We start from the raw sequence: 72089 nt of genomic DNA on the forward strand, positions 1-72089 counted from the left end.
CAAAAATGGAAAGAAATGGCGGCCAGGAGGGCCAATGGCATCCTGGCCTGCATTAAGAACAGTGTGGCCAGCAGGAGCAGGGAGGTCATTCTGCCCCTGTACACTGCACTGGTTAGGCCACACCTCGAGTACTGTGTCCAGTTCTGGGCCCCTCAGTTTAAGAAGGATGTTGACTTGCTGGAACGAGTCCAGAGAAGGGCAACGAAGTTAGTGAGGGGCTTGGAACACAAGCCCTATGAGGAGAGACTGAGGGAGCTGGGGCTGCTTAGCCTGGAGAGGAGGAGACTCAGGGGTGACCTTATTGCTCTCTACAACTACCTGAAGGGGGGTTGTAAACAGGCAGAGGTTGGTCTCTTCTCCCAGGCAGCCAGCACCAGAACAAGAGGACACAGTCTCACGCTGCGCCAGGGGAAGTTCAGGCTGGAGGTCAGGAGGAAGTTTTACACAGAGAGAGTGATTGCCCATTGGAATGGGCTGCCCGGGGAGGTGGTGGAGTTGCCGTCACTGGAGGTGTTCAGGAGGAGACTTGACAGGGTGCTTGGTTGCATGGGTTAGTTGATTAGGTGGTGTTGGATGATAGGTTGGATGCGATGATCTTGAAGGTCTCTTCCAACCTGGTTTATTCTATTCTATTCTATTCTATTCTATTCTATTCTATTCTATTCTATTCTATTCTATTCTATTCTATTCTATTCTATTCTATTCTATTCTATTCTATTCAAAATGAAACTAACTCAGGAGGAAACACTGTAGTTTACATATATATATATATATATATATATATATATATGTATGTATGTATGTATGTATACACACACACACTTGGCTTCCTGACTGCTGTGGAGCTAAACTGACAGTTTTGTAGCCATCCATCAGTGGCAATTAGAGCATCCTCCTACCGAAGCGCTTACTAAGAATACATCAGCAGCTTTATTAGAAGACCATTGAGTTTTTAACTGACTTGTAAAAAAATTGTCCCAAGATGAAAAAATGACAGGAAATTATTTGTCTATCTCCTCAAAGTTCAAGATGAATGTGTATGTATATATATTATGTAACTGACTATCAATGGTAAATACTTAAGTAATAATTTATGCTTCTAATTATCTATAAACAACAGAAAACAAAAAAGAGCTTACCCAGTTCTGCAGCACCAAAACAAAAACAATACTACTGTGGGCATTACTTGTCATGACTGATAGGAGACATCAAAAAGGAATATTTGAAGGAAGGACAAAATAATGTTCACTGATACATAGATAAATAAAGATTCTTTATTTTATGAGAAACTATCATAAAATTCTGGTGAGGCACTATGGTATTATTGGTTCCATTGTTTTAATTTATTTGAGTACAACCATTGTCTTTAATATTTAATGATTCCAACTAAATTTTCAAAGCTTTGCTTGCAGTAGAGTCTCACTAATCTTATTGAAGTCAATGAGCACCATGTTTTTAAATCCCAAGCAATTCATTGCAAGTTTAGTAGTTATGTCAGAAATCCTGGAGTTTTGGTAATGAGGATACTTGTACTGGAACACACTGGGGAGACAGTGGTAGCTTCATAGCAGATCTCAGCATTTCAGAAGGAAGGAAGAAAGAAAATAAGCCAGAATTGCAATGCAAAGAAGCATTCCAGAGTTCTATATAAGTCGATAGGTATTCTATAAGTACTGACATTAAACCACATAAAAAGTGGTATATTTTTTTTAAAATGTAATATTCAATGCTGAGTATTTTCTCAGTTCTTCTCCAGCTATTCCATCTCCCTCAAAATTACTATGTTTTAAGGCCTTAAATAGCATGAAGCAGCTGTTGGAGTAGTAATAATAATAGCCAAACAAACTTGCTTCATAATTTTTTTTGTTACCATTTTCTGTCAAAGGAAGTATTTCACGCTAAAGATTTGCATGCCAAATGATAGGATCAGCCAGACTGTCTCTCTGTTAAGATTGTTGCAAGGAGAGAGAAGGAGGTGTGGGAAAGGTTACGGGCAGAAGTCATGCAGTGAGAAAAGAAGACAAAGAATTAGGGAAAATAACATCTTTCTTCCCCTAATACAGTTCCCTACTCATGGTAAGAAATTACTTTTTCTGTGATTCTGAAAGTACTCCATTAAAGTTCACTTATTCCAGGAGAAATATGATTGTTTGCTATGTGTTAATAAATGAATATTCACATTTAAATAAAATAGAATCACAGAAACTACAGAAAACATCTGGTTGGAAGAGACCTCAAAGATCATCCAGTACAACCCTCGACTCAGTTTAGGGTCAATCCTAAACCATCTCCCTACATGCCAGGTCCACATGCAGCTTCAACACCTCCAGGGATGGTGACTCCACCACTGCCCTGGGCAGACCATTTCAATGTTTGATAACTTTCCCTGTGAAGAAATGTTTCCTAACATCCAGCTTGAACCTCCCCTGGCACAATTTGAAACCATTTCCTCTAGTCCTGTTGCTTGACACCAAGGAGAAGAGGCTCTCTAACATTTTTTGAGCTAATACATGAATAAGCACAAGAAGACCAAGTTATTTTGTGAGTAGTGTACTTATTATTACCTCATTGCTGACAGATTTTAATGTTGTCCTGTAACTCTTCCAAGAAAAGTAAGGTCAGGTTTTTGCCTCATCTCATGGCACCCACCAGGAGCATGTGTTGTGGGTAGCCAGGGTGCTAGATGCATGCTTGCACAGCTCTTTGGTTAATTCCAACCGCAGTCAATAACTTCTGAGTTTCTGTTTCTTCTCAAATTAGAGATGCTTATTTGGCTGTCCTCCTTCCAGCTGCCAGTTTTCATGAAGCTTGTAGTATCCTAATCATTGTAGAAATGTAAACCACTTTCTTCTGTCTTGTAAAAGTGGATCAACAGATTTATGTGTTGGAAGGGAAGGATAAGTGGGCAGATAAAGAAACAAAGGCTTAATTTGTTTTTCATAGGAAACCTTACTTTCTTTTCAAAAGCTGATTAGAAAAGAAAGCACAATCAATTACCTGTTAGATTTTATTTATTTTGGCACAGTTTAAGTTTAATCAATCATGATGGTATTTCTTAAGCTCTGTAAACATGCCAAATGTTTCTTAGTATTGAGGAGAGACTACTAGATTTGGATTATAAAGTGGGAATAATATTAAGAGACTATTGGTGTGTGAAATTGGCTTTACTGGAGGATAACTCAATGTTTCAGAGAGTTCTCTGCCCCAGTGAGCCTTTAGCTATAACTGTTTCTATCATTTCTTCAGCATTCAGAATCAGGTGCAGCATTATACTACTCATAATCTAGTAGCTGTTTTTCTGAAGACCCCTGGTTCTAATTGCTGCCATGTATGAGCCATTTGACCAGCAAAGTTAGAAGAGTTCCTACATGTTTCAATACAGTGTAAAGAATACCTGTTGTGTAGCCTTGCAGGATGAATGACTGCAAAATCTCCTTCTTGTGGCAGCAAGGAGCTTTGAATCCCCCTAACCATTTTCTTCCTTCAAGAAATGCTAAGCATTGCTAAATGCTAAACATTGGGGGACAGTGTAATTTAAATCTGTAGTATTTTGAATTTATTATATGGATCATGTGAAACTTTCTTCCTAGCCACTAAATTAGGATAAAATAAAACAAAAGTGACTCTATCAGTCTACTACAGTTAGACTTCCAGATAGAGCACTGGGATCTTGGTACACAGAAGAAGAGGAAAATAATGTAGATTCAGGAAGCCTGGTGAAATAAGTCTGTGACCCGAATAGACAAATTAATCTATATTAATTAATTAGCATTAACTCTCTTCAGTTCTTTATGTTATAGTTTTATTTGTTTTCTAGTGAAGTGATGGCTGTATCAGTACTGCTTTACATGGGCCTTCAAATCAAATTTCAAGGGACTCTGCTCACCACAGTGAAAAATTTCTGTGACAGAAATGTAGGTGGTCACTGTGAGGTATACACAGGACAGACATCATCTCATGACTAGACCATGGCACCAAGTACAGTAAAGATGAGAGACAAGAGGAGAAAAGCATCACCACTCCAAGTTCCAGGGGCATCCCATGCAGTCAACATCTTCTTTCTGGTGGTGCCTTTGATTCCTAAATTCCCTTTCATTCCCTGCCCAGGGGTGCTTGGTAGGGGTGGTCCCATAGCGGGGCAATCAAGTGCCGCTTGTGGTGACATTGCAGGCACATTGTGACCCCAGTTTAGCCGAGTCCTCTTTGGGTGCCTGCACACAGCCTTGTGGTGGCCGCAGAACGGCAAGAACCTCCCAACATTCTGGGTGACTGCTGCTTTGCCTGCTCAGGCTCAATTGTGAAGGTGACAGCAACTGCCTTCAGCTGGCACAGGTCTAGGCTCCTGAGCAGTGTCTGAACTACAACGTCCTGTTTCAGAAGCAAATTGTCACAGTTCCTTGAACACAAAGAGAGCAGAGAAGCAATCTAGGACAAACCTCTACAGCATGAGGAGTTTGTTTGAGACAAACTTCTATGGCAATAGAGCTTCCACCCCGTGGCTCAAACAGACTCCACCGTGGCAGCTGGCAGTGTTCCAGCAAGATCTTCCTCTGTAGTGGTGATTTTAGAAATGCAGGGAAGAGGAGAGGAAGTGAAGAAGGCACAGGTAATCAGACTATGGCTAAAACAAGCATTAACATCTGACTCCTATTCTACAAATAATTTCTGCTCACATTACACAGGCTCGCCCACCCCATCACTCTTAAGGTCTTTAAACCTGATTGTCTCTTGGAGCCTGGCTCCCATCTGTTGAAGCAATCTGCCTGTTGCATGGCCACAAACAGTTGTTTCATTTGCTCAGCAATCCTCTTCAACGGGACATGAGTCTCTTCAAGAGAGTCCTTGGCATTGTATATGGTGCCTCAACATCCTTGCTGCTTCAACAGCTGCATGTTCAATGTTAGTCGGTTTTACCAAGTCATTTTGGACAATTGTTATACTTACAGATTCAGTTCACCAAAAGCATATTGGGTAATGAACTTGCCACATCAGATTCTCTAGAACTATTTGGTGCCAAATTATAAACCCACCGGGCACAAAGAAGGATTGAAGGTCTATAGGCCTTCTTTCTCCGCAGGTATAATAGTCAGGATTGCAAATGCTTCCTGTCCCCACTTGGGTTGCTCAGTAGTGGACCACATATGAAAAAGTGCCACGTCTAAATGCACCTGAGAATGGGTCTTTGTGTTATTTGATTTGGTGTAATTTCATATGCTGTTTGGACAAAGGGAGGGCAGGACCACCCCACATCATAAACCAGTGTATTTTCACAGGTTTAGAGAACAAAGTTCCCATCCGAGTTCCCCTAGGCCAGTCTGAGTGGTGATGGATTGGATAAACACCAGTCTGGCAAGTCCATTTGTACCAGAAATGCATCATCCTTACAAAGGGCTTTGTGTCCACTGCAAATGGTGATGCTGGATAATGCATTTCTGGCACACCGCATTGGAACGCGAGTTCAGTGGCATTGTTTGTGCACTTTTGTTTGTGCACCATCAGGACACCTCCATCCTTTGGAAGGATAAACCCAGCACAGGCACATGTAGGTGCTGAAGTCCATTGGACCCCATGGGATACACCCACGGATACTGAGAGAACTGGCAGATGAGGTTGCTAAACCCCTCTCTATTATATTCCAAAAGTCATGGCAGTCTGGGGAAGTCCCCACAGACTGGAAAAGGGGAAACATTGCCCCCATCTTCAAAAAGGGCAAGAAGGAGGAACCAGGGAACTACAGGCCCGTCAGTCTCACTTCTGTGCCCGGAAAGATCATGGAGCAGATCCTCCTGGGGGCACTACTGACTCAGAATAGTGAAGAGGTGATTGGGAACAGTCAGCATGGCTTTGCCAAGGGCAAATCCTGCCTGACCAACCTGGTGGCCTTCTATGAACAGGTGGCAACATTAATAGATGAGGGGTGAGCAACTGATGTCATTTACCTGGACCTGTGCAAAACCTTCAACACTGCCCCACACCACATCCTGGTCTCCAAATTGGTGACACATGGGTTTGATGGGTGGACCACTAGATGGACAAAGAACTGGCTTGATAGCTGCACCCAAATAGTGGTTGTCAATGGGTCCGTGTCCCAGTGGAGGCCAGTGATAAGCGGAGTCCCTCAGGGATCAGTCCTGGGACCTGTCTTGTTCAACATCTTTGTGGGGGACATGGACAGTGGCATTGAGTGCACCCTCAGCAAGTTTGCTGATGACACCAAGCTGTGTGGTGCAGCAGACACGCTGGAAGGAAGGGAGGCCATCCAGAGGGACCTTGACAGGCTGGAGAGGTGGGCACAAGCCAACCTCATGAGGTTCAACAAGACCAAGTGCAGGGTCCTGCATCTGGGTCGAGGCAATCCCAGGCACAAATCCAGGCTGGGCAGTGACTGGCTGGAAAGCAGCCCTGAGGAGAGAGACTTGGGGGTGCTGATGGACGAGAGGCTCAACAAGAGCTCTCAATGTGCACTTGCAGCCTGCAAAGCCAATCAGATCCTGGGCTGCATCAGGAGAAGTGTGGCCAGCAGGACGAGGGAGGTGATTCTCCCCCTCTACTCAGCTCTGGTGAGACCTCACCTGGAGTACTGTGTAGGAATCAGACTGATTCCTGATTCTTCTCCAAATGCCTGCCCAGTTCAAGCACCACCTACATTGACCATCACCAGAGAGAGAGAGAGAGACCACCCTGGGAGAGAGCAAGCTGGGATAACAAGGGACTTGCACCAAGGATTGAAATACCACATGTCAAGATTGCATGAAGGGGTGTGTCAGGAGAGAGGAAGTGGAACAGAGGGGTGGATTGTGGTGGGTTAACACCCTTTTCTGAAAACAAAAACCAGAGCAGGGTGGAGGGCTTGCGGGTACTTTACCCTCCCTGCAGGACGTTTTCCCCTGGGAAGATGAGTCTGTTCCACTCCCCCCTCCCTGCCCAGCTAGGGTATAAAAAGCAGGATATCATAGCTGTTGGCTCTCCTTTTGGCTCCTGCCTCTGCTGGATGAGAGCTACTGCAGCTGCCCTCCTGCTCCTCAGCCACGTGGCCGGACCTGATCCTTCTCCCTGCTGCCTCCACACCTCATCAGAGAAAGACTGGTTTTGTATTATTCTTTTGTGTCCCCCTCCCATACATCCTTGTTCCTTGCCCTTGTGAACCTTTCCTGTTATTGTTACGTATATATTGTTTAAAGAAAATTCTTCACCTCTCTACTTCCAAGCTGACTCCAGATTATTGTTTATTGGATTTGCTCCTTACCCTTTTTTTTCCCTCTCTGTTTGGAAGGAGAAGTGGGGAGTGGGGGAGAGATTCTCAGCCTTTCCCCCATCTGGGCTTTCAACTCCCAGTTAAGGCTCAAAGCACTGCACAGGATGATACCAGGACAGCTGGGATGAGGGCCCCTAGCGTGTCCCTACACAGTGATGGGTAAGCATGGGTGCTCTGGGAGCGGGATGACACTGGAGCTCAGGGGGGTGGGTGTCTGGAAGCCACGCTGGAGGGCAGGGGAAAAAGCTGCCACACTGCTCACAAACAACCTTTCTCATTGCCTCCGCTTGCAGACTAATGGATGGTATCACTGTCCCGCATCAGAAGAGGCAGGATGATGCCAGGACAGCTGGGCTAAGGGGCCCTAGTGTGTCCCCTCCACAGTCATGGGTAAGCATGGTGGGATGACACTGGAGCTGAGAGGTGCAGGTGCCAGGGAGGCATGCTGCAGGGCAGAGGAAAGGGTCACCACACTCCTCACAAACAACCTTTCTCATTCCCTCCTCTTCCAAACTGACAGCCTGGCACAAACAGTACCACTGCCCTGCTGCTGCACGACAGCTGTGCCAAGGTTCAAAATGGTAGGCAGGAAGTGTAGGAAAGAGACACAGTAACACAGTTATGGGTAAGCATTAAGCATGGCTGCTCTGAGGGAGGGTAATATTGGGGCTCAGGGGTGTGGGCTCCTTGGCATCATGCTGGAGGCGAGGGAAAGGGCCACCACACTGCTCATAAACAACCTTTCCCATTGCTTCCTCTTGCAGACCGACAGCCTGGCATGGATGGTATCACTGTCCCACATCAGAAGAGGCAGGATGATGCCAGGACAGCTGGGCTTCAGGTGCCCTAGTGTGTCCCTACACAGTCTTAACCTCATGGTCTTTTGAAGAGTCATGAATGGACTCCTTAGTAAACCTGTTTACTTCTATAAGGTCTTGTACTGTTGATTGTGGTCCACAGTGCAACTTGCATACATTTTTACAGGTATCTCTTATTCATGACTAATAAGATGTTATTAATCATAAATATCTGTAATCATTGGAATCCTTTATGAAGTTACAATCTTAGATTAGGAGATGTAGCATAAATATGTGTCCCGGGTGTATAATACGTATAATAAAAATATGACTGAAGGAGGGCCTTGTTGTGCTCCTACCAAATTTAAGAAGGAATAACAGCTAGTGAGATTATTAATATCTGAGGAAGACTCATTTAGCAAAGAATTCTGCTTGTTTATATGCGACTGACATCTTATCTTCTTGAGAAATACTAGTATCAGTCTCATCAATGAGAAGCTTATGTTTCTCCCCTAGTTTTAGTCAGTCAAGAAGAATAGGTCTTCACAAGCATGTGTCGTGATAACACTTCCAAAGTACAGTCATAAACATAGTAAGTGATACTAGGTGAAATCCAAAGCCTAATTGAAATTCCAGTTGTGTTTTTGTTACCTTCTACTCACCTACAGTTAATCATCATTGATCTGATAAATCACCAGGTGAAGATCTTCCTTTTATTTTTTCTGAACCTAGAACACAGTTCATAAATTTCTTTTCACTTTATTCTCTAGGGAAGTAAAAATGTATTAATGATCATTTGAAACAGAATCATTGTAGTCTTTTATGCTTTTCATCAAGTGCAAAGACAGTGCCTGTGCAATATAAATGTGAAGTCTACCAAACAAAATAAATAATATAGTAACACTTGTTTGTATTGAAGTTTTCATGAAGGAATAGTATTTTATTGTTAAACTGTAATATCTTAGAATGAAACAAATACTTTCAAGCAAGTGCAAAGTTCAATAGCAGCTAAATCTGCTGAAATACCCCAAAGCCATCATCTTTTCATATATAATTTTAAGCAGAGAATTGGGCAACCTACACTCACAACTGTGTATTTGCACGAAGCCTCCAGTCTAACAAACATATCATCACAAAACCAGCAGCCATCAAGTTGTACTCCAAAACTGTGTTGTGCAGGCCACATCCACAATACCATCTTCACTGTTATCCCTGCCCTACTTTTACCCAAAACATGCAGCTACAGCTCTTTTTGCAGGTTTTCAGACAGAGGCAGGGTTCTTTTACAGAAGAATTATATAAAGTACATATGAGGGGTAGGAAATGACATTTAATAAGGACAGTAACTCATGCTCACATGATTGTTGATATGAATGTTCTCATTGTGTTTGGATAGTCAGATGCCAGGTGTGCATTCTTTTAGAAGAAATAAATCCACATACGGTGGCAAGGATGGTATTTCACAGACATAGAGAAACATGGGGCAGCTGTAAGTCAGATTAAATTGGGAAGCTTATAAGCATTAAAGGCAGGAAATTTTCATACGGAAATGAAAACAAAGATGAAAGTAAGAATGCAAAGTTTTTCACAAAGACTCTCTCAGATCCTGCAAGTGTTAATTAGTGTGAATAGATATGTGAATAGTTTCCTTTATTTGGAGTTCTTGTCTTTATTGTATTAAATATTTGGACTTTGCTAGAAAATAATGGCTAGAATCACAGTCATCAAAAATAATTCTGGTAGGATCAAACTTTGGGGGTTGCATCCAGCTTATGTTTGTAGCATCAAAGAAAAAAAAATATCTTCAATTCATTTTCATGGTCCTTTCAACAAAATTTCTCACCCAAGCACTAGCCTGTGGCTTGATGTGGTATAAACCCCTTTCTTTGGCAGGCACAGTGTAACAACTCTACCTTTTCTTTTAAAATCCACAAAGATCCTCTACATGATGACTCAAAAGAACCAACAGATTTGTCTTAAATGTGTGACTCAATGCTGAATGGCTGTAGCATTGTTAAAATGTTGTTTCTAGACTATGGTTTTCTTCTCCTCCAAGTTTATTATAGTAGGGCAAATACTGTAAGCTGTTAAGGATATGCAAGGTAAGCCATAAGTCATATGGGCCAACAAAGGCAAGACTTGGCCTTGCCTTTGACAGAGGTTGTAAATTTGACAACACTGACCTAGACACATGGGCACAGCTATTATTTAATTCAAGTACATCTTCTGAAAGCTCTACAGGGTCCCAGAGGCTAAAGCTGTTCTTTTCTGGCAAAGTGTTTGAAACAGGGCAGCACTGCAATTACTCTTTAAAAGGTGGTGTAAGGTGCAGCCAAACTGCAATTCACACTGAAGCCTGCAGAACCAAACCCAGAGACTTCATTTTAACATTATCAGTTTACTCTGCACCAGTGAGTACCATTACACTGAGTATACTTCCAAAATCCTGTTTATAGGCAAAACCATGGGGTGTTTTAATCTGAGAAGCTCTAATGAAAGAGAAGGACTTGCAGCAGTCAAACAATGAAAAAACCAAATAGATATCTTGCTTATTCTTGTTATAATTGGTCCCCTGTAGTGTTGCTCATAAAATAAATGACAGCCAGAAAACAAGAGAGAAAACAGAACATCCACTGTATAAAAAACCAGAACATCCACTCTTTTCTTTGCAGTTGCTTTCAAGAGGCCCTAGGCTTGGGTGATGAATTGTTGCTAAATGAGAAAGAATTTTCCTTTAAAACCCCAAGCCTTCTTTACACCTTTATCTGATATTCAGGCAGAAAACAATTTGTGAGTTGTAAAATGAAAAAAAAAAAACCCAAAACAACCAAACCCACAAACTCATGTGAAGCACTAATGTATTTGTAGATCTGTGGAAAAATTGGACAAATATGTAAATACCCTACCACTTATCACATGGAGTAATTTACTTCCCTATCATGTTTCAGGACTGCTGCTATGTGACTAGAATCATTAATTAATACAATGAATCAAATAGTGGAGATAACAGCAGAATGTCCTTCTACTTGAAAAATATCACATGTGTTTTTATCAGGGCTTCTTATATATATTTAGATAAAGCAGTCAAATAAAGGAATAAATAGAAATAGAGAGGAATAAATAGAAATAAAAGGGCATAAATAGCAATTAAAATGATTAAGGCACAATTTTTTTCATCTTATATTCCTGGAAGCAACAGAAGAGTGGTTAGGAGTCTTGGATTACTTCTAATGCCTGGTGATTACCTTATTACTCTCTTTGACAAAGTTACCAAAATAAGGCTTCACAGAAAAAAAATAAATATTGTTATAAGCTTAAAGAATTGTTTGGCAAAGTGAGAAATTATTTGCTCAGATCATACATCCAGCAGACATTGACAAGTCTAATCTTTCTGATTATCTCTTCAATAAATCTTAATTTGAGGAGAAAACTGCCATTTGAAAGCCTGCCTTTCTTTTTTTTTTTTTTATTGAGCCAGCAGAACAATAAAGAGGATGATGGAATTCCTGTTTCATAAATCACATTGCAGAACATATATCCAGCTCAAAAAGAATGTCTTCAGTAATATTTTACCAATCCTTTTTCAGATGGATGAATCCTTTAAAGACATTTCTGTATCCTGTAATAATTTAATGGCTTGCCTATCCATTCAGTAATTCCTATCAATAATGTTACCTCTCAGGCCAAGCTTTTTTCACTGGAGACTTTATGAAATTTTAGTTTTATTCTTCTTCAAAAAACCCAGTGCCCTTAACTGTTTGGTACATACTGTAAGACATGCTGGAAACCGGTAGGTGAGACTATTGCTGTACCTTAAATGCTTTTATTGTTGCTTTCCTGAAACTTTCAGCCTGAAATCCAAGTCTAGTGTAACCACATTGCTAGAGTGATACCAGCTTTATTTGCCACACTTGGAAGGTAGCTGCCACGGCCATTTCTTCAGCTTCTCATACACCACAGTAATGGCAGAGCTTCTTATTTCCTTTCTTTGTTAAAAAAACAAACAAACAAACAAATAAACAACAAAGCAACAGTCGCTGAAATTGAATAAATGAAATTCATGGACTAGCTTACACAGAAATACAGGCCTTGCAGTACTGGGAATTGTCCAGTATGCATAGATCCTGATTGTTTTCCCAGTCTGAGTGCTTGTCCTAGTTACATCATCTATCTGGGCATTAGCAGGTAGAAATGTATGACTTAAGTATCTTCGAAGAGTTGTATCTTGTCAGCATTTGGTGAATAAAAATAATTAAGACAATCAAGGCATCTTAGTGACATTTAGAGTGGCACCAATACCAGATCTGATTACCAAAATCTCAGGCAATGACTCAGATCAAAATGGACCATTTTCTTTCTTTTGTTCCCTGCAATGATTTTAATGTTAATATTCTGCTATACATTAAACTATCTCACTGATAAATATTCCCTTGATGTCAAGGCTGTTTATACTCTCCCATTTATTTCGTAATATCTAATGAAATTAACCTTACAAGGGATTTTATGTATACTCTGGGACCCTTTGAAATGCAATTGACAATATACAAAGAATGGTTGTAGCCAAATGTACTTTCAGATGACTCTTACTTTTGTCTGAAATCATTCTCTATCAGCTATTCCATTCTAAGCTTTAAGACCAGAAAAGAAAATTCCTTAAGAATTAGCAGAAATATGGGAGTCAGCTTTGGTTTGTATCCAACTGACAAGTTAATAGGTATTAAAATCTGAAGAGAACAATAAGAATGCTTGACTCAATTCTAAACGATAGAACACTTTTTACACCCTGGTTTTACACTATGTCTTGGGGAATATTCCTGTGAAATATTATGTAAAGCTATTTTGTACTGTCATCTTTAAAGTACACCGGTTTATGACATGAAAAACTATAATAGCCATGAGTCAGAGAGTTATTTAAAGGTGTAGTTCACTTCTGATGGCATACTTAATTTCAATGTTACTATTTTGGATGTAGAATTATTTTATGATTTAAAATTAGGCATATTCATTTCATAACAAACAAATGCAAGATGTATTTATATTTAGGTTTAATTGTAAACCGAAGAGTCAAAGCTAATTTATTTTTAATAAGAAACAGAGTATCACATTCATCCCAGTAGCTGATGTGTAGCGTAAGAAAACCATATTAATGGAAATGAGAATAAATAAATGTACAGCTTGAATGTTTAGGAAGGGAGGTGGATAAATCTCAGTGCAAATGCATTGAGCTTGGTACAGAGCTGTACTTTATTGACTGTACCATGGGAAAGGTGCACACAGCCTTTCATAGTTTGCATTGCAGTTCTTCAGGAGTGCAAATTGGAAGGGAAATTTAAGTCTTCTGACAGTTTGAAAGTTCTTCAATTTCTTTTAAATGAGCTTATCTGCATTTTCACATTAGATTTCATGATTTTTTTTTTTTCTCTGTATCTTTTGATTATATGCTGTTGGTTTAATCTAACTATTTGCTTTACAAGCCTAAGAAAAGAAAATATCCTTCTCATTCCCTCTTTTTATCTTTTCTAAGGCTCAAGCCTCTCTCTCTTTCTCTGCAGTGTGGTAGCTATGGACACAATTTGCAACTGGCTTTTTTTTTTTGTACAAACAACTCATGATTAATATAAATGAGCTCAGATAGATTCAGATACAAGAGGGGCTGAAGAGTGATGGCTGATGCAAACAGGAAGGGTGATTAGTATTGGTCTTGCTACATGATGAATTACACTACATCATGCATTAAAACAATGAATTGTCCTTCAGGATATCAATGACATTAGCAAACAACATAATGGTAAATATATAGTCTTTTATCTGATGGGGAGAGTATACTTCACAGAAGATGGTAAGGCTAGATGAGCATCAGCAGGACTGTCAACAGGATTTTTGGAAGCTGGTTGTGTGGAGCAGAGCACCTGCTTGGTCTGTGAAACATAACTGACCAAAGTAAACCTTTTACAGTGAGCTCTCTTGCTGACTTTTTGCATTTTAATCATCATCACCATCACCACCAGTGAAAGTCCAATCAACTCAATCAAGAGTGGAGACCTGAAACAAGCTGTGTTTTTCTGGTGCCAGTCCCACAGATCTTTCAGAGCAGTGGCCCACATCTCAAAGTCAGCCTTTAAAAAGTTGACATCTCCCCTGTTTGACAATCATAATGCCTTCATTCTTTGTTACCCAAGCCTGATATACTCAAGTGGCAAATGTTTCTGAAGACGCAGCATGCATCCCATCTCTCTTACAGTCATACTTATGGGAGAATTTTCTTTGTAGGCCACCGTATGACTAACCATGGAATTTTTCAGTTATAACTTCATGATAGATAGCAAAACACACCTCGAGTACTGTGTCCAGTTCTGGGCCCCTCAGTTTAGGAAGGATGTTGACTTTCTGGAACGTGTCCAGAGAAGGGCAACAAAGCTGGGGAAGGGTTTGGAGCACAAGCCCTATGAGGAGAGGCTGAGGGAGCTGGGGTTGCTTAGCCTGGAGAAGAGGAGGCTCAGAGGAGCCTTACTGCTGTCTACAACTACATGGTTGTAGCCAGTGGGGGTTGGTCTCTTCTTCCAGGTAACCAGCACCAGAACAAGAGGATATAGTCTCAAGCTGTGCCAGGGGAGGTTTAGGCTGGAGGTTAGGAGGAAGTTCTTCACAGAAAGAGTGATTGGTCATTGGAATGTGCTGCCCAGGGAGGTGGTGGAGTCACCATCACTGGAGGTGTTTAGGAAGAGACTGGATGAGGCACTAGGTGTCATGGTTTAGTTGATTAGATAGTGTTGGGTGATAGGTTGGACTTGATGTTCTCGAAGTTCTTTTCCAACCTGGTTAATTCCATTCCATTCCATTCCATTCCATTCCATTCCATTCCATTCCATTCCATTCCATTCCATTCCATTCCATTCCATTCCATTCCATTCCATTCCATTCTAAACCTGTAAATGAAATTCACCACAAACACTGACTTCAGGCCAGCTGTTGGGTTGTGAATCACATCCTTACAGTTAAACTAACATCTCAGCACAGTTTGGCTGCATCTACACTACCTGGTGGGACCATTCCATGTCTTGAATTAAATCCAGTAACATATCTAGGCATGGTCGGTGAGCATGCTAAAGTGAAGCTGCCTCCTGAACCTCACTGGCAATGTGAAAACACCGCCATGTGCTGGTGCAGCAGCTCTGATCCTGTGCGATCTGTAGACAGTTTTCTACTGCTATGTCTGTTGTCTTGTCTTAAATAATAATTTCTTCTTATGTAAGACTGCTGCTTTTCCCAGTATGGGTTGTGCTACTACTGTGGCTAATCATTGTTTTTATATTAGCCTGTAATGGAATTATTTCTTTGGCATCATTGTAGTAAATTTCTTTGACTATAGCATACTGTTTGAATATCACAAACCACGTTGCTATTTATGAATAGCATTATGAATAGCATGTTGCATTTAATTGGCAAAACCCACTCGTAGCACAAATATAGGAAAAGAATAGAATCAATAAAATCTTGCACTTTTAACTACTGTTTCCAGTGATGTGGTGGACTTATGACAGGGAAAATACGTGTGTTGTTGCTTCACGGTCAATCAGACACCTCCTGGGTGTTAACTGTCAGTTCTAATTGTATCTTCCTTTGCTTTATGAAGAGTTCAAGAACCTGCACCTTTATTTATACACACTGTGATGGACCCCTTCACCAGTAGGTGTTCAGGACCATGCCAGAAATTTAAGTTCACATGCAAATGTAGGGAAGTAAGACTTCAGATAATAGGGAATATAAAACATGGTTATAAGTGCACAGTTTTCACTCTGCATAGAAATACTATCCGGCACCCAACAACAATTTTAAACTCTCTCCATTATTCCATCTGAACAGATAATTTACTTTGTCATTAAGCTATTTTTTTTGCCCAATCAAAACTAATCATCCTGATCAACTCTAATGATATAATGTTTGAAATAAGAATATTTAGCTTGATCTGTTGCAGGGCATTAAAAATTGTATTTCCTTCCAGGCTAGACTACATTAGTTCTTGTTCACTTGCTTAGTTTCAAGGGAAACTTCAAGGAAACAGGCACTAATTTTCATTTATTTAGAATGCCACTGCTTTCAGCTCTGAAGTACTTCATTTCAACTTTCAGCAGCAGTTTTCAACTTTTCATAATGTATTTTTGTGTCTAAGACAGAAACCAAATTTTTTTCAGACATCATTGTTACATCTTTAAGAGAAGGGTTTCTTTTTGTGGAAAAAAGTATTTTCAGAAATTTTTAAATGTAACTGAGTGATGCCTTTGGAAATTTCTGAACTGCCTCTAAGAAATCTGATTTGTCATATCCACTTGGAGTGTACTTAGGTATCCGTTTATGAGTACATAACATGCATTTGTCATACCAAGAACACGAAGAGTGACAAAAATCACCATGCTGAATCCTATCAATGAACCATCTACTCAAATAATTGTCCAGCAGTTGCCAGATGTGGAGAAGTTTTTAAAACCCGACGTTAAGTATCCATGGCATAATCTTTGTTATGGAAAAGCCTTAAAACTGAAGAATCCAGGGTTGGTCCTGACTTTCCTTCTCTGCTTTGAAGTAATTTACTTCTTATCTGTCTTGCCGGAGACAGCTGTTTCATTTCACTGATAGATGTTATGTCACCTTACAGCTATTCTGGACTTCTTTCACTTTATGAGGGCTGTTTTCCTCTGCATGTTCTCATTTCAACTCTTGTCTTCTTATATAAATGATGAGCTCTTTAAAAACATACTGCTGTAATCTATTGACACAGATCAAGGAGTGTCTGCAATCCAGAAATGAAAGTGGTGTGTGGGTTGTGGTTATCTCAACTCTATTCTATTCTAGAGACCAGAATCGTAAACTTTGACATTTCACAGAGGAAATGAAATGGTCTTATATTTTATCTGGAATACCTATATCCTCGTTTGTTTCAATTGCCTCGGATTACTCTGGCAATATATACTGTTAGTAACAAGACCAGTTATAGCAAAGATAATAATAAAAATATGTTTGTTTCAGACTGAACTGAATTTTCAATTTAGTTGCCTCCCAAAATAGAGCAGTAGAAAGCAAAGTACATTAATCTGCACAATTTAAGCTTTAATGGGCTAGGAAACATGCTTTTGCATTAATATGATTTAAAGCTAAAGTACTGCAGTTCTATTAAAAATAAATCAACTTCTGCACATGTCTGAATAACCAGGGATTTTGCAACTTTTATTACTTTTTCTTTTCTCCAAAAGGAGGAGACAATCCTGAAGGGACTGTCGTGGGGACTGCAAGCTGCAGTGAGTAATGAAAACCTTACCTAAAAGCAGAGGTGCAGGTTGATCTGAGTATCTTTAACATGCTTCTGTCCTCAAGATGTCTACAAGCAAACTACTTTAATCTGTGGGACTTGTTTTTTCCTTACATTATGATGTTGTTTGAGGCCTGATTCAAGTACAGCATCCAGGATTGTCAAGGGTTAGGGCTGGGCCACCACCTAAAGGAGTGACAGACACTATTAACCCCTTTCCCTTCCCAAAGGGGAAGAGAAAGGGAATAAGAGAGAGAGAAGTGGAAAACAAAATGGAACCAGCTTTAATGAAAATTATAACAATATCATGAAATATACACACCCAATATCAAACCAAACCCCCTCAATGGCAATTAGTCACCATCACCACTGATGATGTGGGCAGGCACTGGGGAAGTCCCAGACTGGACTCTAGCAGATGAGGAGCTAGACTCAGGAGCTGGATTCAGAAACACACAGATTGAGATCAAAGGATGGAGTCTTCTTTACACACTGGCCCCTGGAGAAGAGAACTTGACCCTTGTGATCCCTCAGCTTTATACCAAATATAATGTATATGGAATGGAATCTCTTATTGGTCAGCTTAGGGTCAACTGTCCTATCTGCTCATCTCTTCATGTGTGACCATTTACTTTCTGCATCCTCAACATAGTACACAAGACTTTGCAGTGCCCTGGATCTGCATATCGGTCCTTGGTAGGAACTAAAAACATCAGGTGTTATCACTTCTAGAAGCTTACATGTGTTCAAAACATGCCATCAATGTCGGAAAATGCAGTTACTGAGAAGAGAGTGAGCTGAAAAGTGAAATCGGTGAACAGAATTAATTCTGTTGTAGCTCAAGTCAGGACAAGGATCAGCGTAGGAGTCAGACAACATCAGTTACACTTGGTGTATGTACAAGTTTTCTGGGCTGTTTCTGTGTGAGGGCTCTTATACAATAGTGTGGCTTCCATGAATCAGTGGAGGGAAAGGACTGGAAGCTTGTCTTGATTTGAAACTGAATGTTAATTGCATGCGTTGGAGAAACTAAGCAAACATTGAGCTTCACTGTAGGAACCAAAGTCTAGTCTTTAACTTCAGAATGTGAGAAACTGGGAGAGTGGCTTTTATACATCAGTAGAAGGCTGATAGTGGTGGTGTAGTAGTATATATTGGGTGGGGTTTTTTTGTTTGTTTGAGGGGTATTTTTCTACTATTATATTAATTAATTTTATGATATAATGCATTTTTATGTATAAATATGAAGCTCATAAGTAGACACATTTTATCAAATCAGCTTTTATTAAGTTTTAAAATAGAGTAACTTTTCTAGTTTCATATGGACTTCATAGAAATTGCAGTTTTATAATGCTTTGCCTTAACTGAAACTTTAGTCCTCGTCTTCCACTTCCAGAGTGTGTTGAATGTAGCTTCACTGTGGCCTGAAGTATGCTTAAATACATTCTAAGTGGATATGACAAGCTCTAAATATTCAGTAAGCATCTTCATTATAAAACTCTACAGAAAAAATAAAGATGTTAAGACAATAATGCTAAGGTTTTATAAAGCCAAGTGTTTGAAAGTAAAGACACTCTAGTGTGCAGCAGAATTTATCACCTCTTCTGCTGCTAGCTATTTATTAAATCACTGAGTAGTCCCCTTTTCTAAGAACTGTGCTTCTGTGAGCAGTGGTATTGTGACTTATTGCTTGAGCAGTGTCTGGAAATAAAAATAATTAGCAATAAACTGAACATAATGCAGGCACCTCCACTGTTAACATTCATTCTTGAAGTTTAGTTGGTCCTTCGACTAACGTGCTTTTGTGCCTGAATTAGGTACTGTTTTAAACAGGAAAAGAAAGAAAAGAGGCTGAGGTAATGAGTATTCAGTAACTAAGAGCTTATCCTAGTTTCAGGTAAGACCTCATTGCCCTCTACAAGTACCTCAAAGGAGATTGGATTGAGGTGTCAGTCTCTTCTCACATGCAACAAGTGACAGGACAAGAGGAAAGAGAGCCTCACATTGTGCCAAGGGAGGTTCATGCTGGATATTAGGAAAAGTTTCTTCACAGGATGGGTTGTCAAGAACTAGAATGGGATGCCCAAGAAGGCGGTTGAGTCACCATCCTTGAAGCTATTTAAAAGACACATTGGTGTGGTGCTGAGGGATGTGGTTTAGTGGCTTAGCAGTAGTGGTGGGATTATGAAATCTAGGTGAGTGGTTGTACTTAATGATCTTGGAGGTCTTTTCCAGCATCAACAGCTCTATGGTCCTATGATTTGTGAATGACATTTGAAAATAGATCTGGGGCTTACTACTAGGAGCAGGTAAACATTTTGGGAGAAGAAACTTTTCACAAAGTGTTCACTACTAATGAAAGATAAATATTATATTCAGAACATATAAAAATATTTTAAAAACCTTTAAAATTCTTATTAATATTTGGTTTTTAATATTTAATCTCCAAGTCTAACTGTTGTATAACTTTTTCATCTTCAGAAACACTAAATCAGTAGAATCATAGAATCACCTGGGTTGGAAGGGACCTCCAAAGATCATCTAGTCCAACCGCCTTGCAGTAGGATCTCCCTTGCCTAGGACCTGGCACTAACATTGTTCAGAAAGAGTACATGCTGCAATAATTGTAACTGTAAACTATATGAAACAAAGACTTTAGGTGCATGAGAAGAGAGGATTTCTACATTGCCTTTTGGCCACTCAAATACTCTGAGCATCTTGAGGAGATAAAAGCACACATGAATCCAGTCATTTGATCTCCAGCACAGTTGGGCTAGGCACTGGGCCACAGAATCACAGAATTTTCTAGGTTGGAAGACCATTAAGACCACTGAGTCCAAACATGAACCTAACACTAACAAGTCATTGACTAAATCATATCCACAAGCACTATGTCCACATGACTCTTAAACACCTCCAGGGATTGGGACTCCCCTGTTGCCCTGGGCATCCTGATCCAATGCCCAGTATCCCATTCAATAAACAAATTCTCCTAACTTCCCCTGATGCAACTTGAGACCATTAATAGAAAATACTAGATATGTCCTAAATTTGTATTTATTTTCCTTAAAATCCTGTTTCTTTACTCCTTGTGTTGACTACAACTTGTCCATATTGGAAGAGTTGAGTTTTTTCTTTCTGCTACTTTGCCAATACTTGATGAGCTCTTTTCCAACCTGGTGTGGTGTATTGTATTGTATTGTATCGTATTGTTCTATTCTATTCTATTCTATTCTATTCTATTCTATTCTATTCTATTCTATTCTATTCTATTCTATTCTATTCTATTCTATTCTATTCTATTCTATTCTATTCTATTCTATTCTATTCTATTCTATTCTATTCTAATGGTTTAAGTCCCTACCCTAGAAACATTTGTTTCCATGACAAAGAAGATATGATCTAGTAACCAACCTCTCAGTGAGTCTGTGTGGTAAATGCCCACTATTTTAAGTATTACATGTCAACTAATACAGAGAAATAAGATTTAGGACTTTTGTAGGTAGAAACAGGCAAAAGGCTTACTCATAAAATCAAACAAACCTGTATTGTATTTTGTAATAAATAAAAATATGGAAATTATTTAGACTTAGGTGGTGTTTTCTAGTGAAGCCTCATTAGCAGAGTATTATACAACTATATTGAGGATACAGTCCTTTGACAGTGATAATTTTCTGCATTTTCACAGAATCACAGAATGTTAGGGGTTGGAAGGGACCTCGAAAGATCATCTAGCCCAACTCCACTGTCAGAACCGTATCACCTATACCAGATCACACAGGAATACACCCAGGAGGGTTTTGAATATCTCTGGAGAAGGAGACTCCACAACCCCCTAGGCAGCCTGTTCCAGTGTTCTGTCACCCTCACAGTGAAAACTTTTTTCTCATGTTTCCATGGAACTTCCTATGCCTCAACTTCCACCCATTGCCCCTTGTCCTGTCATTGGGCATCACCCAGAAGAGCCTGACTCCATCCTCTCAGTTCTCGCCCTTTATATATTTATAAACATGAATGAGATCACCCCTTAGGCTCCTCTTCTTCAAGCTAAAGAGCCCCAGCTCCTTCGGTCTCTCCTCATAAGGAAGATATTCCACTCCCTTAATTACTTTATGGCTCTGCACTGGACTCTTTTCTCTGGCTCTGGTGAATTGTTTTCTCAGGCAGTAATTAATGAAAGGTCTGTTTAGGAATCATGAGCTTTTAACACAACAGTGAGTAGGTATTCCACCTTAGGGTATAGCACAGATGCCTAAAAAAGTAATTTGCTGTAGCAGGCAGCACCTAGTCTCACTTGGGAGCATTTCGGAGAGGGTTGCATTTTAGCCTATGCTTCTGGATTACTAGTTACACTTTGGTAGACTGCCAAACAAGTACAATATCTCCTAGTAACAACAAAGACTTTTGGATTAAGAGTAATTTGATTAGTGGCTGTTTATTTTATCTGAGTTTGGAGCATGAAATGATGATTCAACATATCACAGAAATTTAATTTCTTAAAAGCTCAGCACATACTTAGTTATTAGTCATATAGAACGTACATGTGAAGACTTTTTGTTTGTTTGTGGCAGGATAATTTCCTGCAGCCTATATTTCTTTGTCTTTTAGAATATACTAATGCTTTCCAGTTAATTTTTGTCATTAAACCCTGAAGCACTTACTGAAAGGAAAAAAATTCTAATTCTATCCCTTGCACAGAACGGGAAATTTGCTAACCTAAGATTAGGTAGAACACATTAGCATGTGCACAAGTACTTAATTACATTAGTGATGCAAATGTTTTGCTAGATTAGGGTCTTGTAAACAAAATGATCTTTTTATTATAGAGAATTTATGAAAACTGCAATGTGAAGGAGGCTCAGAGACTATGAGAAATGAGGCATGCTACTGTGTTTAGTGCCTAAACCATGGGTTTCTTTAAAATCCATTGAATCCTCCAAGCAGTATTAAAAAAATCACTGCTTAATTTTACATAGGAGAGTCTGTTAAAAATATCTTCTGGTGTGATTCTTGTTCTGGATGGGTTGTTTTTACTTTAGCATAATATAACTGGAGCAGTTTTTCCCTAGCTAAGCTTCTGGATGTTCTAAATCCCTAACAACTGAAAACACATGTGAGTACTGAACTAATTTCACCCCTCCATCACTAAAATGTGGAATACCTATTCATACATTGAATTTATAAATATTAGAAGTTACATTACATGGTATGGAATATGTTGCAATGAATAACTAGGATTCTTAGGAAAGAGGGGCTCATTCACTCCTGGCAGAGGTCTGCACCTTGAAAATTAGCAGTTATGTGTCTAAATTATTTTCTATCCATCTAAAGGTGTTTACTAAGTTTCTTACATTTGCATTTTAACATTAAAGTGTTCATTATAATTTCTATAACTTCTATAGCTATAACTTCTTTTTACTTTCTCTTTTTTGGGGGGGCTGTATTTCTTCATCATCTGCATATTTTTGTTGAATTCTGTGGGAATCTCAAGTGAACATAAGTAACAGAATTGAGTGTAAAATGTTTTTCTTGCTTAAATACAAAATATTCTTGCATGATTGGCAAATAAGAGAATTTGAATTCTTCTCTGATGACCTTCATAACTCAGCATGGTTTTTGCCAGGGGCAGACATTCCCGTCTTACTGCTAAGACTGTGCTGACTGTGTCAAGGCACAGCAAGGGCTGGCTGCTCCCTAAGGGACAGGGAGCTAGGAGCAAGTCATGGTGTGAGAACCATTTATGTTATGGAATATAGAAGAGCAGGAAAAAACAAACAAATAGACCCACAACATTATTTAGGTTATAAAATCATGTTCACGGAAATTAGGATGCACTAAGATGCATAGTTGCTGTGCAAGCCTCATTCCCCTTTCCTCTGTGAGCAGGTTGTGTGCTTAAGAAAGCAAATGTATTCCGTGAAAAATAGTGTGTCCTTGGTTAAGCCATCATAATATTTTTCCATAAAGAAGAAGAAAGCACATATTTATAGAATATCAGGTTGGAAGGGACCTTAAAGATCATCTAGTCCAATCTTTTTCTGGCCAAAGCACAGTCTATACAAAATAGCACATCAGCCTGTTCAGCTGAATCCTTAAAGTATCCAGTGTTAGGGAAAACATGACTAGCATGTTAAAAGTGAAACTGTGATTTTGAAAACTAACCCTCAACTGCTTAGAGCAGAACTTAAACTGTTACTTCCTAGTTTTCTTAAAGGAAAGATTTCAGAGAACCCCACAATCCTATTTTTCTTTATTTGGCTTTGAGTTGGAAACATATGACCTACTTGTGCTGAATTTCAGCATTTTAACCACGTACCAAGGGGAAGTTGGTATTTCACTGTGTTTTCTAAGGAATATGTTAGGATAACCAGAACCATAATAGGTGCCTTTTATCACTTTAAATCTAAATAAACTTTTTTGTTTGTTTGTTTGTTTTTTTTGTTTTGTTTTGTTTTGTTTTTATAAAAGGAGAGCAAGCCTGGGGCTGTGTCCATAATCTCTAGCAGCTCATAATATCTCTGTTATAGCATATCGTGAAGGGATCAGTCCGGGAATGTTTATTCTGAAAAGGACCGTAATTTTTCAGAGGAATCCAGCCACTGAAGGACCAGGCATGACTTTAACCATGTCTAATAAAGCAACCAACCAACCAACCAACCAACAACTGGTTAGGCCACACCTTGGGTACTGTGTCCAGTTCTGGGCCCCTCAGTTTAGGAAGGATGTTGACTTGCTGGAACGAGTCCAGAGAAGGGCAACAAAGTTGGTGAGGGGCTTGGAACACAAGCCCTATGAGGAGAGACTGAGGGCGCAGGGGAGGAGGAGACTCAGGGGTGACCTTATTGCTCTCTACAACTACCTGAAGGGAGGTTGTAAACAGGCAGAGGTTGGTCTCTTCTCCCAGGCAACCAGCACCAGAACAAGAGGACACAGTCTCAGGCTGCGCCAGGGGAAGTTCAGGCTGGAGGTCAGGAGGAAGTTTTACACAGAGAGAGTGATTGCCCATTGGAATGGGCTGCCCGGGGAGGTGGTGGAATCGCCATCACTGGAGGTGTTCAGGAGGAGACTTGACAGGGTGCTTGGTTACATGGGTTAGTTGATCAGGTGGTGTTGGATGATAGGTTGGACGCGATGATCTTGAAGGTCTCTTCCAACCTCGTCTGGTCTATTCTATTCTATTCTATTCTATTCTATTCTATTCTATTCTATTCTATTCTATTCTATTCTATTCTATTCTATTCTAACAAATAAATCTCCAGCAAAACTTTAATGCAATTTCAAAGCCTTTTTATTATTTTTTTTAACTCCCATGGATTTTCTTTCTGCTTTCTTGATTTTTCCCTGTTAGAAGATGTTAGGAGACATAAAAAGGGCATAGAATATTTTAGAATGGAAAAGGAAAACCATAAAACCATATACAACTCACTCCAAGTTCCCTTATGAAATATATTAATACAAACAGATGCATGTATCCATGTATATACACATTTACACACATGCAGTGTCAGATCCTCGGCTAGTGGAAACAAATTATGTACCAACTTTATTTGTGACAAGATGAGAATGTGTCTGATAAGGACAGATACAGTGACACAAGCATAAAAAATAGAAGCTAAACAATGCTATCCTATTTCTGCATTAAAATCTAAATCTCTCTCTATATATGCAGACATATATAAATATATATACACAGATATGCAAGAGATTAGTTTGCAGCTGTCTATCTCTCCATTTATCTATGTAATTTCAAACAATTTCTGTAATACCATGATGCTTTATTGCCATGAAACTCATTTCATATTCCATCAGTCCCTTTGAAAATGATGAAGTGAGATCATTTACCCTGTTCTTGTTAATGGGCTGGGCTTTTTTTATTCTTACTACAACAAAATGAGAGAATAGCTTGGCAAATTCATATCCATTACTACAACAGATGTACTGCTGTGATACTAGTCAGATCATGTTTAATATTTGTGCTAATAAAGAAAAATATTCTGTCACTGGACAAAGTCTGAAATGAGAAAAGTTGGTGTTTTTTCCTTCAGTTCTGCAAAAAGCTCATGTTCTGACTCAAAGTATGCTTGACCTCCATCTTTATGTGAAAACTGAATTTCAAGAATGCTTGGGTACATGTGACTTTGGGTCTTGTGTAAGTCTAAAGTTATCTACTTTTAGCATGAGGCTCTAATTAATAATAATTTGTGGGCACCCAAATGTCTCTAAACCTTCTGAGAGATTTAATTAATGCTTGTAGCAACCTGGAGAGGTAGTCATGGGAGATAAAGGAATTCTTTCACATGAATTGAAATGCATCTGCCCTTGGACTGGCATGTAGAAGCTGTTTAGCAGGAGATGGACATACAGTTTAAGGCCAGGGGTGAGCTAAAAGCAGGAGTAAAATTCAGTAGTAAAGATGCAGTGTTCAAGGTTGTTTAAAGAGTGGACATTATGGCAAATACTCGGATGTATCAGGATTCTGTATGCCTGGCTTATGATAACTGGTCTGTTGTAGATTAGAGAAATAAACACTTTACTAATACATATCTTCTATATACTTAGATGGATAGATAATCAGATACAAACAAAATTGTATTTTGATAAAAAAAATATGCCAAGTGGTACTTCTGATTTCCTCAACAAGAGCAAAGCCCCACAAATAAAATAAAAGCTATTGAATTATTTTTGGAACAGTCTCTTGTGGATGTGTGGAGAAGCAGGAGTAATATTTATCTAAACTAAAGTGGTCATTTTAGTTCTCAAACAACAAAAATAAACATAAAATAAGGTAATTCCCCATTATAATATTGCTGTTGGTGGAGGTTTCTTAAGCATTTTGGAAGCCTTGCCTGCAATAGTGTCTGGAAGTCTTTGGAAAGCAAATGTGTTCACAGAGCAGTTCTCCATAATACACTCATTGGAAGTGATGAACGTGTATGTTGCAGTTATCAGAGTAATTTCTGTATACAGAATTGTCCCTTTGCAGAGTTTCTGGCAGCAAAAGGTTTGAGGAAAAGTGACTTGACATTACAACAAGACAACATCCACATATTTTTACTTGGATTAGATTGGGCTGCACCTTTGGATGACTGGCTGTTGATATGACACTAAAACATCCATTGTAGTTCACTTTCATTAGTGTGTATTAAAGGCTTAAAAGGTAATACAACTCCCCATTTTCTGCTGTTGTAGTTCATACAATATTAATATATTAAATATCATTACTTTGAAATGAATTGTGATAAAGGGAGTCAGCAATGTTCCCCTGGGTTAGTTCCTTCATTCAAAGAGACATGCTTCTACTGCAGAACAGTCATGGCAATAGTAATTTGACAAACAGCTATAAACCAAGAAAAAAATCCTACTTTCCAGTATTAATCCATCAGGAAGCTTTTAGGGATTCATCTTGTCTGAAATATTCATAGGCAGCAAAATGTCCTGAATGCCCTACAGAAATTGTGCAGAGTCAGGTAGGTGATTGATAGTGAAGTTCTGTTCTGAGTCACTCACAGTATGTGATTCTATTTGTCTTGCCAAACAGTAAAGAGCAAGCAACTCACAAAACCTAAAGGTAACAGGGCTTGTATTTTCCCCCATTTAAGAGAGAACCTAGTGTCTCCACTTCACTAAACTTCACTGGACGTAACAAATTTCCATTTAATCAAAGGAGGAAGGCACAGTGTTCCTAGTGGAGCACTTAGGAGCTGTATTAGGCAGGTGTCATTTATTGTATCATATATATTTGTGTATATGATTTCAACAAACTTCTCCACATTATTACATCGTAAGCACCTGAGATAAATCAATAGACAGCTCTCTCACTTCATTTATAATGACATTGAAAACATATTGAAGATACAACCATTCAGTCCTTAAGCAAAACCAATCCAACAATCCTTCTGCTTTCCTAAGATATATATGTCACTAAAGAGTAGCTTAATTTTCCTGGTTATACTATGACAAAGAAGAGAATAAAATACAAACCAGATTTGTTCACTAACTTTGGTTAAGATGCCATGTGGGGGTTTTTTGTTTGGTTGGTTGTTTTTTTGTTTGGTTTGGTTTTGGGTTGTTTTTGTGGTTGTTTTTTCTTGTGATTCTTTTTTCTCCCAAGAAAATGCTGGTTATATCTGCATCCTCTAAGAATCATTGAAATCACTAGTGCAAGCATCCTCTTTCAATCTGCAGAAAAGACAATTGAAAACAAACCAAATAAGATGTAAAAGCAGGATTACTTCCTTCTGGCAAGGTATTAGTGGTACTGATTATACTCCTCTCTTATTAAAGTATCAATAGGCCAGATTCATTGGACATTAGGAAGAAGTTTTTGGACATTAGGGAGAAGTTCTTTACTATTAGGGTGGTGGAATATTGGAACAGATTGCCAAAGGAGGTGGTAGAAGTCCCATCCCTGGAGACATTCATGGCCAGGCTTTATGGGGTGCTGAGAAACCTGCTATAGCTGAAGATGTTCCTGCTTCTACAGGGTGGGTTGGACTAGATAAACTGTAAAAATCCTTTCTAACCCTTCCAATTCTATGATTCTATGATCCTCAGCTTATACAAAGGGATATCAACAGTGCTGCTGTAATATCCCAGGTGAAGATAACATTCCGTTTCGTGAAAGCCATGTTTCACCCTTGGTTCCAGAATCTAATCACTTGGTAATGCTGGGCAAGAGAGGAAAGTGTGTTACTTACTAAGTCTCTGAGCAGAAGAAGGGCTGATTGACTCCTATTAAATACTCTAGAGTGCACTGTAGTTAAACAGATACCTGTGAAAGGTATAGCTGGCCAAAAACCAGTCAGCTGCTTCTCTGCTTAAAATGTGGAAATAGAAAGAAGGACAAAATTCACAGTCAGTATTGTCTGGGTTCTGGCTCACATCATGAAGCTCGTGTAACTTCTACTCTGCTGATGGTTGAAAATCTATTTAATTTCAGTGTGGCTGGTATCACTGTGTAAGATGGTCAACAGGAAGACTCAGGCTGTGATTTCTGTGCTCTGGGCAAGTGTAAAGGAAGGTAGAATTAATGCCTTTTGAAGCTGGTTTTGTGGGCAAACCTGAATGGCAAAAAGGTTAATTATTTACACTGTGTGCCAGCAGTGTAAGAACAGCGTGTGTTCAGAATGGGAGTCAGACTCCTGCTGAGGAATATGATCAAGATAAAACAAATGCCAAGAGACTGATAAAACAGTACAAATGACAGTTTTTGCCTGGCTTGGTAGAGCAGATGGAACAGGATAGAAATACTAATCAGGTGAGGTCATTCTATGAGGATGTCATCCTATGGAAGCAAGAATATCAACACAAAAAAACCTTGATAAAGGACAAAAATGGAATTATCACATGAATAGAATGCACATTTATACAGAATGCAGTTACAGAGAGATGGTGAGATATTTTGATGAGTACTTTAATGAAGAGCTCAATAAATGTGCACAACCATTGGTTGAGTTCACTGTTGAGGAACTGAATTTTGACAAGTTGGAAGAGGCATCAGGAATATTCAAACAACAAAGCTTCTAGTATCAACCCACTGAATTCCACTGAAGCATTAAAGACATGAAGGGAGAAGTCAAGCAAATTCTCTATGCATTCATTTCGTTTGTTTGGAAGTTTGAAAAGAAAGAAATCAGAGGACTTTTCAAAAGAAGTGACTATATACCCAGTTTTAAGAAAGGAAGGTAAAACAAGAATCACAGAATCACAGAATTGTCAGGGTTGGAAGGGACCTGAAAGATCATCCAGTTCCAACCCCCCTGCCATAGGCAGGGACACCTCACACTAGATCAGGTTAGTCAGAGTCCCATCCAGTCTGGCCTTAAAAACTTCCAGGGATGGGGCTTCCACCCCTTTCCTGGACAACCTGTTCCAGTATCTCACCACCCTCATGATGAAGAATTTTTTCCTAATATCCAGTCTGAATCTAGCTTCTTCTAGTTTTGCTCCATCCCCTCTAGTCCTATCACTACCGGACATCCTAAAAAGTCCCTCACCAGCTTTCTTGTAGGTCCCCTTAAGATATTGGAATGCCACAATAAGGTCTTCTTGGAGCCTTCTCCTCTCCAGGCTGAACAACCCCAAGTCTCCCAGCCTGTTGTTACAGGAGAGGTGCTCCAGCCCTTTGATCATCTTCATGGCCCTTCTCTGGACATGCTCCAACATGTCCTTGTATTTCCTGTAATAGGGGCTCCAGAACTGGATGCAGTACTTAAGAAGTGTGAAGGTATTTTATTCCTGCTTATACCAAGCAACAACCTATCTCTGTGGTTCTTTCATATTGGCTGATTCATGGTAGAAAGGCAATATAAGCTAGATAATGATCTAGCTGATTTCAGGATTAATATGAATTCCAGCAGATGTTCAAATTTAGCTAATGCTTGAGAAAGGTAAGTAATATAACATATTATACATATTATTATATGACTTTCAGAAACAAGTAATAAAGTCCCATGTAATGATTTATGAGATAAAAAATCGTAATGTAGCAGCTCTTACTAAAGTAATTACTTTGCCTTGGTTGTGTATCTTTGGCTCAAAAAAAACACAAAAGAAAGGATTAGAATTTCTGTTTGGTTTGATGGGTATCAGATTTTGGGCAAGCCTAAACAGACAGTCATAATCCCCAATTTCAATACTGAGATAATTTGCTATCTATAACCATTAATTGCTAATAAAAGTTGACAAGGGAAAAAGTTTAGGCACAGACAAAAAGCTTGAATTCTTCTCTTCTAGGCCTGTAGAGAATTATAGCTCTATTTAGCTACTAAGAAAGACCCTGTTTGAGTTGTACCAGCCCAGGTGTTCCATGTGAATGTGAACTTGGTCACTTCTCTAAGGAAGCAAAATACAAACAAGTAAATTGATTTTTTGTGTCCACCAAGGCAATATGGGGAGGCAAAGCAGTAAGAAGTGATAGGAAGCTATGCAAATGCACATGTAGCAAAAAAAAAAAACAGAACCAGAGAGGGCAATATTCAAAAAGTGGTTAGTATGAATGACCAACAAATAAAAATAATTTGCAATATATTAGAGAAGAAAGATTCAGTAGAGAGGTCATGTATGGCCTACAGAGCCAGATCTCCAGTGAGACCTGAATGTCAGTGGCCATCAGGAGTGGAAAACATTTTGGTTTTGTGCCTCCAACACTGGGAACTGAAGGTTGGGCTGGTGATGAGTTTGCTATAAATGGCCTGACTTGTGTGGAAAGTCTTCTCTGGTAAAGAAACTTCCTTGAGTCAGTAAATAAATGTGAATGTAGAGGCTAAACACAGAATAGAATAGAACAGAATAAACCAGGTTGGAAGAGACCTTCAAGATCATCACGTCCAACCTATCACCCAGCACCATCCAATCAACTAACCCATGGCACCAAGCACCCTGTCAAGTCTCCTCCTGAACACCTCCAGTGACGGCGACTCCACCACCTCCCCAGGCAGCCCATTCCAATGGGCAATCACTCTCTCCATGTAAAACTTCCTCCTGACCTCCAGCCTGAACTTCCCCTGGCGCAGCCTGAGACTGTGTCCTCTTGTTCTGGTGCTGGTTGCCTGGGAGAAGAGACCAACCTCTGCCTGTTTACAACCCCCCTTCAGGTAGTTGTAGAGAGCAATAAGGTCACCCCTGAGTATCCTCCTCTCCAGGCTAAGCAGCCCCAGCTCCCTCAGTCTCTCCTCATAGGGCTTGTGTTCCAAACCCCTCACCAACTTCATTGCCCTTCTCTGGACTCATTCCAGCAAGTCAACATCCTTCCTAAACTGAGGGGCCCAGAACTGGACACAGGACTCGAGGTGTGGCCTAACCAGTGCAGTGTACAGGGGCAGAATGACCTCCCTGCACCTGCTGGCCACACTGTTCTTAATGCAGGCCAGGATGCCATTGGCCCTCTTGGCTGCCTGGGCACACTGCAGGCTCATGTTCATCCTACCATCAACCAGCACCCCCAGGTCCCTCTCTGCCTGGCTGCTCTCCAGCCACTCTGACCCCAGCCTGTAGAACTGCATGGGGTTGTTGTGGCCAATGTGCAGAACCTGGCACTTGGATGCGTTAAATCTCATGCCGTTGGACTCTGCCCATCTGTCCAGCCCGTCGAGGTCTCTCTGCAAAGCCTCTCTACCCTCTAGCAGATCAACTCCTGTCCCCAGCTTGGTGTCATCAGCTGATCTTAGCAAAATCTGGCCTTTGACTGGAATTTTCCTAAATGCTAAGTGAATTATCCATAATTTCTTCCCCTGAGCTGTTGTCTGGAAGTATTTTTTAGTGCTGCCTTATCAACTGATTCTCGTATGCATATTCTTGTGAATATTTCTATCTCTTTTCTGTTACCATAGCCATCACTGCTCCTGTCTCCTGCCTCTGCTACAACACTTTTTTGTTGGAGATCTACATATTGCACATATACTTTTGTATAACTTATTATCCCTTACATTTAAAAAAGAAAATGTACTCTCCCATTTCTCTTTTCGAACAGCCACTTTTCTTTTCTGACAATGGCTGATAGAGAACAAAGATTCCACTCTCACAGAGCTCTTTTTTTTTTTTTTTTCCCCCCTTACTACATTATCCACAGCTTCCCTGTTTTTTACCTTTGGTATTTTAAAAGGCAGAAACTGAAGTGGATTTGGTGCGTTTCATTTCATCTGAGGAATAAAAGCAACACAGAGTTGAAAGCTTAGAGATGGACAAAGGGTTATTGGAATCTATGACTCCTCTTGCATTTTTGTCTTCTGTAAGTCTTTCGTCTTGATATTAAAAGCTGATCACTCAGTAAAAAGTATAGCAGGGAAAAAAAGTACTGAAATGTCACTTTTGCTATATTCAGTAGGCATTATAACTCTACGATGTGCTATCATTTTGTAAACCTATGTGGATGTCTATTTTGACTGCTTTGATATTTACAATTTGACAAATGGATGTGTTCATGTCTCTGTGTATACAGGATATAATTTATACAAGAGAAATACACTCACCTGCCAGATACAGGGGCTTCTTCTCCCGCTTAAATGTTACTGGTTTTTTTAACCCTATGGAGCTATTTGCTTTTAAACTGTAACAAACAGAAATAAGACTTTTTCCGCTCCAAATAACTTGCACTTTGTGTTTGGTATCTGACAAGTCCCTTTCCAATAGCTTTTCTTGATGCTATTCTGCCTCTAAATACAGAGAGAATGTTACAATTTTGGGCTGACTTACAAGAGTTTAGAAATGTGTTTTCACTTCCTTCCCAGGAGGCATTGTTATCTTTTAGCAACTCTATTGTCTGGTGTAGCAGAAGGAAGCTTACCACTTTGATTCCTTTTAAAGCAGTGCAGAGTATTAAACTAGTGATTCAGAGTTGCAGAGAGTCAAAAACAAACAGTGCCATTTCAGAGAGCATTCATGAATTCAGCTTCAGGAAAAAAATATTCCAATAACTCATAGATAGAATAGCAACATTTAATTTTATCTGTTGATGTGTCACTTAAAAATTAGCAGTATGAATGGCAGAATAGAATAGAATAGAATAGAATAGAATAGAATAGAATAGAATAGAATAGAATAGAATAGACCAGACCAAACCAGGTTGGAAGAGACCCCCAAGATCACAGTGTCCAACCTACCATCCAACACCACCCAATCAACTAAACCATGCAACCAAGCACCCTATCAAGTCTCCTCCTGAACACCTCCAGGGATGGTGACTCCACCACCTCTTTGGGCAGCCCATTCCAATGGGCAATCACTCTCTCTGTGTAGAACTTGCTCCTAACCTCCAGCCTGAACCTCCCATGGTGCAGCCTGAGACTGTGTCCTCTTGTTCTGGTGCTGGTTGCCTGGGAGAAGAGACCAACCTCTGCCTGTCTACAACCTCCCTTCAGGTAGTTGTAGAGAGCAATAAGGTCACCCCTGAGTATCCTCCTCTCCAGGCTAAGCAACCCCAGCTCCCTCAGCCTCTCCTCATAGGGCTTGTGTTTCAAGCCCCTCACCAACTTTGTTGCCCTTCTCTGGACACTCTGCAGCCAGTCATCATCCTTCTGTCTTGGTCTGGAGACACAGTTCTTTTAAATATTCCCATGTTGTGAAATTAGAGGCACAAACGAGGCCAAAGTATCAACAGCTAGACTATTTATTACATAAACGAAGTGGAAATAAGAAGGGGAGAGGGAGACAATAGAGAGAGGGAGAGCGAGGAGAGGGAAGGAATTAGAGTGAGGGAATAGGGAGAAAAAGGAGAAAGTAGGAAAGAGATTATATTACCAACAGTCATGGGTGGAGAGAGTCCAAGATGCTTTGTGTTGCCCTGTGATGTTTCCAGCGTGTGGTGCTGTCTTCTTTCTTCTACTTTGACAGTGTCGCTCAGGTCTTTTTATACAGTTTTTTAGTCCTCAGGCAAGTGTCCAGGTGCTGGTCCCCGGGACATCGTCCTGGGAAATCATCCTTAGGTAAGTACCCAACTATTGTCCCCCATGAAATCTTTCCAGGAAATCATAAGTATCCAGGTATCGTTTCCCAGGAAGTTTTTTGTGTAGTTTGGGCAGTGGTCTGGATGGGGGGGGGGGGCCCTCCGCCTCCTCCCACCCCATCTACCTGCCCACACCCTCATTACACATCAGGAAACAGGTGGTGAGTCTATTGTGTCACCATCCTCTCTTCCTCGGGGTTATCTGATAGCTGGAGATGATTTTGTCCTGAAGGCATCATGGATGGGTCTTTTAGGCCATTGTGGTAGGTCAGGTTATCCTTTGTTGGGGCACATCTTGATTCATGATGTAATCACAAGGTGATTTGCATCCAGGATTGGTAGACAGGATTCCTACATGATCTTTACACCTTCCTTCCAGTGGCTCTGCCCAACACATATCAGCTATTGTCTGGACAAGCATCAAGTGGTTTTATCTTTGTTGAGTCACACTAGGAGAGCCAAGTTTTAGTCTCTCACACCTTCCTGAACTGAGGGGCCCAGAACTGGACACAGTACTCGAGATGTGGCCTAACCAATGCAGTGTACAGGGGCAGAATGACCTCCCTGCTCCTGCTGGCCATACTGTTCCTGATGCAGGCCAGGATGCCATTGGCCTTCCTGGCTGCCTGGACACATTGCAGGCTCATATTCAGCCTACCATCGACCAGCACCTCTAGGTCCCTCTCTGCCTGGCAGCATAACTCAGGGCATATCATCTTTATAATTAAATTGTGATTCACAGTTGACTCTGATTAAGCAGGAGAGTAGAACTACATTATTTTAAGAGTTCCTTCCTAACCTCAGTGGCTCTCGGTGAGTGTGATTTGAGAGCACATTAAGAATTTTGTATTGCACAAATCGTTCGTTGCTATGGATCAGTAATAACAGCTGCTTCAAAAAATCAGTTTATTATTATTACTTCCAGACACCTTCCTCACCCTCTCAGTTGACATACTTTGTCTTCTACCAGCCAATGCAGTGGAAACCATTGGTAAAGAGTGAAAGGCAAAGGGAGTCCTTTATAGACAGCTAATCCTAAATCTCTGAAACTGTGTTTCATGTCAGGGGGAACAGACATTAGTTTTAGTTATCTAAGCTAATATATCTCAGAACTGAATCAATGAGGGACCATAGGCATAAGCATGGGGAATAAGTTGCAGAAATGACATTCCTGGCTGAGAAAGCAACAGTTGAAGTACATGTTAGATATTATGTTCCATCTCTCTGCTGCTTAAACTCATGCCCCTCTGTCAGTTTGGCAGAATGCTGACTAACAGTGCTATGTGCCAGTTTATCAGGTCTTGGGGTAAACTGGAGATACACTTAAGTGGGAAGCTTGACCATAACACTAAATAGGCACACATTTTGTGCAGGAGTCACTCTGCTTGGATGATGGTAGGACGATGCCAATTTGTGCCTTTTCTTGTGATTTTGACTTACTGACATGAATGCCAAAGATATGACAGACAGGGAGAAAAAACGAAGAACGACTTGGGGGAGAAGTTGCTGCCAGAAGGACAGTCTGCAGTTTGTAGACAGTGTGAAAGACTCTTTAAGACTTCAAGCAATGTAAAAGGTAAGCTTTGAGGTCCAGGAGTACATAGAATATTTTCTTCAGAAGCTGAATGCAGAGGATATACTTTCATGAAAGGAATTCAGGACACAGTTTCAGTTACAAACTTTCCAGACTAGCTCTCAATGCCATTTTGTGCAGCTGGGAACGTAATCTGCAGGGCAGTGAATGGTATCAAGCTGTGATTCTTAAAAACTTATTCTGATGTTCAACTTTTTTTTTTTCTTTTTTTAATCTCCTTATACAGATAAATTTCAACCTGCTCATGAACAGTTTGCTTGCTATCAGTAGTGTGCAGTAGTGTGAAGTGTCCATTAACAGAGTTTTGCTTCTTGGTATTAGCTTTGCCACAGTAAGGAAATTATATTCTTAACATTTTAAAGTTTGGCATGAGCTTCAGTTCTTTGTTGAACTAAACAGCATGAGTATAATCTTCATAAATTGCTTGTGTTATTCCAAAAGGGCCAATTAGCAAATAAGCTTCATTTTGGAACAGGCTGCATTCATTTATGAAGTAAAATAAATCTCTTCTTCTCTCTGAGTGGCCCATGTGAAGAGGATGATAGATCACAGCTCAAATATTGAAGGATGCAAGAGCTCCTTATTAAATGTTTCTGAGAGGTAGATCTCACCAGGAGATGGAGCTGCCTAATTCTCCATTATGCAATGGGTGTCGGAAATTTTTGGAGAAGCAGGGCAAAACAGCCTTTCAGGCAGCAGTATAACCCTTGAACTTCATGGAACATTGTTTAATCTGATTGTTTTGTTTTGTTTTGTTTTGTTTTGTTTTGTTTTGTTCTTACCCTGTGAGACTGTAGCTACAGGCCTCTGACCTTGTCCATCATGATTAAATGGATCATGTCCATGTGAGTCCGTGGTCAAAACCTGCTCTCTGGGGCCACTGAAAATAACACCTTACTTCGCTTGATTCTGCAGATGTGTGAGCTTCATGGGAGCAGCTATTGTCATATTCTGCAAGGCTGAGACAGTAGTATATGTGTCCACTGCCCTCCCATGGATGAAACAGACCCGCTTATGTGGAACTGGAGAAAAAGCAAGGAGAAAAGACCAGAGGTGCTTCCAGTGTTCACTGTTTTTGCAGCAAAAGGCTGGAGGTAGAAGACTGACAGTAAACTGTAACCATGGAGATGCCTACCAATTTTTAAGTTAAAAAAAGAGAAAAGATAAAGAAGAAAATAAAAATCTCTTTTAGGAAAATTGCTGCAGTGACATTGTCAGTCTGTTGGAGTTAATCCATCTTTCACCCCTGTGCGTGTCTGTGCTCTCCATACAGGGTACAGGAGCAGCTTGCCTTTGCATGGTTGAGCCACTGTCAGTGTGGTTGACTTCCACATGTGGCCATGAAGAAAAGAGCAGAGATGGCTCCATCTGTGAATGGTAATATGATAGAGTTGTGCCAGCAATGTGGGATTTCATCTGGGGAGTGGGTTTTTGTTCTACTCCTTTCTTACTCCCAGACTCCTCATCCCCTCTTTGCACCTTCACTCTGATTGATTGGATTTGCCAGGTGGGTTCTGGGAATTGGAGAGGAGCAGCAGCACAGCAGTAAGGATTTAGGTGTTAGGATTGCAGCAGGAGCAACAGATAGGAGCTATTAAGCAGCACAGACATTTTCAGCCCACCCTAGGAAGACTGTGTCAGAAGAAGAATGAAATGTTATGTTAATTTTCATTGCAATAGGAGGTGCCTGTCAGCTTGTCCATCTGCCTATGTGTTGCTCATATATTGCTCCAGAGAATGGTGAGAGAAATGCTTCCTTTGTTTAATACATGAATGTTCACATCCACACTCCCTAACCCCTAGTGCAGAAATATTCATGGTCCCAGTTAATATATAGGAAAGCTGTGATTTTACACTAAAAAGTGAGATACTTGTAAAATTTGCAGTAAGAAATTAATTTTTGCACAAACTAAGATCTGATGGCACTCCAGGATTTATGATGTAAGCAGAGCAGTCCACTCACATAAGTACTGATGTCTCAGAAACATTTGTAATGAAATGAGTAGAGAGAGAAACAGAATTTCTGTCTGAATCGTTCATGATATTGCCACTCTAATTATTATTGAACCAACAGATTTGAAAGGAAATACCTTCCTGGAAATTATATGGGCTCTTCATTCTTCCTGCTAGAATGTGAATATTAAGTACATAAAACTAAGCTTCAGCCTATAGTCTTAAGTAACTTCTGTATTTTTTTTTTTAACTGTTATAGGTTGTCCTCCTGCTCTACTCTGCCCTGGAATACTGTGTCCAGTTTTGGGCTCCCCAATTCAGGAAAGACAGGGATCTGCTAAAGAGATTCCAGTGGACAGCTACAAGGATGATTGCAGGACATGAACATCTCTCATATGGAGAGAGACTGGGAGACCTGGGACTGTCTTGAGAAGGCTGAGAGGGGATCTTATCAACCTCTATAAATATCCGAGGGGTGGATTTCAAGATGAAGGTCCCAGTCTGTTTTCAGTGGTGCCCAGGGATAAGACAAGGAAAAACAGGTACGAGGTAGAACACAGGAGGTTCCACCTCAGCACGAGAAGACACTGATCGACAGCCGCCTGAACATGAGCCAGCAGTGTGCTGAAGTGGCCAAGAAGGCCAATGGCATCCTGGCCTGCATTAGGAATAGTGTGGCCAGCAGGAGCAGGGAGGTCATAGTGCCCCTGTACTCTGCTTTGGTTAGGCCGCACCTTGAGTTCTGGGCCCCTCTGTTTATGAAGGACATCAAGACACTTGAACATGTCCAGAGAAGGGCAACAAGGCTGGTGAGAGGCCTTGAACACAAGCCCTAGGAGGAGAGGCTGAGGGAGCTGGGATTGTTTAGCCTGGAGAAGAGGAGGCTCAGGGGTGACCTCATTGCCCTCTTCAACTACCTGAAGGGTGGTTGTAGCCAGGAAGGGGTTGGTTCTCCCAGGCAACCAGCACCAGAACAAGGGGACACAGTCTCAAGCTGCACCAGGGGAGGTTTAGACTCGAGGTGAGGAGAAAGTTCTTCACCGAGCGAGTCGTTCGTCATTGGAATGGGCTGCCCAGGGTGGTGGTGGAGTCACCATCCCTGGAGGTGTTCAAGAGGAGATTGGACGTGGCACTTGGTACCATGGTCTAGTCATGAGGTCTATGTTGATAGGTTGGACTCCATGATCCTCGAGGTCTCTTCCAACCTTAGTTATACTGTGATACTGTGATGCTTCTTTATGGTGAGGGTGACGGAGCACTGGAACAGGCTGCCCAGAGAAGTTGTGGAGTCTCCTTCTCTGGAGATTTTCAAAACCTGCCTGGATGCATTCCTGTGTGGCCTGCCCTAAGTGATCTTGTTTTGGCAGGAAGGTTGGACTTGATGATCTCTGAAGGTTCCTACCAACCCCTAGCATTCTGTGATTTTGTGTGATTCAAGATAGAAATTTACTTCCTCTGATCAAACTTCTGTTGTCTTTTATAGCAGTTTTCCCATGATAAAGTTGTATTTCTCAGCTGACTTTGACCAGCACAAATTTTCTTTAGAAACAGTTTGATATTAAAAAAATCTGAGCAAGATTTATGCCTCAGTTTTTAAATGTGTGACTTCTGAAACACTTTTGTAAATAATAGAAACACTTAAAAAAAAATGTTATTTGAAAACCAATGCTGATGATGACAGAGATCAATTTTTATCCAGATTCACAGGTTTTTTGCTTTATTTATGCTCTTTCAAGATCACACAGTTCAGTTAAAACATTGTAAACAGTTATATAGCAATAATTTAACAATGCAAATGCGTTGTGCTGTTTTTATTTGGTTTATGTTGAAAAGGTTTACTTTGCTTTTACAGCAGTGACTGATCATTTTATGCTTTGTTTAGTGCAGTTTTCTGCTCAGTGTTTTTAGAAGCTGGGTTTAAAGATACTATAAAAAGTAAGTGAGACTAGGTGAGCTTTCAAGGGTTGTATAAGTCAACCCAAAAACAAAAACTAAATAAAAGAAAAGCCCACCACACCACATTTCCAAAGGAACACCAGAGAGAGCTTTCTGTGGCAGTTGGCAGCTACATAAAGGCATTATTTTGCAGATATTATTGTTGATAGGTTTGATATACAGCATGGTTTGTCTGAGCCAATGGGACATTGTCCTCTTAACAAATCTCGTCATGCCAGCAGTGTTGCTTCTATAGGATGGCTTATCAGCTCCAACCAGAGCCTGCTACACTTGCACTTGCCTTCATAGCCTGAGAGGAAAATAAATTGTTCCCAAGCAGTTAATAAGAAAGAATTATTGTGAGTGAGATGCATGACATTATGAGAAAGCATGGTGTTTTACTGACTAAATGTTTCTTTGTAACCATCCCCATCTCCTCTCGCTTGGCAACATTCCCTCTTCTCTCCCTCCCTCCTGAAAAAAAGCTAAACACAACAACCCACACACCAAAAACCCAACCAAACAACAAAAACTACCCACCCCAGGTTCAGTGCAAATGAAATGAACATTTCATTTCTGGAAGAGAGTCTCTTTAAACACTGCTACTGATGTGCTATTCTATTTCAAGAACTGTACTTATGACATTTCTCCTCTGCATTTTAATATAGATGTTGGAGCAGGCTGGAGAAACATTCCACTCCTGTCTGTGTTATGACAACATGTCTCTTCATTTTTTCTATCTGTACAGTTATAAATGAGCACATACAAATATATTGCACAGTATGTTCATACTGGATCTGATACAGCTCTCCTTTTTCTGTGGGTTAGCAGAGCCACTCCTGGAAAATTAGGAGGTTCTAGTATTGAAGGTATGCAGCTTATGGGCTGAATGCTTCTCACCTTACATACATTAGTGGGTCCATTTAAATTAATGGAGCCACACAGGCAGTAATTGTGAGTGGAATTTGGTTTTCCAGTCAGCAGATCAAAACTATTGCTTGGAATCAAAAAACAGTGGGATCTTTGACAAACTCTAAGCTCATATGATTGCTCAGGGAAGGAAAATGTAGGCATGTTGTTTCATAGTTTCATAGTTTCATAGTTTCATTCAGGGTTGGAAGGGACCACAAGGATCATCTAGTTCCAACCCCCCTGCCATGGGCAGGGACACCCCACACTAGACCAGGCTGGACAGAGCCTCATCCAGCCTGCTCTTAAACACCTCCAGGGACGGGGCCTCGACCACCTCCCTGGACAACCCATTCCAGGGTTTCACCACTCTCATGGTGAAGAACCTCCTTCTCACATCCAGCCTGAATCTCCCCACCTCCAGCTTCATTCCATTCCCCCTAGTCCTGTCACTACCTGAGATCCTGAGAAGTCCTTCCCCAGCCTTCCTGTAGGCCCCCTTCAGATACTGGAAGGCCACAATTAGGTCACCTCGGAGCCTTCTCTTCTGCAGACTGAACAGCCCCAACTCCTTCAGTCTGCCCTCACAGGAGAGGTGCTCCAGCCCTCTGATCATCCTTGTGGCCCTTCTCTGGACACGCTCCAGCAGCTTTGCTGTCTTTTATGGTGGTATGAACACAAGAAATCAAGCATACCTTTAACTTTACACCCCTAATCATATCACATTTTGGGGAAGGAGAAATGCAAAAGGTTTGCTTAACTGTGACTTTATCTGGAGCAAAGAGGGAAATCAGATATCATATTTTTAATTGCATTTATACAATTCTGTCTATTTGTTATCCCAGTGCTGTCATGTGGGGTGTCTTGGAAAGAAGTGAAAATTCTTATTCAGAAACCACATCTGAGGGAATTGTTCAGTATTTTTTTTTTGCTTTGAAATGGAAAGTGGCTGTGAAGATCAAAGCATAAGAGAAAAGTACTAATAAATACAACACTATTACAACTCCTAAATGTTCTGGACTTTGCTAGTATCTGTAATCTGTGGCTCTCAAAGCATTTTCAAATACTATTTAAACTTTGTAACATGTCTGTAGACAAAGTTGTTCTGTTTTATAGGTAGATAATATTGCAAATAAAAGTGTTCACCTAGTCTGTGAGAGGCACTAAGTGACACAGTTGTCTGAAATAGCAGGGAACTGACTGAGAAAGTACCATATAGCTGTGCATACTATTGAGTCTGTACAGTCAATTTCTAGACATCTGGAAGTTGAACTTGTACCTCCTTGTCAGTATTCCTCTTCCTTTATCCTGGTTTTCATCATGGTTAGACTTAGAGCTTGGCAAACTCATTACATAAATTTGAAAGACTGAATTCCAGCTGATTTCACTGTTTTAATGCAAATCTGTACAGATCATTGTGAGGGTGGTGAGGTCCTGGAACAGGTTTTCCAAAGAAGTTGTGGAGGCTCCAAGTCTGGAATTGTTTAAAGACAGGTAGATTAGTTCCTTGAGCAACTTGTTCTAGTAGGTGTCCCTGTCCATGGCAGATGGATTGGAACTAGGTGACTTTTACTGTTCCTTCTATCATTTCACTGCAGTATTTTGATACCCTATAGGCAAGTTTTGACACCTCTGCCAAATATAGCCCAACTAAAAACTTTCCATGACATGAATTAAACAGCACAAGAAGTTCCAGGTCCCTTTTCCAGTGAAGCAACTCACTATATGGAGATGTATGCATATAATGCTGAAGTGTTACACCAACATGTTCACATACTTTTCTTACAAGGCTAGCTGAGTCTTATCTGTTCTCACTCTATTTAAGGAAAAAAAGTATTAGGTGTCTGAGATTTGCAGAAACAGTAATCACACAGTGCATCAAATCTGCATGTGTTGGCAAAAATAGTCACAACAAAATGTATTATGCAGAACAACCAGTCGATTTGATTAATTCCTATTCAAAATAGAAAAAGAGTAGGAAGATTTATTTCTTTTTATTATTCTGCATTACTAAAGCAAGTAAGAAGAGAAGGGGATAAGGGATAAATTGAATTCAAATAGAGATTGAGACAAGCAACATTCATAAATTCATATCCATGCTGTTCTCCCAGAGCTTCACAACTAATTGCTTTGAATTTTTCTCTTTTCCCTATCTAGGCCATCCTCCATATGGCTCCATATGCCTGAGTTTTTTCACCTTGAATTAGTTCTTTGTGTTTCCTCCCCACCTACCCATAGCCTTTCTTAAAACCCATATGCGAATGCCTTAGACTTCTCTTCCTTGTGCTACTAACAAGATATTTAAAATGATCTGCATTAAAACACTCTCTAAATAAATTAATGGTTAAAATGCCTGCTCAGTTTTGTCTTTTTCCTTTTCTTTTCTGCAGCAATTTGCAGTCCGAGTCAATACACATCAGCATATCTAATGAATTCCACTCCATGCTGATTCTTCAGTGTTGCCACGTCCACTTCAGAACTTTGAAACAAAATGCAGAGAGCAACTAAGAAATCAGCGACCTCCTGAGACTGTTTTCCTGCAGAGAAACATCTGTTGTGCTAAAATGGAGTCACAGGCTTAAAATCAGGCAGAACATAATAGAGACTTGTTAACTACGTTGGGGCAGCAGAAGCCTGAAAATGTGGAAGAACTCTGACTCCACGTAGGAAGTTTTAAAGAATAAAATAATAATTAAAGAAAGCAGTGTTCCTGCTGATTCATGAATGGTAGCAGATTCTGCTGTGTTGAAGCTCCTATAACATCTTTAAAAGGTATCAGAAGGAATCTTGTTGGCAGACAGCTCTGCCCTTCGCTCTGTCAGCGTAAAGTAGCTATTGAACTGTAAGTTTGTAGTTGCACAACTACTATTATTCTCCTTGCATCTTCTGGACCTCTAAATCTCAAAGCACCAGCTCATCTTCTGGCTTTGACACGAGGTTTAGCTGGATTCGCTTGCATTTTCTTCTTCCCACAGTGCAGCTCTGGTTCATGTCCAGATGATGTGTTGAATAAGACATAGGCTCCATGGAAAAATAGTATATGGTTATGTAATTTAAGACTATATGTGTAAGCTATATATGTATAATATATGTATAATATATGTATGTATAATATATGATATATATGTATAATATATATATATGTGTAATTTAAGACTACACACGTTCTCTGCTACCCCTATGGGAACACAAAGTCCTTTTGCCTTTGATCACAGTATTGGTGTCAAGGAAAAACTTTATTTAGTGGAGAAAAGGGATCTGGCAAGACTATTCATTAATTTAATGATTATTAGATGGATGGCTGGGGATCTTTTTCCATGGTCCAAGAAAATACTAATCTTTTAGATCATGCATGGATTTTTTTTTATTATGTCCTCTTCACTTCACTCCCATAGCTCCTTGAAGTTTTTAATTATCTTACTTTCCCAAGTTTCTTCCCAGTAATTTCTGTCTGATCTGATGAACTTTATGAAATGTTCCAATGTCTGACTAATATGCCAATTACAAGCTGCAGCATTCAAAACCTGAACCCAAAAAGTGAAAGCAAGATTATAATTTCTTTCCTTGTTTACTCCCTGCCAGATGTAAACCATCATCTATACTACTTTTAAAAAATCAAGGCACATTTAATTTTCCTGCACAACTCTTCATCTTGCTAAGTGTCCTCCAGCTGAGGTAGACACTGGAAGCTCAGGCAAAGACACTAAGGCTCAGGCAAACAGCACATATGGGCTGAGTTAACAGGGAGACAAAAGGTTTGGCATTTCTTGATTTCTGAATTTTCAGACAGAATATTCTTTCAGTTTTTGTTGTTTGTTTGAGTGTTTTGGTTTTTTTTGAGGGGGGTGGGGGGTGAAGGGGAAAATGTAACAAGTTTGAAATTATTTACTTTCACCTGAATGCCCTAATATACAATGGTAGATTTTATGTGAGTTGTGCTTAGTCACAATACCTGGCACCTAGATGTTGTATAGTGAGTGTTCTGATCACCTTACTCATGCTAGTTTGCAGCAGCTGAGAGCCTGGCCTACTACTACTCACTATGAATGGACTAACTCATTTGCCCTGGCCTACCTTCTTTGCTTAAGAGTGCTTGCTGTTCATAGTAGAATCATAGAATCATGTAGGTGGAAAAGACCGCTAAGATCATCAAGTCCAACGGTCAATCCAGCACCACCATGCCCACTAAGCCATGATCCTAAGTGCCACGTCTACACATTTTTTAACACCTTCAGGGACAGTGACTCCACCACCTCCCTAGGCAACCTGGTCCAATGCTTGACCACTCTTTCAGTAAAGAATTTTCCTTCATATCTCATCTAAACCTTCCCTAGTGCAACTTGATGTCATTTCATTCAGCCCTATTGCTAGGGGAAAGATCCCCACCTCACTAGAATCTCCTTTCATGTAGTTGTAGAGAGCAATAAGGTCTCCCCTCAGCATCCTCTTCTCTAGACTAAAAATCCCAGTTCTCTCAGAGCAGCTCCTGCTGCTCTGCAACCAGATTTGTTGCCCTTCTCTGGACATGCTCCAGCAACTCAATGTCTTTCTTGCAGTGAGATAGTACTAATGTACCATCTCAAAACCTGATGAAGCAAAAAAAGTTTGATCAAAACCACTTTTGCTCACTGGTGACATGTATCTTTACCCTTTTGCAGTTTGCTCAATATGTTGTCTACAGTACCTGAATGAAATTATTGTAAACTTTTCTCTGTAGGAAACTATCATATTGTATTTGCTTAGAAACCTTGTTTATCTAATGCTAATTAATAAAAAGTAGTAAAATAGTAAAAGATGAATAGATTAATAAGAAGATTGGAAAGAAAAAAATAGGGTAAAGAAAAAGGAGAGGAATTAGAGGATCTTGTTTGTATCAAGACTAAGTTGAAAAGAAAAAAGAGAAAAAGAAGAGTGAAGCTAAGAAAACAAAATAATCATCCATTGTACTATTGGGTTTCTTGCATGAAGGAATGATATTTAAATCTCAGGAGCAAATATGCTTTAAAGAGTATGAAATTAGTGTCAAAGTGGAGATTTATGTATTAGGTACAATGTTCTCCTACCCTGGGAGTCGGAAATGTAGAGTGATTATTAGCTAGGCTTCTGTTTTTGTTGAGCAGGTATCTTTTCTGTTATTACTCTGTTCCACTATATGATCATATTTCTTTGCATAATTTAGATCTGATATATGCAAGTACCTCCATTTTGAGCAGGCCATATGGAGAGCTCCATGAGTGCCCAGGGAACCAGAAGCATTCAATGATTAACCATGGTTTCTGTTATTTGTTGAGCAGATGAAAAGAGCTGTGAAATAAACGGCATTTTATGATGGTTTCTATGTCCTTGTACTGTCCTTTATTTGGTTGTGCTGCACTAAGGGGAAAAAAAAAAAGGAAAGAGAAAAGGTTACTTTTAATACAGCAAAGGAAATTGCATAGCCATTCACAACGTTCAAAGTGAGACACAAATGAAAAGGTGGCACTGGAAGAAAAGACACTGATCAAAATAATAATTCAGTGATGATTAACTAAAGGAGGGATTAACTACACTAAAACTAAGGGATTAACTACACTAAAACTAAGGGATTAACTATACATTGCTATACATATGTATACATTTTCTGGATGTATATTTTACCGGATCTAATGGTGAATAAACAGATAAAGTGAAAAAATAGACACAGAGAGGAGAAGATTCATTAGACATGAAAGCTCATAGAATCATAGAGAGATTGAAGTTGGAAAAGACCTTGAAGATCATTGAATCTAACCTCATTCTGCTAACCTCAGCCCATCGATTTAACCTGTCCAGATCTCTCTGCAGTGCCTTCTAACCCCTGAGAAGATAACCACTCCCACTCAGCTTAGTGTTCTCTGCAGATTTGCTGGTGGTGCCTTCAATCCCCTCATCCAAGTCATTAATAAAGACATGAACCAGAAATGACCTCGATACTGAGCTCTGGGGGACACAGGCAGTTTTTAATTCAGCAAAGAGCCTACCTACATGGGCTGCAAAGTTCTCCAGGAGAATGCTGTGGGAGATGGTGGCAAAGGTCCAGATAGACAACATCCTCAGCCTTTCCCTCATCCACTGGGCTGGTCACTTGGTCATAGAAGGAGATGGGGTTGGTCAGCAGGACCTGCCTTTCAGGAACCCATGCTGGCTGGACCTGATCCTACCATTATCTAAGGAGAAAAAAACTATTAAAATATTTCTGATTTCTAATATCTCTGAAATTTTTAAACTTCAGTTTAGTTAAGGACTTTTTTTTTTTTTTCTTTTAAAAGAGAGAAATGTAGCATGGTAAGGTTTTTATTTCACATAATGTAATTTAATTTAACATAAAATAACTTGTCTACATGGCCAGCAGGTGTTGGTACCAACATTCATGTTGTTGATGTCTTGTGGCCAGATTTCGTACTGCAGCCATCCAGAGACAGAGCTAGTACCATGGTGAAGCATCCTTAGGCACTAAGAGCTCAGAGTGATGCAGAGTGGACCAATTATCTTTCTTGGATGTAGTTAGTGCTCTGTTTTATGTCATCTAGATAGGACCTGTGTGGCATGTTTCTTTTGCTTTTATACAGACGAAGGCTTTGGTTGATGTTCTGTAATTCAGAAATATTAATCTCTTGTTTGAAGTGGAAAATACAGAACTTAGTAGAAAATAATCAGAAAATACAAAGAAAATGAGTGAGGTAAATTAAATTATTCATGTTAATTTAGAAATTGGAGAGAAAAGAGAGAGAAAATAAAGCTGGAAAGACCCCATGTAGGCATTCATTATGTTTGATGACATGAGATAAAAGGAGAAATTATTCTGATTTTGTTGACAGACAAGAAAGAACAAGGATAAATGGTAATTACCAGCACGAGAAATTAAGCCTTTCTTGTCCTAGAGGTTAGTCCTTTGACTGGGGTCCAATATGATTTTTAATAATAATATTCAATACAGAGTTGAATAGTGCAATAATGGAGAGAACAGTATTTAGGTTCATTAAGACTTCAAAGTCATGAAGGAAAGAATGCAGCCTAGTGTAATTCATGAGATTTAACCTGACATAAACTTGTATTTCAGATTTCATAGGAAATGATTGCTCACACAAAATAATAATGTATGAAAAACTTGCCACCCTCAGCCACTGTCCTCCCTGGAAGTTGTTTATTATTATTATTATTATTATTATTATTATTATTATTATTATTATTATTATTATCATTATCATTATCATTATTATTATTTCTTAAATTTTTTATTACATGTCAATACCAGACCCCTGTTTTCCCCATTTTTAACATAGTTTTCAAATCTGCTGAACAGCACAGAGCCCTTCTTAACTCCATTGATAATGCCATGACCTGTGCATTTATTCTTAATCTCTTTTTACTGTATATTTGAACCAAAAGCTTAACTATGTTTCGGCATCAGTCTTACTCACTATAAGGTTGGTGTACCTTGCATATTTCTGTGGGCTTGGATTCTTTAATTACTCTGCTGTATTTTGTGCAGCTTCCATCTTTGGCTCATTGAGAGGATCTAGATGCTCTCACTAGAACTATTTTAAGCAAATGCATAACCAGAATCACATTCCCCAGAAAACTTCCTAACCAGTTGCTTAGAGAATTTTGGGGACCACTTGAGGTGGAAAGGTGATAAAGAAGTGGTTTATAAGTATAATTTTGGGACATGGTGAAAAAAAGGTGCATCTCCAGTGTCTTCCAGTGTCTTTTTAGATGCCTGTTTCATCCAGCATCTCTGCTACTTTGGACCTCATACACTTGGTTGTCCAGCTTCAGATGTTTAAGCGTGATGATGAAATGAAAAATGAAACATCAAGAGGAAAGAGATTTTATGCTTGATAACTTCACTAGACTGATTTGGTATTGTTTCTGTGAAAATCTTTATGATTGCTTTTTCATTCTGTGCGTGAGGTCACTGTTCATCATGTTCTAGTTGGCCTAAATACAGAGCAGGTGTCAAAAGGAATGGAGAATGTTCCTCTCAAAGACTGATTATAGATCTTGAGAATTTTAACTGAAACAGGCACGACAGAAGAAAGATCCATAAATGCTGACAGAAAGGAACCATGTCACAATTAATCTAATATGTCACAAATGCTAGACTTCATTTGTCAGTCCTAGTAGAGAAATCTTTATTTTCTCCCTAAGCCAAACACTTGCATTCTTTAAAGGCAATACTATATGCAGAACCTGTGATGTTTTGACAACTGCTTAATGGTCTGATTTGAAAGCTTGTTTGAGAGATTTCTGTTAAGAATCATATGTTTAAATATAAATCTATCAATGAAGTGGCACAATAACTGCTTAAAATATTATGGTTTTGAATGGTTATTACTTCTGTGAATTTTTGACTGAAGCTATGTTTTGTGCCACCATTCAGAATAATTGATGAAAATAAAATTTATTTCCCAGCCAAAATATTTGTAACTGCTTTAAGTAAATATGATGGAAGCACATCTATGTCCAAACACAGATAAGAGTTTTTGTGGTACCATTGTTACCCCTCTTACCAAACTGCGAATTTCAGACTTATTTATGGGCAGATGACAACTCAGTTTAGGAAGGATGTTGACTTGCTGGAACGAGTCCAGAGAAGAGCAACAAAGTTGGTGAGGGGTTTGGAACACAAGCCCTATGAGGAAAGACTGAAGGAGCTGAGGTTGCTCAGCCTGGAAAAGAGGAGACTCGGGGTGACCTTATCACTCTCTACAACTACCTTAAGGGAGGTTGTAGACAGGCGGATGATGGTCTCTTCTCCCAGGCACCCAGTACCAGAACAAGAGGACACAGTCTCAGGCTGCACCAGGGGGGTTTTGGCTGGATGTTAGGAAGAAGTTCTATACAGAGAGAGTGATTGCCCATTGGAATGGGCTGCCCAGGGAGGTGGTGGAGTTGCCATCATTGGAGGTGTTCAGGAGGAGACTTGACAGGGTACTTGGTGCCATGGGTTAGCTGTTTGGGTGGGTTGGATTGGTTGATGGGTTGGACGCGATGATCTTGAAGGTCTCTTCCAACCTGGTTTGGTTTATTCTAAATAAAATAAAGGTTTATTCTAAATAAAACTGATTCTTCTGGGCTTTAAACAGGCAGCTACTGTAGGTGTCTTTTAAATAGAAAATCCTGCATCTGATGTGTTGAGCCCTGCCTACAATGAATGAAAATCTACTCAAAACCCCCAAGTGATGTGGTTACTTCTTCCAAGAATAGATCTTTCACCCTAGCTGAAAGATCAGATCTTGAGACCTGTATCTTGAGAAAAATTGCTCTTCCACATAGCCACATTTCAAAAAGGGAGAAGAAATGCTAATAAAAGTATATAAATAATCTTTACTTGAAATGCCCTTTATACAGTGAAATGGAACCATAATTAAGGTGTGTTATTAAAGCTATATATTCTTATACTAAAGAGCTTCTCTTTTTTTTTGACACCCTTCTCTGAGAAAAAGCAATCTCTTTTAAGCCCTAATAAAGCATTTGGAAACATCCTTTAAAAATATTTGACAAAGAATCTCTGGCCTTCATTCTTCAAATATCTGATGAACACACATTATTTCTGAAGCACAATCTCCTGCTTTCAGGAGGGCGAGAACACAAATCTGACATTATATTCTAAAGGGGATGCACCACAGAGTAGCAGCTCCCTCAAAGACTATTTGATGGGAATAATCATAATGTTTTGTGTCTAAATGCAAATCTCAATAATTTAAGAAATTAAAATCTTGACTTTAAATAGTCTGTGAGACTTTCCCATGAGAGACTCTGAAGTATAGTAATACCACTGTGTATGCAGAAACTGATCATTGATTCAAGCACCAGAAGGGCTGGCTCTGAGACTATCTCATAAAAGTATTGAGGCACTAAAAGCTGATATTTGTTAGCAACTTAATCCTGTCAAGCCTCTGCAGAAGTCTTTTTTTCTTCAATTATATCCTCAATAATTCTACAAAGAGATACTTATATTTTTCTCTGAACTAAAATTCACCTTTTATTACTCCTATTACTGCTGCATTCTCACTCTTGTTCTCATTAACCATCACTCTTTTGCGCATTTTATTCAGTTCAGCTCTACAGGAAGCAAGAAAATGATATGTGGACAAGACAATGAAAAAGAGAATAAAAACAAACCAAACTTGCAGCACAGTTTCAAGAAGCAGAAAAATGCCTGCAGTGATGTGATGCAGACACTGCAAACAAAAAGGGTCACCAAGATGTTTACTTTTTGGTGTATGTGTCTTTTCTTTTTTTTTTTGTCTGCAGTTTTAAGAACATGTTGAAGTACTGCTTTCATTGCAGGCATTACCGTCTTGAGCTGGATTAAATGAAGATTTGTGGAGAGATGTTGACCTCAGTGAGCAGAGTGAAAATATACAAACTGTGCATCCCATAGATAATGGAATATAAAGTCACACTTGTAGACTTTCTTCCTCAAAGTCCTTAAAGAAAGAAGCATGCAGCTCTTTTAAAACTTAATTTTCCATTCTTATGTATGCAGCATTTGATGTTGCTCCTTTGTGCAAGTAATATGATAATGTCTCCACCTTTGGGAGACAAGATTCTAATAGCTGAAGGAAAACAAAGGCTCTCAAAGGAACTGATCCAAAATCAGTTTGGATGTAAATATATGCAGCCAATTGTTTTCAATGGAGTTGTATCAATTTGGAGCTAAATTAGGTCTGTGATTGGTCCAATACTATAATCTTAATTTAAAACTTCCATTATTATAATTGAAGTTTGTAGGATGTAACTATAAAAAAGAAGATAAATTCAGAGAGCCATATGTCCCATTTGTCTTTCAAAAGGAAACTGGAAGTGTTTTTTCCCTTTGATCACAGGGTCAAACAATATTTTTGCTACTTGACACAACATGAACATATAAATAATGAGTCAAATCTGTAACTGATATAAACACAAATTCAGTTACACCACATCTGAGTTCAGCTTCCTTGCCCTTTAACTGGAATTAAATTTGTAACAATGACATAATTAGTTGTGTGTGTGTCCCCATCCCCAGCATTAATGTGCAAAGAAAACACATATGTAATAAAATAACCAGTCCTGCTAGATATATAGCACATTTCATCAGTATTGTTTCACCTGGATCACAGCACCACCATGGAACGCTTCAGATGTGGGGAGGTTTGATTCTAAAGCTCCAACTTGGAGAAGGACCTGGGGGGTATTGGTTGATAGTTGAAGGTGACTCAGAAGCGCTCAGGTAGCCAAGATAGCCTGTGGCATCCTGGCTTGTATTATAAACACTGTGGCCAACAGGAATAGGGAGGTGACCTTCTTCCTGTAGTCAGCACTGGTATGCAACACCAAGTATTGTGTTTAGTTCTGGGCCACTCACTACAGCAAGGATGCTGAGGTGCTGGAGCATGTTCAGAGAAGGGCAATGAGGTTCATGAAGGGCCTGCAGTACATGGCCTATGAGGAGCCTCTGAAGGAGGTGGAGTTGTTCAATCTGGAGAAAAGGAGGCTGAAGGAAGACCTCATTGCTCTCTACAACTACCTGAAGGAGGGTGGAGCAAGGAGGGGGCTGCCACCTTCTCCTTGATGACAAGCAACAGAACTAGGGGAAATGGTTCCAAGATGCACCAGGGGAGGTTCAGGCTGGATATTAGGAAATATTTCTTCACTGAAAGGGTTCTCAAATATTGGAATGGTCTGCCCAGGGCAGTGACAGAGTCACCATCTCTGGGGGTGTTCAAGCAGCATGTAGACATGGTGATTAGGGACAAAGTTTAGTGTTTATCCTTCAGTGCTGGGTCAAAGTTGGACTGGATGATCTTTAAGATCTCTTCCAAATAGATATATTCTATGATTCTGTGATTTAACTGTTGAGAGCAGCAATATATATGACCTTTTTGCTTACAAAAGGAATTGTACGTTCTGTTCTCCATCTTTTAAATTTAAGAATTATTTTGTACCTATGTAAAAATCAACATTTTTTTTTTCTACTTTTAAAAGAAAATTCTTGGTTACAATAAAGTTTGAAAATATATGACCTGGCTGAACTTAAAAATAAAAACTAGATTTTTTCTTTTTAAAGTATACTTTAAAATATTTTTTTTTTTAGAAAGGAATCTTATCTTTTATTAAAACTGGACCTGAGTGGGTTTTTTCAAAAGACTTGAAAATGGTAAACTTCTATCTCCCCACAGCTGCCAGTTCAAAAATCTTTTCTTACCCATTACTGGCAGATATTGAAAGAACAGAAAATGTGCATGCAGTCTCCCAGTTGGCTCTCTGTGATTTATTTATAGATGACAGAAGCCTTAGAGAAGTCCAGGCAGCTGGACTAAGTATAAGACTTCCAGTGAATGATTTAATTTAGAATGTTGTTTTGGGGAGATAATGCAATTAATATACCTGGGAAATGAGAAATCTCACAGACTGCATCTGGAAATTTCTCCTTAGGAAATCCTTGTAGCTCACTGTTCTTGTCAAGCAGGGTAATGTGCCTGCAAGCCACCTTTGACAGAAAACATATTGCTGCATCAGAAGGATCACAAAATGACAAAACATACACAATGTGGAAGAGTGAATGCCAATGTCTTTGTACTAAGAAAACTTAGTCATAATTAAAAGAAATATAAATCAGCTAGAAGCCTGTAAAGTGCATCAAAAGAACAGCCTGAACTAAGATATTCCACTGGTTCCATTAATAGGTATATAAAGCACTTTGAATAAGTGAGGAGCTTCTGTATCTGGCATAATAAATGCTTGCTTTGCACAGAAAACAACACAAGAAGCCACTACAGCAGGTAGAAAGTTTTGAATTGAGGTTTTGTTTGCTTTGTTTTGTGCATAGTAGCTGCCAGTCTACAGTGGAAGCCCAAAGAAATATGAGGGCAAATATATACATTTCCAGATTGCATAAATTTATAAACCTGAATATTCAAAGGTCTCCAGAGAAAGTAATTTATATAACTTTTGTCTATAGGCTTCCTTGCCTTTCAAGCCACATTTTCAAACTTTTCCTATTAGCCATGAATCCAGAAATATAAATAAATTGAACCGCAAGGAATCGTTAAAGATTTGAAAGAAAGATTAAAATAAGAACACTCTGATCAAGGGCTGGTGGCTCACTTCCTTCAAAACAAATCCACCTCATTAAATTCTAAGCTCTACTAGAGCTAAGCAAATGCCCTGTGCAGACTGTTTTTTACCTGTGGAAATTACATAGCGATAACTACATGCTAGTTGTGCAGGCATGTCTCTGATGAGGATGCAGCTTGGGTATACTATTAACTCAAATGAATTATGCACTGAAAGAAAAATGTTTTACATCCTTATATGGAAAGAAAAAGGTAAAAACAAACTGCTATGTATCTTAAAGGGACAGTTATTTCTCTATGAATTACTATTAACAAATGCAATCACTATGGGTTATCATAAAAATAGTTGGAAATGGCCACCTGTTCTACTATGGAACTATAACAATGTGTGGATGCTCTTCAACATAACAACAAAAAATATATCTGATATTTCAAGCAGAGATTCTTGGGTTTAAAATCTTGGTCACAATTGCAATCTTTATCTAAGTACATTTAGGCCAGCTTATGATATGGGTATTACAATATTATCTTTCGGTCTGCTGCTTTTAACAGATGGACTTGCAGAAATGGTTAACTAATGTGATTTCTTAGGTGCTTTAAATACTGTTTTAACATCTTCTGCAACAAGAGAAGAAATATTCCATTGCTCTGCTTATCCAGATCTTTGAAAGTGCAAAAGATTTTTCAAAAGAAATGGAAGTCTAAATGAAATGACAATTTACTTTAAGGGGCAATCTTGCACTTCAGAGCGAGCCTCTAATACAAAAATTAGTTATTTTAATAGCAATGGTAATTGTAGTTAATAATTCTTAGCTCGCATTCTACGCTTTCAGGCTGTATTAATCTTGCTTAAATGTTTCCAGAGCTCCCTTGTAACAATCCTAATTTGTTCTAACCAAAAGATGGCAGCACTCCATGCAGGATATGCTGCCTTTCCCCGTTATTTCTATTTGCAGATCTCTCTAAATTTTATTTCATAGTGCTGTAGCCTAAGCTATTCTATACAGAGAGCTACACAGGAAGCTTTCAAAGGAGAAGATATATGTTTATTATTTTGGGAAAGTTACCATGGTTTTGGAATGCTTAAAAATAAATTCCTTTAAATATAGTTTCTTTAGGATAGTATCATAGTATCATAGTATCATTCAGGGTTGGAAGGGACCACAAGGATCATCTAGTTCCAACCCCCCTGCCATGGGCAGGGACACCCCACACTAGATCAGGCTGGACAGAGCCTCATCCAGCCTGCTCTTAAACACCTCCAGGGACGGGGCCTCGACCACCTCCCTGGACAACCCATTCCAGGGTTTCACCACTCTCATGGTGAAGAACCTCCTCCTCACATCCAGCCTGAATCTCCCCACCTCCAGCTTCATTCCATTCCCCCTAGTCCTATCACTACCTGAGATCCTGAGAAGTCCTTCCCCAGCCTTCCTGTAGTCCCCCTTCAGATACTGGAAGGCCACAATGAGGTCACCTCGGAGCCTTCTCTTCTGCAGATTGATCAGCCCCAACTCCTTCAGTCTGTCCTCATAGGAGAGGTGCTCCAAGACTAGCTAACCATAAGCATTAGATAAACAGAACTGACAAACATATGAAGTATGTTTTAAAGAAACTTATTATACTTTCCTGGGGACTTAAGAACCAGCTAATTTGTATCATATAGTTCTGCTCTTTTTGCCCCCCACCCTACCCTTTTTTTTTTTTTTTTTTCCCTGTTCTCCTTTCCCTCCTTGTCCCACCTCATTTTTTTCTGTTCCCTGAAGTCCAGCTGGGAAAATCTCAGTGACTATGCAAAATACCAGCTCCCTGATGTAAACCCCTCCTTTAATGTGCATCACTATTCCTCCTCTGGCCAGAGTTGCTATGTGTTACCAAGTGTCTGCACACTGTTGTACCCACAGTGGTACGAATCCACGTTCCTCAGTGAGACTGAACATAGAATGAGGCAGCTCTTACCCAGTGATAAAAATGAAGGTGCTCAGTGATGGTGTGTCCTTAACTGTGTCATCTAATGCAGAAGCATTAATAAAGTAATGGTGACTTCAAAACATGCTCCTTGGTGTTCAGAATTAAGTCGAGAGCAGTCAAAGGGACTTACACAATGGACACTAAAATGTTGGATTTTGGTTTGGTTTTGAAGGTGAAATTAAGGACTGAGACCTGTCACATGTAATTCTTTGTTTCTTCTACTGCACTTTGTTAGAGAGTTCTGACTTCCTAAGGGATTTTGTTAACAGAGGCTATTCTGAAGAATTTTCAGGCCCTTCCATTTTGAAGGTGGTTCCATTTAATACACTAACAAGTTTTTGACCTTAAAAACTGTAGTAGAAATAAACTGAAATCCAAGGCCTTGGGAAAAAGTGAAGCAGAAAAAGGGCTAACCATTAATATTCTGGGACCTTAAGGTATTTTAGTGTAATCTGTTTTGAGTAGTTCCTTTGATATCTGGATACTGCTGTGTGTCATGATGAGGTTTCTACTGAAAGAGCCTCACAGGAAAGAAATAAAAGCATGTTACAGTAACATGCAGTACAGAAATAGATATCAACAACAAACCAATATCAATTAAGAGCTTCTTTTTTTTTTCCAAAATATATAAAAAATTAGGAACAAAGTGCTGAAGAAAACTCAAAATGGTGAAATGATTATTAATTTTAGTAAGAGGATTCTGAAGGAAGCAAATAGATACCACACCATGAAAAAACCCCAACCAAACAAAAAAAAAATATCAGAGACACATAAAGTTCCTCAGTGGTAGGAAGCTCTTTGAGGTAATAAGATAGTATAGGCAGTAGAGCTGATGATTGTTGACAATAGTTGAGGAAAATTGAGACAAGGAAAGAATTAAAGCCTTGTTCAAGACAATGCAATCACATTTCTGTAAGAGAAGGATGTAATAGAACAAGATGCCTCTGGAGTTAGATTTTCACGTGTGTGTTCTGTGAAACTGCTAAGTAAGTGCTTTACTTACCTAGAATAAACAGGACTGACAAAGAACCTGAATATAAAGGTAGGACAGAAAAAAAAACCCAAACAGCTTGATTTTTGAGAAGATTCCATGTGCGAAACGGCTCTGGTTACTTGAACCTGAGACAAAGTGGTCGTCATTGGCATTCTTGTTTATCTCTGACTTTCTGTATCCTGTGCAACTGTGATTATACTCTGAAATGTTAAGAATTAATTTGAGGACCAAAAAAGGGCACGTCTTCCGTAGTAGAAAATAGAATTATTGCTAGCATTAAGCATGAATTGATGGGAAGCCCAACTCTGGAAAATTTCATGTGCTGAGATCCCATGCATGTCTATGCAATAAAAGTAGATTTCTATCATATATTTCTATGAAATCTATGGAGTCAGAAATAATTTCATTGTATTTCTGTACCATATGAGTATAGCAGGTGACCTCCTGACTGTACAGGAAAGGAATATAAGAGAATCAAATGAAGCAGAAGAATGTTCCAGTCATGCTCAATATAATAGCGGCCATTAGCCCTGGGAGCAATTAGCTCTTCTAATCCTTAACATTTAAATTCTCAGAAAATGTACAGCATTTAAGAATATCATCATGTGAAAAGAAACCAGAGAGCAGACTGTGATGAGAGAAATGGAAAAGTCACTTCAAATTATACAGTATTGCTTTACTATTATGTGGAATAAAGTGCATTTTAATTTTTAATCAACATTGAGTCCACTCTCTATTGTAACTCAGCATAAGATAAATTAAATGACTACTGTATTGCAAAGTGACTCTCTCTAGAAAAGAGAATTGTGCTATAAATCCTGAAATACATACCATGTAAACCTACTTTTATCCCTGAATTCAGTCCTTGTTATACTTCCTCTATGTAATATACCTTTCACCCACTTGCCCACATTAATAGTTGTGGTAGCACTAACGTCAGGACAGTCCCTTGTGAAAATACTGAGACTGAAGATCATAAAAAAGGGCTTAACAAGCATACACTAACTTTCTGTTACACTTCACAGCATGACAGGATTTTTGAGTCTGGAATAGACCTGGCAGATCATCAAGTCCAGTGTATGACCTAACACCACCACATCAACCAGGTCATGTCACTAAGTGCCACACCCAATCTTTTGTTAAACACCTCCAGGTATGGCAACTGCACCACCTCACTGGGCAGTCCATTCCAGGGTCTAATTACCCTTTCCATGAGGAAGCACTTCCTAACATCCAACCTAAACCTCACCTGGTGCAGTTTCAGGCCATGCCCTCTTGTCTAGTCAGAAGTTGCCTGGGAGAAGAGCCTGATCCCCACCTTAATACAACTTCCCTTCAGGTAGTTGTAGAGTATGATATGTTCCTCCCCGAGTCTCCTCCTTTCCAGGCTAAACAGCCCCAGCTCCCTCAGCCTCTCCTCATCAGACTTTCCCTCCAGTCCCTCCACCAGTCTCATCACTCTGCTCTGAACCCACTTCAGCACCTCAATATCCTCCTTGAAGTGAGGAGTTTCCAGAGGTAGTATTACAAAATAAATCTGCATGCCATGGTCTGTGTACTGAGCCACTGTATTTAGTCTCTGAGTGACAGAACAAACCCTGAGGACTTCCTCATTTCAGCTTAGTTAGCAAAAATATATATTTTTTTTGGGTGGGGGTGGGGAAATCCCAACCCCCCAAAACCATTAGCATTGTTTAGAAACAAACTGGTGGAAAACAGTGTCTCAGATCTAGTAGGAAAAAAACCTATTTCCTCCCCCACCTCGAATTGTCTAGTTTTAAGAAAAACACCTTGCCTTTATTTCTGTTGTGCTTAATCTCAGGACAGCAATATGTGCCCTTGTGATCAAAAGACATGTTTACTGTAATTCTCTAATAGCTTATGCAGGCTTTTCTGTTCCCTGCAGCTTCTTGGAATGCAGAAGTGTGTTGGTTTATTTGAGCAACTCTGATACCACAACCCCCTGCCAACATTATTCTCTAAATTTGGCTGCCCTGAACAGTAGAATAATTTCAAGATGTCATTGTTTGGTTTTAAAGACTTAAAATAATTGTCCTAAGGTAGGTCTGGTCGAAGTTTCATTTCCCTGTAGCTGTGCTCATCTCCTTAGTAGTTTTGGATGCCTCTTAAGTTAGAGCAGTGTGAATATACTTTTGTTGTAGCAAGAATGGAATTGAACATACTCCTCTGGCATTTTTAAGTTCCTGCTTGCCCTTTTTTAGACAACATCTGGTCAATATTTGTCACTTGGAGGGTGTTAAGAAATTACTATTTCAGCTTTTTAATTTTATATATATATATAAATAGACTCTCATGAAATATGATTGATATTCTTCTCACTATGTACACAAAACTTATTTGACTGCATTAGGGGCTGGTTCCACCCCAACCCCTCTGGTTTTCCTTTACATAAGCATATTGGAATGACAAGATCCACACACACCCCACTTCCCCCCCCCCCCCCAATCAAATAACTGGAGTAAATCTGTACAACTCCTCTGGAGTATCCTCACAGTTTCATTGTTGTAACGTCAGAGTTAAAGAATCTCAGAAGGAAAAAGAGAACAGATGATGATGAAAAAAATTTTCATAATTTACAAGGTGCTGAGAATTCCTGTTTAAAGATGGTAGCTTTTAGCCCAGCTACCATCAGTTAGGCGCACAGTCTGTAAGAAATATCAGCAGAAGTTTTACAACAGAGGCAGCTCTAATCTAGTTTGTTTAAACATAGGGAAAAATAATCCACGGCAGCTCTGCTTCACTGCAAGTTTTACATTGTAGAGCTAGGACTCTCAATACTCAGGAGGTCTGGTCTCAATCCCAGTATATCCACAGGCAAGATTACAGCTAGATCACTTACACTGACTTGTTTTGGAATCAACCCCCCTTTTGCTGACTAGCTAAACCACAAATTTTGGAAGGAAAAGTGAATGCACCAGGCCATGGAACTCCTTAATGAATACAAGGAGCAGGCCAATGGTCAATAGGCAGAGAAAGTGGAAAATGAAACTAGAACAAACTGAATTTTAAACTCTGGTCCATCAGTGGCAGAAAGGGCAACGCTTCACCCAAAGTCTGCAGTGTAGGTATACAGCATCACGGGTGTCAACGTGAAATTTACACAAGGTGATCACTGTAATGCACAGCCTTACAGCATGAGAACATAGTTTTGCAGGCAATTAATTATTACTTACTAATATCCCTGTAGGAATAATCACTTCCACCTCTGCTACTAAATCATTCATGTATTATACTCTGATCATAGTACTTTGCTGTGTTTATGGAAGTTAACCATAAACATAAAAAAACCCAAACCAAAACTGAAACCACAATTAAAAAAAAAACAAACAAAAAAAACCACCAAACAAAAAAAAAAAAAACCACACAAAAAAACCCCACAAAAACCAAAACACAAATGAAAAATAATTATGTGTTTTTTGGGATGCATCATTACCTTCAATTTCATTATGAAAGAAGAAAAACTGTATCCCCTCTCCATGAAGATACTGGGCCTGATTGTTTTTTAAAAAATATTTTGCTAAGCAGCAGATAATATTTTTGCCTAATGAGTATTTGCTCCTGAGAGTATAAATATGTCTTATTTGTTGTTGAACATCTACTCTGATATAATACACATCTTATATATTCTACATATATGTAATATATCATAGGATCGCAGGATGTTAAGGGTTAGAAGGGACCTCTGGAGATCATCTAGTCCAACCCCTCTGCCAGAGCAGGATCATATAATCTAGCACAGGTCACACAGGAAAGCATCCAGGTGCAACTTGAAAGTCTCCGGAGAGCATGTTCCAGTGCTCTGTGACACTTGAACTAAAGAAGTTCCTACTCATGTTGAGGTGGAACTTCCTGTGCTGTAGTTTACATCCACTGCCCCTTGTCCTATGACAGGGCACAAGTGAGCAGAGGCTGTCCCTTCCCTCCTGACACCCAGCCCTTCAATATTTATATACATTTATTAGATCCTCTCTTAGTCTTCTCTCCAGACTAAAAAGCCCCAGGCCTCTCAGCCTTGCAGTGCTCCAGCCTCTTAATCATCCTTGTAGCCCTCCGTTGGACTCTCTCAAGTAGATCCCTCCCCCTCTTGAACTGGGGAGCCCAGAACTGGATGCAATATTCCAGGTATACATATATATAGATACACCCCTTATATATTATATATATAATATATATATATATTATATATATAATATTATATATTATGCTTTATTAATGTTTCTCAAGCAAGGCTGATATCTATACATCTAATAATTGAAGTTAATTGTATTATTACAAGCCATAAGAGCATGTAAATATCTAATCCACAGTGTCTGAAATGACAGTCATCAGAAACCCTGAAATGTCCTTCATTCTCCCCTCACAAATAGAATAGAATAAACCATGTTGGAAGAGACCTTCAAGATCATCCTGTCCAACCTATCATCCAACACCACCTAATTAACTAAACCACCCAACCAAGCACTCTACCAAGTCTCCTCCTGAACACCTCCAGTGATGGCAACTCCACCACCTCTTCAGGCAGCCCATTCCAATGGGCAATCACTCTATGTGTAGAACTTCCTCCTAACCTCCAGCCTAAACCTCCCCTGGCACAGCCTGAGACTGTGTCCTCTTGTTCTGGTGCTGGTTGCCTGGGAGAAGAGACCAACATCTGCCTGTCTACAACCTCCTTTCAGGTAGTTGTAGAGAGCAATAAGGTCACCCCTTAACAATGTCAGCCTTAACAATTATTAATGTGTGGGGCATGAAACAATTCATTTCTCGTCTCAGCCCAACGCTAGAAGCAAGAGAACAGTAGTATTTTTTGTGCCACTTTGCATCAGCTGTTAAGAATACATTTTACTAAATGAGGAACACTTTTACTGCTTGTACTTGTCCTGAAAATGGAAAATCTACCACCATATGTCGGCCTTACGATTGAATTGGGTCAACAAGTATAAAATAAATTAAGTGGATCAAATTTTTTCCTTCACCTGGCAGAAGCCACTGAGTTTGCCTGTGTAAACAGAAGCAATATCTTACATATATTATTAGTGCTTATGCTTCTGCCCTCTTGAAAGTGAAGATTTAGTTAGTAAGCTGCATTTAAGGTTAACCCTGCAGAAAAGATGGATTGAAGTACTGAAAGAAAACACCAGTCTGGCCTATCATCTCTTAAAGCCATGAGAAGGCACAGTTACTCAGTGATTTTCTGTGGGAAAATGTAAACTGTAAGACTAATGCTGATACAAGGCTATTGTTGAAGAAAATCTTACCATCTGGTAAGATTTGACACAGTCTTTAAGGCAACCACCCTTACTGGGATCATTTGGAAGCTTTAAGAGGCAAGGTAAAAGAGGAAATCCGCTTCTTTAAAATGACAAGTGGCTGCAGCAGTAGAGTATGATAGAAAAAAAATTAAATGGAGCAGAATAAATGCAAAAGGGTGAGATAACAAAGCATATAAGAACATAGATCTGAGTGGAAAGACATAAGGGATAAACATGAGCAAAGATCTTAAGTGTAAATTTGCACAATAATGGGGGAAGGAAGTTTTTAAAAAGTGCTGGTGGGTCACTGCAGACTCACCAGCACATCAGGATTTCAGGGTTCAGTGAGGATTAGTGATCTGTATTCTGGCTGTGGCAAAGTGAAAGTGGTTCTGTACATGGACACTTGAGTCCATTGCAATAAATCTGTGTGTTTGCACTTTCATGTATATAAGAAGAAGTGTTATTGAATAAGCAACTGAATCTCTTGTACCTTTATTTTGTGCTGTAATTGGTTCAGCTCTTATTGCAAACCTATCTGGTCTCAATTCTTGTTTACTCTTGCATTTTGTCTTCATGACACTTGCAATTATATGATCTTGTGTTCTTTCTTTGCTCTTTTGCTCTTCTGCAAAACACAGTATTAGCCCTTCAAAAATCTGTTTATTTCTATTACCTAGCTTTCAACCACTTATTGGATATGTCACAAATGAGTAGTCTCCAATTATCCCATCCATTAATTGCTCAAATCCCCAAAGCTTACTTTGACTATCATTGCATTGCCAATGTCAGTGACCCCCTCTAAGAGCAGCTTTTGTGTGATAAAAATCAACCTTGCCCAAGTGGTACAGAAGTCTCACACAGGGAGAGTAGTCACACAGGACTACTACCTTGCACTCTCAGAGCTTCCATGTCACTTCACCTGCCAAATGCTACCAGAAGTCTGGCACAAGGAGTTACAAAGTGACAGAAGTTGCGGTACCAGTCAGCATGTTCAAAATAATCAGAAAGCATGTTCAGTCACCAAAGCTCCAAGACCTTATAACTATCAATGGTGATCTGAAGTGCAGGACATTCTCATGCTGAGAAGAGAAGGGGTTGAAAACTATGTCTTCTCCTGAATCTTGAAATGTTGAGTTTTGTGGTGTTTTTTTTTTTTTTTGTTTTGTTTGTATTTTTGTTTGGGTTTTTTTGTTCTTATTGTTGTTCAAGTAAAGAAAATGGCTGAAAGTTTGCAACAGGCTGTTATACTTGAAGTGGATTACTAGAAAAAAATGTAATCCTTCCAGGAATTGCATGACTTTTCTGCTGCATGCAGTATGCTTTCAAGATAAGCATTTTTCATGTGCAGCATTAGCAGAAGGGCCTGTGCTAAATTTATGCTGTTGGCCCAATTTCTACAAAGGTTTACCTTAAAATAACCCCTAGAACTCAGGTGCTGCTGTTTCACATTTTTATGACATTAATGTGGGTCACTGACATGATGGCAGCAAACTATGATTTCGTGTCAGTAGGGTTAAAATTTCAGGCTTGAATAAAATGTTTCAGTCAGAAGGGACAATACTGTCAATGAACAAAAAGACATTTCCATTTATCTTATCTGACAGCAGAAAATATAGAGTGTAAGAAAGTACTACAGGAGCTCTTGCTAGCACCATTACAGCTATGGGGGACTTTCATGCCTGAGAATCTTTTAAGTATTTTACTTCTAACCTGGATTCATTTCCATTGCAATTACCTTTAAGGTGTTGTATCACTTGGCTACTTCCAAAAGCTGCTTTTACTAATGCATGCCTTCTCCTTCGCTTAGTCTACCCTGTAATCAGATTAAAGGGCAACACAGTTGGTGAGGGGCTTGGAACACAAGCCCTGTGAGGAGAGACTGAGGGAGCTGGGGTTGCTTAGCCTAGAGAGGAGGAGGCTCAGGGGTGACCTTATTGATCTCTACAACTACCTGAAGGGAGGTTGTAGACAGGCAGACGTTGATCTCTTCTCCCAGGCAGCCAGCACCAGAACAAGGGGACACAGTCTCAGGCTGCACCAGGGGAGGTTTAGGTTGGATGTTAGGAAGAAGTTCTGTACAGAGAGAGTGATTGTCCATTGGAACGGGCTGCCTGGGGAGGTGGTGGAGTCACCATCATTGGATGTATTCAGGAGGAGACTTGATGGGGTGCTTGATGCTGTGGTTTAGTTGTTTAGGTGGGTTGGATTGGTTGGACACAATGATCTTGAAGGTCTCTTCCAACCTGGTTTTATTCTATGTAAAATATGTGCTTTAGTGGCATCAGAAACATTATTTGACATACTCTGTTGTCAGAATTAAGCCTTTATTCTATAAGGAAAGATGTTCTATTCTGAAACACTAAAACCCCCACAATTAATACAGCAGATCTTTTCTGAAGATTCAAAATAGAAACCAATGACATCTATAGGCATGAGAGCTGTACACAGTAAGATGTACAGAATTTTAAAGTTTCACTCTAGAATTACTCTTTGCATATTCACCCAGCACCAAAATAAAATAAAAAGACATGTTAATTTTTTTAACTCTATTATAAAAGCATTTTATGCTTTGGGTCAGAAGACACTTTTAAAGGTCATCTAGTCCAACCTCACTACAGTGAGTAGAGACACCGTTAACTAGATCAGGTTGCTCAGACACCCTCCAACCTGATGTTGAATGTTACTAGAGACTTGGGATCCACTACCTCCCTGAGAAACCTGTGCCAGAGTTTCACTACCCCCATTGTAAAACATTTCCACCTTAGATGTAGTTCAGCCACCCTTTGGAGCAGTCAAAGTGACATCTCAGAAGCAGCATTGCTAGATCAAAGCTAGCAGAAGAATTTTCTGGCAACAGACAGGCAGGGTTTTCAAGCATACAGCCCCAGACACATGCATTGTTTTGGAACAGAACTTTGGGCTATCGCATTGAGCCCAGGTTAGAGATATCAACAGGAAACCTCCAAGCCCAATGAGACTTCCAGACTGCTCTTCACTGCTATTCTTCCATGTGGCTGGTGAAGAAGCTGTATCAGGTAGTCTAAGGGCAATTATAAAAGCCTTTAAGGCCCTAGAATACTGAAGAAATCTGTGATGCAGGTTATCTTTCCCTCCTTATTCCAGTCGTGTGCAGAGACACTGAAAGGGACAGGCAAATCCATTCCATTGATACTTGTCTCTGTGATTGTTGTCCCCAGTATTAGTGGTGTTGGTGATGACGGAAGACAGAAGTTACTTTGTCTCCTTTTTGCAGGGAGATGATGATGGCATGTCTGTGAGTTATCTTGGCTAAATTGAAATCTGGCTTGCAACCTTTCTGTGGCATTCATAACTGGTAGCAATCCACCGCCTGTGAAAACAAATGTTCTTGAAAGAGGGAAAAGAAAAGCAGAAGACAAGTTTTCAGCAAGACAGAGATTCTGCTGGTAAATTCTTGATCCTGCCTTCATGTGCACTTGAGATATTTCTGTGGATCTATGAGACTATGACTGAAAGAGAATCACATTTCAGTGCAAGTTCATTTTGTATACCTATAGTAGATTACAGGAAATGTTAGGAATGTCTTATTAACAGATCCATCTGATAGTTGTCAGTGACACCATTAAATCTCTTGTTCAAATGAAAAAGTGTGGACTTAATTACAGCAAGCTCAGTTATGAATGGCAGTGAAGCCATTCAAGCTTGGCTTTGAGCCACAGCAATTTGGGATTCAGCTGCTGGGTAAGTACAAACAGCCTCTTGTGTCAACTCTGCTGAAATTTCACTGGTGAAGGGAAAAATGCTGTCAAACAATGTCAAAACAACTCATGAAAATTAGAACATTTCTTTGTGAAATGTTCTCAATTCAGCTGTTCTTAACTTTATGTTAAATAAAGTGTTACAAAATGTAACAAAAAAAAAAAAAAGGTCTACACTTCATCTTCCCAAAGCAGCTCCTGCTCCATCTACACCATCCTCCACCCTGCCTAAACAGCTCTTGCTCCACTACCACCCTTTTTGCACCCTTCCCAGAGCCAGGGGCAAGACCCTCAAGCAACCAAGATACCACACAGAGGAGCTCAGCCCCAGTAAGGAGGCCCAGCCAGCACCCATGGATGACATTGGAGTAGCCATGAATCCTCTTCCTATCTAACCGGGGGGCCACCAGGCCCCCCGGCCTTTGTTGTCACCACCACCATCACCCAGTGTGCACCATAGGCACTCACCAGTGATGAGAGGAGGATCCCTCAGCCCAGATGGGCTCAGCTTGGAGCTTCTGCCTTTCCTGGAGGGGATTAAAAAGGTGAGTGGGTGGGGAGGGCAAAGTGACCACACCTGGGGTGGGAGGAGACTCCAACAGAGCCCAGGTGCTCTGGGACTTGAGAGGAAAAAGGGGAAAATGAGGCAGGTGAGGGACTTTTAGGGTGTCAAGTAATGATAAGGCTAAGGGGAAAGGGAAAAAAAATTAGAAATGGGTAGACTCAGATTGGATGTTAGGATGAATTTCTTCACCATTAGAGTGGTGAGACACTGGGACAGGTTGCCCAGGGAGGTGGTAGAAGCCTCATCCCTGGAGGATTTTAAGGCCAGGCTGGATGTGGCTGTGAGCAACCTGATTTACTGTGAGGTGTCCCTACACCATGGCACGGGGTGTCAGAACTATATGATCCTTGAAGTCTCTTCCAGCCCTAACAATTCTATGATCCTATGAAAACTGGAAAGAAGTAAGTTCAAGACAAATTTCTGTTTGACTTCAGATGAGCAGCTCTTCAGAGTCTTCCAAAACAAAATATACCATTAGCCACTTGTACCAAAAGTACCACTTTCAAGGGCAGTTCTCTGTGGTAATTTTTACTCTGTTGGAGTCTCCCTTTAACAAATTCTCATGAAAAAAAGTCTTTAGCACATCCCACAGAGCAGGTAAGAGACACTCTCCAGCTGTTCTGACAAGGTTATATATTCATGAATTGCTGAGTCACATTCAAGGATAAACCCCAATTCCCTGAAATCTGTAATTGAGGAGCTAACATGAGAACCATTGCAAGCGAGAAAAGACCAGGCTGAATGACAGAGAGATAGACTGTAAGCCTGATGCCATTACATGCAGCATAAATATCCAGATATTGTAAGGCAGGTAATCATCTTTTGTGTATATTAAAAAGTATATACCTGGAAGAAGCTAAAAGGGAAACAGTGTAGCTGTCAGTGCAAAACAATATAAATTCTGGAGAGCTTTCACCAGCTAAACCATGGTCAGTCCATCTGTACCATATCTCTTTTCTTTTTTTTACTGTCTTACTTCAGGTAATATCACCATGTTTTAGCTTCATAGGGTAATCCACTAGCTATTTATATGCCTGATCATGCTGAATAGTTCTAGCCAAGTTATCTGTCAAAAGTAGAGAAACTGAGCACATTTGCTCCTTTGCTCTGAAGGGCAATGGAAGGAAGCAGTCATGGCAATTCCGTATTTATTCTGGTAGAAATACTACTGCTGAAAGGTAAGAGGGCATTAAGTCCTCTTGCTCCACAACACAAGGAAACAATTTAGATTTTTGCAGTTATCCATAAATTCATTCACTTTTTAAAACAAGCAATTAAAAATAATAAAATTGCATTCTTTATGGTGTCATATAGACAGGTGGGGGTTGGTCTCTTCTTCCAGGCAACCAGCACCAGAACAAGAGGACACAGTCTCAAGCTGTGCCAGGGGACGTTTAGGCTCAAGGTGAGGTGAACGTTCTTCACAGAAAGAGTTATTTGTCATTGGAATGGGCTGCCCAGGGAGGTGGTGAAGTCACCGTCCCTGAAGGTGTTCCAAAAAGGACTGGACGTGGCACTTGATTCCGTCAACTAGTACACAAAGATTAAGAAACAGTTTACTTGACCTGTGTATTAAAATATAGTCACAGAATTAACCAGGTTGGAAAAGACCTTTGAGATAATCATGTCCAACCTATCACCCAACTCCATCTAATCAAATAAATCATAGCACTAAGTACCTCATCCAGTCATATTTTAAACACTTCCAGGGATGGTGACTCCACCACCTCCCTGGGCAGCCTCTTCCAATGGCCAGTCACTTTTTCTGTGAAGAATTTCTTCCTATCATCCAGCCTAAACCTCCCCTGGTGCAGCTTGAGATTGTGTCCTCTTGTTCTGTCAATGTACAGGAAAATAAATTTACTAAGACAAATTATTGGTATTATTTTAACTAACCAGACTATTCCTTATCCTATATTTGATATTTGGGTGGTTTTATGCTAAGAATTAATAGCTATTTCTTGAGAAAAATGAAATGTACCCATAATGTGTAGCATCTAGAAAAAGCAATCTATCTGTTACTAACAGAAGCTATTCTCCAAATGAAATTGAAGCATGGAGATATCAGAAGGTACACCTACAGCTGTGTTTGGTGTATGGCTAATCAAAGAAAGAAGCTGTTTGCTTTGATTCTCATCCCATTGTCCTGCAAAGAATTAATCCAAGCATCTGACAATCTAAGCTTTTACCTTGTGCAAAATGGAAATCAAGGAAAAAGAAAAATGCAAAAATCACCATAGCACAATTACAACTGCCTCTGACAAATGGAGTAATCTAAATATCAGTTTATTTTCTCAATGTAGGTTTTCAAGTTAAAAAAAATAATAATTATAGCTTGGCAGATGTATCAGTGCTCTTTATTACCAGTGCATGGTCAAGATGTATCATGTGCGTGATAATTCACCTTTAAATTATATCAAGCTTCTCTTCTTAGTGAAAATAATTCCAGAAACTCGACACTAGTACCAATGAATACCTGTGTCCCACTTCTCTACAGCAGTCATGTGAATAGATACTGATAAAACCAATTTGAACTATTGTTAATCCTTCCTGAGGCATTATACTTTCATTATCCAAGCTGGAGCTGTGTAGGCTCCTAGATACAAGGCTCTATTATGCTGTTCATGTGTGTGTTTGTATATGTACATAAATATGTAAGTAAACCATATGAGAAACTAGACTAACTGTTCCAAAGAATGTGTTCCAAAACTCCTTGGCAATCAGTAGAGCAGAATGTGTACTTCTGGGGTTTTTTTTTAAGTTTTATTTTTAATTATTTTGAAAAAAGAGAGATATGTTTCAAAACAAACAATTTTGCTATCTGCAGAATATGATCCCATTTCTAAGTGGGAGAGGGAAAGAGATAGAGAAATGTATAGATGTCTGTAAAACCTATTTTTGGGCACTCAGGCACTGGTACAAAAGCTCTATATACCAGTGATGCCCTGAAAAGTATAGAATTATACATCCAGAAGGAAATCAGGGCCCTTGTGCAGGCAGATAAGTGAAATTCTGAGTGGCTGTGGAGCTCCACAATGCCATACACTCTGTTCTATAAGTTATGCTGGTTTTGCATTTTTTCATCATTCCAGTGGGGCAATAGATGATTAAGCCAGTGTCTGCCATGACAGAAATCTTCATCTAATGAAATACTCCATGTAACAGGGATTCATTCAGCCTGAACTTCAATTCAGCTTCAATATATCTGTCAGCATCCTGAGGGCACTACTAGGCCTTACTGGCTCTGACCACTACACGTTACTGCAAAGGATCTGCAGTCTTTGAGTGACTAGAAAGAAATTCTGACATCTTAACTGTTCTGTAACTGTTCTGGTGAGCCAGAGACCATCCATAAGAGGGAGAGAGGAAAATGGGGTCTGACAGAGGAGTGAATAACTGCAGATTTGGGCTCTGGCTATGGTTTGGGACTGAATAGAAAAGCAAAGTGCTTCTCAGCTGATAACATTTTGGTGGGCAAAAGTCACCCATCATGCTGTGAAACCTCTAAAAGTCTTAATACACAATATACAGGGAAATTTCCTCCTATAACATGATTTTTGCAGTAACACAGAGAACTGCTAAACATTGCAGATGTCTCTGAGCTAACTGTCTATCTGTCAGGGATGCAACTGACTTTTCAGTGCCTTCATTTCCACTAACAGGCTTCCAAGACAAGAGCTTGAAAAATGCGTTAAACATTTTTTTTCCGTACCATAAAATGTCTTAGTTCCCATTTAATTTTATCCATGACTATTTACAATAAAATTACTTTTGTCTGTCTATAAATCCTTACCTGGTATATCCTTTACCAAATTGCCTTATTAATCCTTAGTTATTATTAATTAGAAATGACACAAACAGCGCAATTGTTTCCTTAACTCTGGCCGACAGCTGGGCTCTAATAGACTAGAAAGCATGACTTTGGTTTCTGGAATTTATTTTTCTACTGTATTAATAAACTCACATGGTGGGAGAAGGTGAAAAAAAAAAAGAGGAGAAATATTTCTGTGTGTCATTTTTAACTATAGAAAGACAATGCTTTATTATAACTATAATAGATTGAAAGTCATAGTGCATTCTCAATGCAGACAGGCAAAGCAGCTAGAAGATTTGGATTCACAATGTTTTAATAACAAAAAAAAAGCATATCCCTTTACATAGGTGTCAGTTTATCTGTCTGTTAGCAGTAGTAATGTTAGTCCCGCTCTGCTGTGTTTGTGGGACTCACAGATCATACCATCTGTGAAACAAATCACATCACTTCCCCGCAATGACAACTGATCTGGCAGAAAGTTTATGCTTAACAGTACAAGTTCTTGGTAATTGCTTGGCTCAGGAAAAGAATAATTCTTCCCTGGACTGGTGCATCTCCTTCATACACCGGATGACTTTGCTTCTTTGACTTCTCTTAACCACGTGCTACCTTTGTTATTGACAATATAAAAGGCGTGTGAATGATGTTGAGTACCAGGGATGGAGAAGCATTCAACTTTTACATCTAAATAGTAAGCAGAAGAATTGAGAAATGCTGATAACACTGAAAATGTTTGAATTTTGTGTATATAATCCAATGGTTTTTATTTTTTTCTCCACAACTTTGTTATGAATTGGAATGTCCAGTTCTGGGCCCCTCAGTTTAAGAAGGCCACTGAGACACTTGAACATGTCAAGAGAAGGACAACGAGGCTGGGGACAGGCCTTGAGCACAAGCCCTATGAGGAGAGGCTGAGGGAGATGGGATTGTTTAGCCTGGAGAAGAGGAGGCTCAGGGGAGACCTTATTGCTGTCTACAGCTACCTGAAGGGTGGTTGTAGCCAGGAAGGGGTTGGTCTCTTCTCCCAGGCAGCCAGCAACAGAACAAGAGGACACAGTCTCAAGCTGTGCCAGGGGAAGTTTAGGCTCGAGGTGAGGAGAAAGTTCAATTTATGGAGAGTTTTATGGAGAATTTATATCAAGGAGAGTTGTTATCCATTGGAATGTGCTGCCCAGGGAGGTGGTGGAGTCACCATCCCTGGAGGTGTTCAAGAGGGGATTGGACGTGGCACTAGGTGCCATGTTTTAGTCATGAGGTCTGTGGTGACAGGTTGGACTTGATGATCTTTGAGGTCTCTTCCAACCTTGGTGGTTCTGTGATTCTGTGATATACTCCGTTTAAACTTGTTTGCCCACAGAGTAAAAGTGAAACTGGTTTCTCAGCTGATATTGTACACTTATGTGGATTCAGGAAAACTGAGAAAACATGGTAGAGTAAGAAACACGATTGAAGTGAATTCTGATGAATGACCTTGCTATTGAAAATTGTATTTATTTTAGGCAATGAAACTTATGGTTTAGAATAATTTAAAATATTTTTTGTATTTGATTAATTTTGATCTTAGTTAATAATTTCTGTAATATTTGTACAAGAAGCAGAGTTTTATAGCTAAGGCTAGGAAAAAAAAAATCTATCTTTGACCCCAGCTTCTTGTGTGACCTTGAGAAATGTTTTTCTCTATATTTCAGCTTTTGATTCCTCACATGTACAGAGCACATCTTTACCTCACTGATATGGTAAAGATATTGTGTGTGTGTGGTGGCTTGAAATTACCCCCCCCCCCCCCCAAATAAAATTGGCAGACTAGATCAGTTAGAAGCAAATTAAACTATATGTACAAGCAAAATACAATCTAAAATATGAAACACAATGAATATGTACAAAACATACAATATTTACCTATATGTACAATTCATAAACAACACAAGAAACCCCCTGGACAAAACCAGGGGGTTACCAACAGCTTCCCCCTTCCCTGATCCCTTCCCTCCCCCCTGTACACATGACAAGAGAAAGAGCAAAGAGTAGCTTGTTAGTACTTAACCACAACAAAGGAACACAGCTGAGGTCAGCAAACTAGCAGAAGCCCCAGTTAGTATCTGCTAGAGTGAAGGAAGTCGAAAAGAGAGAAAGTTAGTTTACAAAACTAACTTTATATTAGTTATCTGACCAATGGGATTATTTAGACATTATAATTTTTTCCCTTTTACATCCAATGATGATTTATTTACATTCTACCACTTTCTGTTCAAGATCTGTGGAAAATTTTCCTGGGCACATCCTAAAACTACCACAGGGTGATTTTCAGAAATGCTATAATCGTGGGATACATGTGCTAATGTAGCTCATGCTGTGGATAGATAAATACTATTAGTGTATTTAGAAAAACTGAAGGCTAATTTATGCAGTATTCTTTTTCTTCCCACTCTTTGATCAGCTTTCCTTAAACAGTCTTGGAAAAGTAA

The sequence above is a fragment of the Melanerpes formicivorus genome, unplaced genomic scaffold (assembly GCF_026170545.1).
Source record: "Melanerpes formicivorus ecotype bairdi unplaced genomic scaffold, bMelFor1.0.p_v2 SCAF_23, whole genome shotgun sequence".
NCBI classification, from domain to species: Eukaryota; Metazoa; Chordata; class Aves; order Piciformes; family Picidae; genus Melanerpes; species Melanerpes formicivorus.